This window comes from Nicotiana sylvestris, chromosome 6 (genome assembly GCF_000393655.2).
Source record: "Nicotiana sylvestris chromosome 6, ASM39365v2, whole genome shotgun sequence".
Classification (NCBI taxonomy): domain Eukaryota; kingdom Viridiplantae; phylum Streptophyta; class Magnoliopsida; order Solanales; family Solanaceae; genus Nicotiana; species Nicotiana sylvestris.
In genome coordinates, this window is record NC_091062.1 from 198,503,168 (window position 1) to 198,574,840 (window position 71,673).

At 37.5% G+C, this 71,673-nt stretch overlaps 4 protein-coding genes and 1 long non-coding RNA gene across 6 annotated transcripts; 3 read left to right on the top strand and 2 right to left on the bottom strand.

Moving 5' to 3' along the window:
* The first annotated feature begins 13,819 nt into the window (after positions 1–13,819).
* On the top strand, positions 13,820–26,811 carry LOC104229352 (uncharacterized). Of its 2 annotated transcripts, XM_009781983.2 has the most exons (19): positions 13,820–13,913; positions 14,179–14,223; positions 14,376–14,447; positions 15,344–15,409; positions 17,051–17,203; positions 17,841–17,952; positions 18,392–18,437; positions 18,567–18,638; positions 19,776–19,838; positions 20,041–20,195; positions 20,285–20,349; positions 21,708–21,858; positions 22,874–22,979; positions 23,073–23,208; positions 25,282–25,346; positions 25,446–25,610; positions 26,066–26,138; positions 26,227–26,305; positions 26,565–26,811. In XM_009781983.2, exons 1-18 carry the CDS (start codon positions 13,910–13,912, stop codon positions 26,283–26,285), a joined length of 1,608 nt encoding a protein of 535 aa, XP_009780285.1. In that variant the 5' UTR covers positions 13,820–13,909; the 3' UTR covers positions 26,286–26,305; positions 26,565–26,811. The 2 variants fall into 2 exon arrangements, with proteins under 2 accessions (XP_009780285.1, XP_009780286.1); XM_009781984.2 differs by lacking the exon at positions 15,344–15,409.
* Positions 26,812–31,865: 5,054 nt separating this feature from the next.
* On the top strand, positions 31,866–35,389 carry LOC104229355 (uncharacterized). Its single transcript, XM_009781987.2, has 4 exons — positions 31,866–32,204; positions 33,920–34,102; positions 34,207–34,266; positions 34,754–35,389. Exons 1-4 carry the CDS (start codon positions 31,986–31,988, stop codon positions 35,048–35,050), a joined length of 759 nt encoding a protein of 252 aa, XP_009780289.1. The 5' UTR covers positions 31,866–31,985; the 3' UTR covers positions 35,051–35,389.
* On the bottom strand, positions 35,339–36,740 carry LOC104229354 (uncharacterized). Its single transcript, XR_711611.2, has 2 exons — positions 36,216–36,740; positions 35,339–35,759 (listed from the first exon to the last, which is right to left on the bottom strand). It is a non-coding gene; the product is annotated as an uncharacterized lncRNA (long non-coding RNA).
* Positions 36,741–37,299: 559 nt separating this feature from the next.
* On the top strand, positions 37,300–39,702 carry LOC104229353 (WAT1-related protein At3g18200-like). The gene is made up of 7 exons (XM_009781986.2): positions 37,300–37,528; positions 37,640–37,702; positions 37,828–37,944; positions 38,084–38,315; positions 38,585–38,743; positions 38,849–39,000; positions 39,115–39,702. The coding sequence occupies exons 1-7, from the start codon at positions 37,344–37,346 to the stop codon at positions 39,275–39,277; spliced, it is 1,071 nt and encodes a 356-aa protein (XP_009780288.1). The 5' UTR covers positions 37,300–37,343; the 3' UTR covers positions 39,278–39,702.
* A 20,288-nt stretch (positions 39,703–59,990) lies between these two features.
* On the bottom strand, positions 59,991–60,554 carry LOC138871909 (peroxisomal membrane protein 11-5-like). Its single transcript, XM_070149832.1, has 2 exons — positions 60,409–60,554; positions 59,991–60,363 (listed from the first exon to the last, which is right to left on the bottom strand). The coding sequence occupies exons 1-2, from the start codon at positions 60,552–60,554 to the stop codon at positions 59,991–59,993; spliced, it is 519 nt and encodes a 172-aa protein (XP_070005933.1).
* Positions 60,555–71,673: the final 11,119 nt, after the last annotated feature.

The following is a 71,673-nucleotide window of genomic DNA, read 5'->3' on the forward strand; positions in this document are numbered from 1 at the left end:
TGGGTCAAAACCTATTTGGAGCAGTTGAATTTGATTGATGAAAAAAGATTAGCAGCAATGTGTCATGGCCAGTTATATCAAAAGAGAATGGCAAGAGCATACAACAAAAAGGTACGTCCCCGGAAGTTTGAAGTAGGCCAGCAGGTGCTGAAACGTATCCTTCCACACCAGGCTGAAGCGAAAGGCAAGTTCGCCCCAAATTGGCAAGGACCATTCGTTGTGACCAGAGTATTGTCCAATGGTGCTTTATGTTTAACAGATATCGAAGGAAAATGCATAGACATGACTATCAATTCTGATGCAGTAAAAAGATATTATGTATGATTTCTTTGTTATAATTGTTGATTGTTTGTATTTGACATTATTTCGAAGATTGGAATGACGAAGATAATTTGTTCTGCTATCTAAACACTTCACCCTTTGTTCCCCCTTTTGAGCCTTATTTATTTCTTTCATACCCCTCTTTTGGAATCAATAACGAAAAAAAGAGAAAAAGAAAGAAAAGAAAAAGAGAAAAGAAAAGAAGTAAAAAGTATAACAACAAGGAAATTCATGTGTGAACTACGTTTGACCTGATTCCTGTTAAGGATACGTAGGCAGCTTTTTGGCTCGGTCATAGTAAAATAAAATATCAAAAGATCCTCAGGCAAGAAACTGGGGCAGAAGTTGTGATTTGTGATAAGAAATATGATTCCAAAAGTTGTAATTTTAAACCCATATTAAATTATTTTGAGCCTTTGATACCATTTCTTTCTAACCCCATCCAAAAGCCCACATTACGGTCCAAAGAAAGACCTTCCGATGATTCTTCGAGAGATGCCAAGTCGAGCAATGTAAAGAAAATTCATATCAGGGGCAACACTCTAGTTTAAAAAAAATAAAAATAAAATGAGAGAGTCTTATTGGTGAAAACCCTCATGGGGACCATGAGGCGACGAAAGCTGAGAGAAAACAAATGAGAGAGGTTTGTCGGTGAAAACTCTTCAGGGCACTGCAAGTCGAACCAGGTCCGTAAGTTGGCAGAAAGTAAAATTGGGTTGTGGAAATCTTGGAGAACAAAGTAAAACAATTGGAAAGGAGATTGGTTAAATAGACTGGGCTGATTAATCCAAATGCGTACCATGATCATTGGTGCCGGTGATTCCGCTTAGATAAGTCCCTTTTCCTATCTCCAACAGTCATCCAAAATTGGATTCCGCTCATTCTTAAAATCCTTGCATTTCATTGCTGTTAATTTTACTTCTCTAAAGCTCTACTAAGTTTAGCCTTGTAAGAAGAAATTTCAAAGCTTACTACCATTTTCGGAATTGCACAAAGCAAAATGCAGCTAGAACATGCCAAAGATGAAAAATGGGACCTATAGTGTAAGCAAAAGTTAAAACTGTGGAATGATTCAGTAATGTCGTGGGAGATGTACGGCTTCAGGCAGAAAGGTCAGGAGGGGAGAATAGCAGTTGGGGATCTTGCAGTTAAGGATCAGTCAGAAGGTCAAAACAATCTTTTCGATCAGTTCAAGGTAGTTTGACGGAGCAAAGAATGACAAAGAGAAAACCACCTCCAGCAAGAATGCCACGATGAACCACCGCGTTTTAAACTGACGAAATTTTCTTTGATTTGAAACAGGGGCAAAAATGGAATTTGTTTCGGGAAATCATCCGTATGGAGAGTAAGTACTAGACAGATTTGATCACGGAAATTCTCAGGGCCCTCCTAGAAAATATGACTTAGTTTAAAATTCAAAATAATCATGAGTAGCGGAATTTGGCATGAGTGCGCCCTAGAAGATTATAAGTGGAACTTCGAAGTTTGTATGTTTGAGATACACTTTGGACATTACCCCATGAGAACAAAGATTCTGACTTCTCTTCTTTCCCAGATTAATGATTATGATTTTCTGTTTCCTCAATGTTTTCCCCAAGCAGAAACGCCATCTTTTTCCACTTTTTCCCAATTTAGTCGGAAATTATCAGGACCCTCCTGAAAAATGGGACCTAGTTTAAAAATCGAAACAATCGTGAAAAGCAAGGTCTGGCATAGGTGTACTCCAAAGGAATATAAGTTGATTTCAAAGTTTGCATGTTTTAAGATGTGATTCAATTAGGAATTTTCAGGACCCTCCTGAACAATGGGACCTAGATTTGAGAGTTTTCATTAAATAATAAGATTTAGCGGAAGTCACACCTTTAAAAGATATAGCTTAGATTTAAAATTGTCAAGAATTGTCAGGACCCCCTGGATAACGAAACCTAGTTTTCAAATGCTTATTGATATTTGGTAATGTGGTTCGTTTTACACTTACATATATGCCCAACTACCAAACTGGGGCAGAAAATTTTCTTTTGTTTTGTCTATTTTTGTTGAAGTCAGGTGCCCCTCTGAAGAACAGGGAGAATAAAATAGATGTGAAGATAAGAGCGTAACCAAGCACTAGTAGTCAGGTGTCCACTTAGAGAACAAGGAACAACAGTCGAAGTATCCGCGATCAGGCATCCACCTGGAGAACAAAGAATAACAGTTCGAGTTTCAGCAATTAGGAGCCCACCTGGAAAGCATGGGAACAAATTCAAGCACAGCAGTCAGGAGCCCGCCCGGAGAACAAGGGAGTATAATTTAAGTTTTAGCTTCCAAATTTTTGGTTTGTCTATTTTGAAGTCAGGAGCCCGCCTGGAGAGCAGGGAATACTTTCAAGCGCAGTAGTCAGGAGCCCACCTAGAGAACAAGGGAATACCATTCAGATTTCAAGTAATCAGGAACCCGCCTGAAAAACGAAGGGAAGAAGCAATTCAAGTTCAGGCAATCAGGCGTCCACCTGGAGAACAAAGGAATACGATTCAAGTTCAGCAGTCAGGCACCCAAATGGAGAACGAACGGAACAAGCAAGTCAGTTTCGAGTAATCAGGAGTCCGCCTGTAGAATAGAGGATAGGCAACAATGGTCAAAGAAAGACGTTTAAAGGTTCAGCAATCAGTTACCCGCCTGAAGGAGAGGGAAAGCATCTTAAGAATACATTTCGAGTCAGCAACAAAGGAACAACTGAGGGAAATACAAATCAACAAGGCAACAACAGTCACAAGACCAAGTTTGAAAATAAATCATTGTAAAGCATAGATTATAGCTTAGTCTAGCTTCTTCATTTTGTCATGGTGTAATAAGGAGGTCAGCAAGCGGTATCAGCAGCAGCAGTAGTAAGAGTGAAACCACAGCTCATGGTAGTCCCAGCTACTGAAACTTCCCGAACTACATTGACCTAATTCCTTTATAGCCAAGGATATGTAGGAAAACTTTGAAGCAGAGGCTCGGTCAAATTTTTCAAAAAATGCTTCCCACGGAGTGTTCAAACAGGCAAAAATCGCTCGTATCCGCTCACTTTATCTTTGCACAAAAACTCTTCGTGTTTCCGGACAAAGAGGGGCAGTTGTGAGCACGTGATTTTTGCCTCATACGAATTACTCCAAAATAATTCCCAAAAATTAGGTTTTGGCTTTGATTATGTGTTATTTTAGGAATTATTATGTGATTTTCCTGATTGTTTGCATGTATTTGTGTGCATGTTTAATTTTATTGATGCATCAAAAATAAAATAAAAATTAAAAAATTAAAAAAATATAGCATTTGCATTTAAGATTTGATATTTTTAGAATTAATTAATAATTAGGTGTTTTCCAAAAAATGAAAATCCACAAAAAATAACATATTTTTGTATTTTTGGTCAAATTGTATGATTTTTTTTAATTTAAGTGTTTAATTATTTGTGATAGGTGTTATTTAAAGTTAATTAATATTTTTATGCTAATTTAGGTCTTCTATAATTAGTTTAGGATTTTTAAGTTTAATTTTTTAAATAAAAAAAAAGAAGAAGAAAAGAAGAGAAAAGAATTAATGAAAGAGAAGGAAGTCAAATTTGGGCCAAGTTCAATTTAATTCAAGAGGCCCAAATTAAATACACCTGAAACCCCCCCCCCCAGTCCAGCCCAAACCCGTCCCAACCCGGTCCGTCTCCAGCCTCAACCAAACGACGTCATTTCGAGCATCTCAATCTGGACCTTTGATTTGATGAGATCAAACGGTCCAGAATCTCACCCACATCCCGAACCCGACCCAATCCCTGAACTGATCCAACCCCAGAACCAAAACGACTCCGTTCCGTGCCCATTTGATCACAACTGTTGGATTTCTATCATCCAACGGTTCACATTAATCACCTCATTTTAATAATACAAAAAACCTCAAACGACCCCTACCCCCCAAAATCAGAACCCCTCCCATTCGTCTTTCTCATCGATTTAGAGACGACCTTGTCTCACCACCGCCCTCCGCCCACCGGAAATCGCCTCACGGCGGTTCTGGTGGTCCAATCCCTCCCAAAAATACACCCCAGAACCCCCTCGATCTCCTCTTCCCAAATCCCTGCTCCAAATCCTTCGAACATCCCAGGAGCCCGTCGAATATCAATTCGAGTAGATGAACCCTAGCGCCGCCCTAACTTTCTCCGGTGGCGGCGCCACCTCCAATCGACCCCAAACTAACACCCCTGATTCTCCTTCACCTCATCACCTCAAATCCCCAAACCATTGCCTTCAAATCTTAGCCAAATCCCTCGAATTTCAGATTGATCGGACCCGAACCTTAGTTTACTCAATCAACCCCAAATCAACACCATATAATCCCCATGAACCCCTCTTTCCGAACCTCAGCATAGCTCCCCTCGGATCTCTTTCAATTGTCTCGAATTTTCAATCTAATGTCTGAACCCTGGAGTGTTTATTCTCGAGTTTTTCTGAACTTTTCAAGGACAACTTACCACCAGATAATGATGGTTGCTAGTTCTTGAAAAGGAACGAGCGATTAACATTATTTTGGGGTGAGTTGGAATGTCAGTATCAATTTCAAATCTACTTGGTAAGTTGCCACTTTCTTTTGATTGTTTGTTTGTCTTTTGCGTCTGTTTAGGTCTTTCCTTCTATGCTTTGTTTGAATTTGCTTAAACTTCTGGTTCATTCACTGATTATTTCTTGCCAATTTAATTGTTCATGTGTGAGGTATTTGCTGATTTTCGTCAGAACCTTCAGGGTTTTTGATCAAATGATTAGGCTTTAAAGGAGTAATTTGAAAATGAGATAGGGAAAACTCATTAAATAAAACTAGGATTGACAACCTTTTGAATTAACTAATGAAAACGAGGAATGATAGGTTGGATTAATGCCTTTACTAGTGGAAAACCAGAAGCAACATGGGTTGTCATGGCACGCCAAATTTAAATATCAGGCTGCCCATACCAGCTGAATAGAATAATAGGAAAGGAGGGTAATGGGGTACTGAGATTCCTGTTCTAGTGTTTAAAAATCAGAGGGTGGTGGGGGGAAATTGTTCCTTAATTGTTGAATTGCTTTTAAGAGCTGGAAAATGATGAGTTTTAGGAATATAAATACACAGAGAACATTAGAGGAGAGGGAGGCAGAGAGAGAGAGAGAGAGAGAGAGAGAGAGAGAGAGAGAGAGAGAGAGAGAGAGATATAAGCATTAAGATATACATAGCAATTGGATATTCTAAAAGAGGAGGGAGGGAGATCCGGATACTCTAAAAATAATGAGAGGAGAAATTCTGAAAATACCAGGCAGCTGTAGAAACTATTGTTTCATTAAGTTATCTTGGTAATTTCTTAGATTTCGAATTCCTGAAATGAATCCTAGTTCACTATTTCATTAATCTCTCTTGTTTCGATTTTTCTTTTCTCAAATTTTCAATCTGTCCAGTCTAGTTTAGTTCATTCGAGTGTTTAAAGAAGAATGGATTTCGTTTTGAGTTGGATGTAAAGTTGGTTGAACAAGTAGATACTCTACGGTTTTCTGGGGTCGATCTCGACACCTGTTGGTTTAAATCTGAGGTTATCTGCTGTACTGCTGATTGTTTGAACTTGCTGAATCTCATTTCTTCATTGTTTACCCTCTTTTCCAGGTATTTTCAGCACTATGGATATCACTTAATTGTAATCTGAAGTTTGGATCTAGAAACGTGATGAAGATTTGTACTATTTGTTATTGACTCTCATTTCTCCTTCTGTCAATTTCATGTTAGCTATAATACTTAGCTTTAGAAAGATTCTGATTGGTGCATCGATCATGAATAAGACGTTATAGTATGGAATCGATGTTTAAATGGTTTGATTTTTCTGTTTAGTTATCAGCCTTGTGTGAAATTGGATGTAGTTAAAGAAATATTTTGGTCTGTATTGACAGTAACATTTAGGTAGGTTTCTTGAGGTTCAGTATGACTACGTAATGAAACATGTTGATATACATATTAAGATTGGTAGAGGTTTGGTGGCTTAAGACATATTCTGTACAATTTAAGCTTTAATCGTAGTTTATTCTGAATGAGGATTTATCTGGAAAGGGTCTGCTTGCATGTTAGTCTGCCATTAATTCAGTTGTGAGGCTTCTAAAATTCCTAAGGCCATCCTTTTCTTGTATGGGTTCGACCGGCGAACCCCTAGCCTCCGTTTTAGGTGTGGTTCATCCACCCCTGGACTCTCTACTTGGGCTTATTTTCTGAGCCAAGTAATGCGTTTCTTGTTGCCGGATTTTTTCTCATCATGGGTTGGACTTAAATGTATGTCATATGAAATTGGAAGCACAACTGGTAATTGAAACCCGGAATTAATCGCTAGTTTGATCTCATATTTTCATGCGCTTTTTGGGTTGATTGGTATTTAATTGATTTGTACATGCATAGTTTCTGAAAATTGGGCCTAGAGCTGGCCCAGTTACGGAGTTCAAAATCAGAGCTAGATTGCATACCATATGCTCATGGCTATCCTTTCAACACCAAAATTGGGCTCATTTTGGGCCCAAGCTCGAAGGCCTTTGTCATCAGATTGCTTACCTCTCGACTACTTGAGCCTGTGGCATTTCGTCAATTTTTAACTCTTCAGTTAGTTGTTATATAAGTTTGGGTGGCGAATCCCTTTAAGTTTTATCTTAATCAACTAGTCTTCTTAAATTGAATTGAGGTGAGCTATACCGTATAACGCAAGTAGCTTATGGCCTTCGTAACCTTGATTAAAAGTTTTAATCCTTAGAATTCGAGGCATGCCATTTAGGAAAATTTCTACGGCCTTCGCAAAGTTGCAAATGCGTATTTGCTTTAGGCGCGTTATTTTAATAAATTACCTTCCTAAACTCGGGTGCGCATTTATGTGACCCAAATCCAAATCTTAACGTTAGCTGAAATTGTGTTGCGAACCGCAAGTGCATTTATGTGACGTAGTTCGAGACGTGTTTTAACGTTGCAATCTTCTTAAAAATGAATAAAAGCAGTTAAAGTTGGATTTGCATATAGGTTCAAAAATGTTTAAAATCAGATAATTAAGCCGAATATAACAGTTGAGCGACCGTACTAGAACCACGGAACCTGGGAGTGCCTAACACCTTCTTCTGGGTTAACAGAATTCCTTACCCGGATTTCTGGTTCGCGGACTGTAATACAGAGTCAATCTTTTCCTCAATTCGGGATTTAAATCGGTGACTTGGGACACCATAAATCTCCCAAGTGGCGACTCTGAATTCTTAATAATAAATCTCGTTTCGATTGTCCTTTAATTGAAAAAACTCCCATATACTCCCTTACGGGGGTGTAGGTACAAAAGAGGTGTGACACCGCATGCAAAAAGTTGTATTGTATCCGAAAGAATCTATAACACGCAAAGAATATGTCGGTTAAAAACTATGTTATATGTATTGTCTTGTCGACCTGAAAAGCTGCCCGCCTGCAAAAAGTTGTATGTTATCCGAAAGAATATTTAACACGTGGAGCATAGCGCGATTGAATACTACGTTATGTCTGTTGCCTTACCTATAAATAACTAGCGCATTTTAGTTATTATCTGCACTTAACCAAAACAAATAGCAAAACTTTCCAAAAAGCAAAGTTTTTTTTACATTAACAAATGTCTGGACGCAATGATCAACCAATGTGCTATTGTGGCAAACGTTATGATGAAGTAATGTTGGGTGCAGATACTGGATGTGTGTAAATAGGTTTGGAGGCAATGACGGAAATTATTGCAGTTTTGAGGGATGGTATGATGAACCCATTAAGCAGGAATGCTACAAAGAATCTTTGCAGTATATTTGGATTATGAACTCTGAATACCAACATTGTGAGTCTGAAATGAAACGAGAAATTATGGCATTGCAGGAGAAACTAAAATAGGCAGAAGAAGAAAAATGATAGGCTGGAAGAGAAATTTAAGTGGTTAGAGCAAAGAAAACTAGGTGGTAGTGACTAAACAATGAGCTGTATGTGTTGAGTGTAGTATTTTATCTTTATATTTTCCGTGTCATGTATTTTCATTAGTTGTACTAAATTTAAATTATGTTAAGTTGTTATGTTTATGTTTGTGTTGTAGTATTAAAATAAAGAAAAAACGGGAAAATAAAAATATAATGTGCATATAATGTAAACATAGAAAATTATTGTTATAAAATGTCCCACAACCTGTGTGCTTCAATGCAGCCGTTGGCCTGAGGCACATCTCATCCCGCCCGGCTACACTATCAGGATCATCCTCATTACGTCGATGCGCTGCAGCATGATCGTTAGTAGTGCTAGCAGTCTCGGTAGAAGGGGCCGTCGGTGCAGCAGTAATCTACAGAAGAATAAGTCAACTCAGTATATGAAAATATATATTAGTAATGTACGTGTTAAGTCAAAAAAAATTAAATTGTCTTACCATGGTCTCGTCGAGCTCCTGAATATAAGCATCCGTCGCAGCCAGGTCAGCATCGCACAAAGTGGCCTCCGTGACGGGCGGGGATGAAGCCTTAATAAGAAAATTATAAAGTTATTTATGGCGAATCAATGAGATAAAAATAAATTTAAATTTGATAGAAATACAAACATACTTGCCTTTGTGAATGATCCCCAACACCCCTCGATGATGAGCTATAACTCAGTCGGCGCCCACTATCCATATCTCAGGTCGGTCGATCCTCAACAACGGTCGATATGCCTGGAAATTATTGATCCCAATCCTCTCTAGTAATGCTCGCACTTGTGATCAACAATGGATCTGACGGGGTCACCTGTAAAGTCCCTGGAGTGAGCTGCAGCTGAAGGCTGAATGACGGCATGTTGTTGTGATGATCGTCTGGCTCATGGAGGTCACCCAACAGATCAGCTCCAACATCCTCAACATGTGCCTCAACGCCCCCTTGCTAGGGACCACCTTCTCGCCGGCCCCCACGACCCCGTGGGACAGCCCTGCCTCGTGGGAAAGCTCTACCTCGTTGTCCCCTACCTCGTGTGACAGCCCTACCTCGATGGTACTACTCTGGTGCCACATAAGTAGGGTCGTGTCCTAAGCGCTCATCCTCTCGGGCTCGCCGCAGTGTCTGGGCAGCCAGCTCTGTAACCTGCCGGCCATACTCGTGCAAAATGGCCATTTCCTCACTGGTATGCTGCTGTATCTGTAGTCCCAACTGGTGGAATAAATGTAGGCCAATAGCCTGCACAACATATAAAATATAAATTACAAAACGCTAGGTTACAATTATAAGTAAGAATACCAAATAACATACCAGTGCCTCATGCCTCCCGACATATGGAACGTACCAACCGCCAGCTCGATGAATGGGATTCCTGACGAAAAGTCGAGTAACGCTGCGGTACCAGCCCATATGATCATGCTCAGTATCCGTCCCACTCGGTGAAGGGGTGCGGAATCAGGTCAAATCGCCGGTCCCAAGTATCGATTTGCGCTTCTAGCCATGCCACATATGCCTGATCCACCCTAGAACGATCATCCCGCTGGAAATGTTTGGTCTACCAGGTGGACGATGTTGGTACAAGCTGCGGATGGCCAAACTGGCGAAGTGCCCGCTCGGTCACATTATGCTCCACATTATCAAGGCACATCAACGGAACGGAAGAGCCCCACATACGTCGGCCGGCCGAGCAATAATCGGGCAAGCCAGCTACCAGCGTCGCTATATGGCATCCAGATGAACTAGTAACAACAGAAAACGTGAGTATACGCAACATATGTGAAGCTATACCAAGTAAACTTAGCTATACATTTACATGTGCACCCTCCATCAAATCCAAGATATCCTTGCACAAGTGAAGATTATGCCAAGCCTCGTACTCACGCGTATATCCCCACTGGAGAACCCACCTCCTAGCTAGAGGGAGAAACGAAGGTGGTACATCCGGAGCTAATGGTGGTAGAGGCGGCTGCAACTACATGCAACTGCTCTCACGCCCAAACCTAACATAAAAAGTTGACGTAAAATTTAAGATATATTTTTACGAGGTATGTTATAATGAATAGAGTATTCGAATATGTTGTCACATGTAGTAGCATCAAAAATCCAGCAACGTCGCGCTAGGTGCCCATGCTCACCCATCACATCTGCCTGCACACGTAGGCGAGAACAACAACACCCAAGTTGTACTAAGGTAAATCATCTAGCCGCTCAAAATGATGCAGAAATCTCAAGCTAACTAGGTTCCCTGAAATGTTCGGGAACAAGACCCCTCTAAACATAAGGAGTAGCAACAAGCTCGTATACCGGTGAATATGCAGATCCGATGTATCGCCATTGATGTCCGGATGCAATATCTCCAAATAGTTTCGAATAGTCGTCAACTGCAGATGACTGGCCCCATCCAATACATTCTCATCCCGTGGCCGGAAACCAGTGAGCTGCTGCAGCATGTCCAGGTACTACACACCTATCATCTCTCTCATGGCCTGCGACAGAGCAACAGAGTGTCCATCAACGGGCAGCCCATATATAACCTCTACGTCCTGTAGTGTGATGGTGGTCTCGCCAATGGGCAAGTGGAATGTGTGCGTCTCCGGTCACCACCACTCTATCAGGGTCGTGACCAAAGATCAATCGAGCTACAGTCACCCGATCTCCAAAATCCTGTAGAAGCCCATATCCTGCAGGCGTCTGACTACATGGGGATGGAGAACTTTGCCCTTCAAAAAGTCCCACATGTCGTCCACTCTCTTGACGCGGAGAGTCTGAGCCAGTAACTCTCCCTCCCATATGTGGACGGACCTATGATCACCCTTTAACGACAGTAGCTTATTGCTGGAAGGTCTGAGATGCATAGACGACACCTCCATGCGTCTACTATAAATTAAACAACATTAATTACATGTTAGTTTATAATTTTATATGTTTGTTTGTAAATTAGATAATTAATTTTTATAATTATACAATATTTAATTATTAAGTATTCACATATGGATCCCAAGCTTGATATTTGAGACCTAGTAGCACCAAGATATCCTGAATTTTTGTATGTGTTAGTTTTATTATTTTACATGTTAGTTTTATAATTTTATATGTTTGTTTGTAAATTAAATTGTGGACAAGAGGGGTTGTTGTGATGGTAAACAACCTCCACTTCCAACCAAGAGGTTGTGAGTTCGAGTCACCCCAAGAGCAAGGTGGGGAGTTCTTGGAGGGAAAGATGCCGAGGGTCTATTTGGAAACAGCCTCTTTACCCCAGGGTAGGGGTAAGGTCTGCGTACACACTACCCTCCCCAGACCCCACTAGTGGGATTATACTGGGTTGTTGTTGTTGTTGTTGTTGTTGTTGTTGTTGTTTGTAAATTAAATAATTATTTTTTATAATTATACAATATTTAATTATTAAATATTCACATATGAGTTTCAGGCTCGATATTTGCGGCCCAGTAGCACCAAGATATCTGAAAAATATTGTTCTTTTCTCATGTTATTTTCTTACGATCGTTGACTATAATTGGACAGAGTTTGTGTTTGATATATCAATTATTTTAACGTATTTTTGAGTATACGAGATACTTAAACTACAAGGATACTACGCTAAAAGACACTACATTTTACTACGCTAAAAGACACTACATTTTACTATGCTAAAAGGCACTACATTTTACTACCCTAAAATGACACTATATTACTAGTCTTTAAGCAAATAAATAATATAAACTAGATAAAAACAACAAATACACATAATCAGAAAACATTCACGAATATATATATATATACAACAGTAAAAAGTAACTTATTAATATTTTTTTAATAAATAATAATAATTTCTCAATTTTTACATATTTTTTAGTACACTAATATCTAAGTCCAGATAAAAATAACATACCAATTTAATCGAAAAAATACAAAACAATATAGAACACATTTAAAATAACTAATATGCATTTTATACGAGTTTCGACAAAAACTATATCGAAATACATCGATTTATGTTTTTTGGAAAGTTGAAGAATTGAAGATTTTAGTCCGAAGCGAGCAACCACAATGAGAGAAGGCCTTAGCTAGGATGTGGGACCAATACTCTTTACTTTTTGTGGGACGGGTAGAATCCACTCGTGTGTTTTTGGGTCGTTAATTAAGGGGGGTCCGCTAGTGCGATTTTAAAATTGGGAGGTGGGGGGGGGGAGGTAGAATATTCAGTTTAGTTTTGTCTTCTTTCAGCTAAGTGAGCAGAGAGTCTCTCTCTCTCTCTCTCTATATATATATATATATATATATATATAGATAGAGAGAGAGAGAGAGAGCGCTTTTATTAAACCACGCTATACATGAACATCTAATCAGCTTCATGTATAACGTTTTTCTAAAAGGCATTTTATATAAAGCGCCCTTTAAAAGATGCTATACCTTAACGTCCAAAACAGACGTTAAAGTAAAGCGTCCTTTAAAAGGGCGCTATATATAATTTGGTCACTAAATTTCCCCTCGCTTATTTCGGTCTTTTGAGTCCAACAAAACACATTTAGGTTTTGAATTCGAGTACATAATATAGAGAGCTGAACATGAATAGTAAAGTCTGTTTGGGCTTGAACTCTTTATTACAACCTATTTATGTTCAACTGAAAACCGAGGCCCAATCGGTAATATAGGTGATAATCAGCGAGGGAGAAATTAAAAAATAATCAGATTTACAAGTGGTCATTCAAAAATAGATACAGTTTCAAAAGCAATCGAAATTTAGCCACTTTTCATGTAAAGATAAATCTGAACGAAAACACTGTTCAAAATCCGAAAAATAATCCAGCATAATATATTGAAATTCCAGCAGAAGTATACTGGACTTCCAACATAATATACTGGAGTTCTAGTATAATATACCGGTCCAGCATAATATGCTGGAAGTTCATACACAGGTGCTTCAATATCCAGTATATTATGCTTGAACTTTCTACGTGTTGAAGTTCCAACATGATATGCCGGAAGTTCATACACCTGTGCACCAATCTCCAATATATTATGCCGGAACTTTTCGTGTTTCAGCAAAATAGTGGCTATTTTTTAATGACTTTGCAAATGCTGACTATTTTTCAATGACCAATCCGAAACTAGATAGCCCGTACTATTTTTATAATCATCGAGGCCCAGGTTATTTTTCTCGGTTTGGATTTTAATGAGCGTTAAAAGTGTCTGTATTTGAACATAGAGTTTCACTTGAAAAGAAAGTTAAAATTTTTGTGTGAAAATCATAATTTTATTTCATTTGAATTTTGAAATATTTGTCAAATCAGTTCTTCAAGCTTCAAATTCTCTATATGTGAAGCAGAAATAATAAACCAAATTTTATAACAAAACACTAATTTGGATATATCATTGCAAATGCTTTTACATGTTTCCTTTAGTATCCCAAATACTTTAATTGTTTACTACAGTAAGAAAATAAAGTAAAAAAGATTAGTTTGACAGGCCGGTTTAAAATCTGAACCGGTCCTAAAACCCCAAGTTACGGTTTCAACGAGCGATATAAATTTGCAAATGAAGACAGCATCCACCAGTTGAGTTCCATAAGCAGCCCTCGGATTTGTCCAGCTTCTTGTTACCGCAAGCAAAAACCCTAAGTGTCCTTTACTCAATTCACTGCCATGGGTATGTACTTAATTTCACTGCGAATTTCTATGTTAGGTGCCAGATCTTCATTTACTCTATCGTTAATGCACCCTAGGGTTTATTGTTGCATCTAATTTTCACTGGATTTTTACTTTTAGATTCGAAGCTGTTTATTTTGTGTGAAAATCGAAAGTCCGTCCTTTACTGTAGGAGAACTCAATAATTATATAGTAGTAATACTCAGTAATTTTCAGTATTTGGTTGATTAATGGATTTTATGCTTTTTGGTTGTTTGATGTGATAGATAATATTGAAGAGGACATCAAGGCACTGCAGCTTGATTCATCCGGTATAATGTTAATTATAGCATTTTTATGATTTATTAAGTAGCCATAGATTGTTCATCCCCTTTTCATTAGAGCTGACCAGTAATGGCTTATAAGTCTTTACTGCGAGGAAGCATGGTTTTGAATTGTCTAATATGTGATTGAATGTTAGCAGAAGATAGCGTGATGGTTAACGTGGAAGACGGAAAACCCGAGGAAGCTATAAAACCTGAAAAAACTAATGGAGGTTTGTAGCAAGTTCACTAATGTTCTTGTCCTTTGCTTGTTCTTGAGTGACTATTTACTTGTATATTTGGATGTGGTTTCCTCACTGCTTTGGCTCTGATGCTAGGATATTATAGCTAAGCCTTTAAATTGATCCCTCCCTCTACAAGGATTTGTAATTGTTACACACAACATTGAAACTTCGTGTGGTTTAATATAATAAAGGCTTATTGTTGTGTATATTGAGATGATTTCTTTTTTCTTTGGGCCGTGAGGTGCGTGTTAGACTTTTTCCCAGATTTTTTTTTGGGGGGGGGGGGTGGATAAGCTAACTTCCAAGTAAGCTAAACCTTGAGCATCGAAATTTTGTGAAAAAATGTTTTGTTGCTCATATATTTAGATGCGATCATGTAGTGACGTTTTTTTTTTAAAAAAAAATTGTTTTGTTTCTTTTGGTTAATTGGCTTAGTGTTAAGTACGTGTGACAATGTGAGAGTCCTTCAGATCAGTCTTTTCAATAGGCTTCATCAGAGCCGAGGCTTTTAGCTTTGGATCGTAATGCACACAAGAAAATATTCACAAGAGTTCCAAAGTCAAGATTTTCGTGATCACTTATTATCTTTTCAACAATCAACAAGTTTTCAAGAACTTGTAAACATTGCTTGTGTTTCAACACTTAACAACCTTTTCTTCCAAAACAAGAGAAAAAGTTCTCTCTCTTTTTTTTTTCTTGGTTTTAAGTTAGCAAAGGTTGTTAGACTCAATTGTTATTTTCGGCTGATAGTCTTTCTGAAATCTCTTTTTGGTATCTTGTACGTTTGTTATATATAGATATACTTTTCCCCCCTGCTTTCATATCCTCCATTTATAATATTGGGAACTTTATGGATGACTTTTTGAATGTTTATTAAATGGTAGAGGATAGTGCCATGGCGGAAGAGAGGGAGGCAGGCGATGTTGAAAAACCGGATATGCCAGAAGATGGTAGGTAGATTCGTGAACAGGTTATGTGCCACCTGGTTCTTATTGAGCTTAGTCTTTTATGTTGTTAGTGATTCTTGTTGATCTTCTTGACTGGGGTATCCACATCATTAAAGCATTTTTTGGCCTAGTTGTTATCTGACGCAGTAGCAGGCCCTTAATATCAATGCCAAATAAGAAGTTTAGATTGCTTTTGATTCATAAAGAATCAGCCAGAAAAAAATGCTTTAATAATGGAAAAGGGAAGAAGAAAAAATGAGGGTAAACTGGGCGAAACAATTAGAGGAAGAGGTGATTGGCTGACAGACTTTTTGTTTAGCAGCCTTTCAGAGAGAAGTTTTTTTCATACGCGTCAGGGAAAAAAGTTTCGGCAAGGAGATACATAGAAGGGGATGAAAAGGGGAACCATTCGAATTCGAATACGCGTTGTACACTTGTACCGGTTTTTTAGGGCGTAGAACTCAACGTTACTTTCATGTTGTTCCTCCCTCTTAGTGTTATTAAAAGCCATTACTTCATCGCTTAAAGCGATGGGGTTATCGCTCATGGATGAGGCCATGCGGCATGCACTTCAGAGAAATGTGCGGTTTAAGCAATGATCGCAACGCGATTCAAATGAAAAGAGGCTGACTCTTTGAATCTCAACTTTGAAATCACTTATTTTACTGGGTTGTTGTTATATGTTGAAATCACTTATTTTGGTTGCAATGTGAGTATTATAGTACTAAATTTCACATATGTTTGGTATTTTTTAATTTTCTGGAACTGTGTACTCTACTTCAGAGAAGTGTGCACTTCATTTCTCGCTTCGCTTCAAGCCCGAAGAACCTTGTTGCCTGGTTGCACTTTCCGCTTTTTAAAACAGTGCTTCTCCTGTAACAATATCTTGCTTCACCAATGCTATTTTGGATGATTATGTATCTATTTTGACGCTAATGATGGTTCAGTGTTACTTTTGGATGATGGGCACCCTGTTAATTTCTGCCTGTATATTTTAGAGTTTGGACTCTGGTTAAATAATTTATAGGGGAAGTCTTTTTTTGAGGTGACTGTTTGGAAAAGAATCACGCTGAAATGAACTGAAGTGGCTTGGTCATCTGCCCTAAAATGGTGGTGGCTTTGAGTTGCAGAAAGATGTCAATGTTGCGTGGTGATAGCTGTACTGGTCAAAAGAGATATTTGTTGCCACTTGTGCCTCTCTCTCTATTCTTTTCTGCGAGAGAATATATATTGTTTAGCTTAGAAGAAGATTTATCTGGAAGGCTATGCCCTATGCTTATTAGTGTGGCACTAAATTGCCAGAAAAACTATTTTGTATCCGGTGATGTGCGTCATTTACGGTAGTGAATATATGAAAATTAACCTTGAGAGAATTCCTTTTGAGATCTTCAAGCAGCCAGCCACACTTCAGTGAGAGTTGTTCTAGACTCTTTTGTTTCCAAAGCTCATTATCGGCTTACTTTTACATTACTCCTAGGGAATTTTGATGTGTTTAAGTTATCAAGAAAAAGAAATAGAGGGAGAGGAAAGTTTTGGTTTATTTAGACTTTAGATTGTTTGGGAGAAAGATGATTTTCTTTAGATTACTGAAACCATATTAATGAAACTGTTATGTAAGTGTTTACTTTGTTTTGTTGGTTTCAGAGTTGAAAGATGAATCACATCCGGACTTGGAGCCAAAGAATGTTGAGCCAAAGGGTGTTGCTGGCAAAGAAGCTTCACCCCCAGAAGATATTCAAGATGAGGTTGAAGTCAATAAAAAGAGACACCTGAATGTGGTATTTATTGGTCATGTGGGTAAGTCTTATTATTTTCTGATTTACTCTTTATCCGCTTGATTCATGATTGTCATCATAGTAAAGCTTGACGATTATAGCTCTTCGAAATAGCAAGGACAGTAAAGCAAACTAAATAATATGCTAGAAGAGGAAAAGGAGTATTAAATAACTGTTGGTTCAGTAGTGTTTACTATACTATTTTTTTCTTGTACTGACATCGTTCTATAATTTAGGACTGATATGTTTTGGCAATTTGTGTATTTCCTGCACGCCAGTGTTTGGGGATCTTTCTTTATTAAGGGAAAGTTATCTGCTCTAAATCCTTCCCCATTCTTGCTTTCATCACAAGTTAGCTGTTGCTTGAGATATCGGTGTGGCGTGTGTGGAATAGAAAAAACTGTGATGTTTGAGATTTTGGTTAAAGTAGGTAAGCTGTGTGCAACTTATTCAAACTAGTATAAGCCATTTCTGCATGCACAGTTTGTAGATTGCAAGATCACTTTCTTTTTCTTATGTGAAAGTTGGCACTGACTTCCCAAAGCTGATAGGTAACTGGCAAGATGAAATCTAATTATTTAGCTTAGGAACATCATATAATTATTACGAAGCCTGATAAAAAAAAATTCATAACTAAGAGTTTTCCGTATCACCTGCAGATGCTGGAAAGTCAACAATTGGAGGACAAATACTATTACTTAGTGGTCAAGTTGATGACCGTACTATACAGAAGTACGAGAGAGAAGCAAAGGATAAAAACAGAGAGAGCTGGTAAGGTTTTACTAGCTTACTATAGTCAACTTATGCTTTCAGTGTTCCTTAATTGGTGGAGCTTGTGTATAGTTTTTTGCACAATTTATGGTGTTCTCCTGGTTCTTAGGAAAACCTGTGATAAGATTCTCAATATGAAGCTTGGTTTATCATGATTCTTTTATACTATCTCATCAGTTAGATGAATTATGGTTGTAAGAATCATAATCTACTGATTACCAATGACAAGTGGACAAGGGCTAACCCAGACCACTTTGTTAATAAACTACTTGCATCATCCATACATTTGTAGAAGTTGTATATGGTTTGTGTAGGATGTACAATCCTACTAAAGAACGAAGATAAATTTTCATTGGAATGACTCTCTGGTCTCTGTCGTTAATCGATTATTGGCTATTCCTTTAGCTTCTTAATTTCACTTTTCACTTTTTTCTTTTAGGTATATGGCCTATATAATGGATACAAATGAAGAGGAGAGGGTGAAGGTATTGTCTTCTTTATTTATTTGTTTTGTACTTAAATTGGTATATAACTTACCTTTTCTTGGGCTGGGATTGGTGGGAGTTGCTTACGAGTGGCATTTGTGTGTTTCTTGTTTGTGAATTTCTGTTCAGGGAATAACAGTTGAAGTAGGAAGAGCACATTTTGAAACAGATACTACAAGATTTACAATTCTGGATGCCCCGGTAACTTTGAATCCTAATTCGTTCTCTGGTTTACCTTGTACGCAGGAAGAATAGGTATGAGTATTAAGTGATGAGTTTATGTGCATGATGGGTGCTGCTTGCCCCATGGTTTCAAAGATCTATAGAAAGTTTTCCTTTATCTAAAAACCGAGTGTCTGCTTGGCAATCCTTGGACAAATAGGCGGTCTTTCCGGAAATGTTAAACAAAAGTTCGACCCTTTGACTTAGGATTAGTCAGTTCTATTTCTCGATGGGGCGGGGAAGGGATATAACTCAGCGGTAGAGTCTATTTTGTATTATTTAAACCTTTTCTTTTAGTAATTACACTATTAAGTGGAAATTGGGTTTAGAAAGAAGTCTCATGCTGATCCTAAATCATTAATGAATTCCTTTTGTGTCGTCGTGAAAGTTTGATGTTCATCTCCTATTTTACATTTTCTTGAGATTGTCTTCAACAGTGTTTCAATGTTCTAAATCTTCTTCCCTTTTGGTTTACAATTTTGTCATTTTGAGCCTTTGATCCTATAGTTACTGCATGGTAAGAAGAAAGTCGAAAAGGTTAGGACAAGTTTTAGTTTTTCATTTTATTAATGAAACCATATTAGAATCCCAGAGAGCTACTAATAGACTGATTGACACTAGGCCAAGATTGGAGTTTCTTCCAGGGTTCTGTCGTTATGCTGCATATGTCTGTAATGTGAGAGCAACAATCAGAACTAGGAGCATACTGCTGACTTTTCTTTTCTAGTTAGCTGATTGTTGTGGTTTGATGATCTGTAGATATTTAGATAGCTTATTGAGTTAGTTAAACTATGGTTTTGTATATTCTTACTTGGTGATTAATAAAAGCTGGTTAGTTACCCAAAAAAAAAAAAGAAGAAAGAAAAAAGTAAAAGAAATGATAAATAATGATTTGAGGTGTAATAGATAGTGTTTCGAAACAAACTTTTAAATGTTGGAGCAAAGAAACAATTATCATGAAACAATTATCATGACTATTATAAGTCAATATTACAAATATATTCTGCCTGTAACTTCATGTAAATTGTAATTTTCTTGGTAATCTATGTACTCTTCAACTTTTGCTTCCATTCTCTCTCTACATCTACTTTTTTATTATGCTCCATTTGTCACCAGGGTCATAAGAGCTATGTCCCCAATATGATCAGTGGAGCATCTCAAGCCGATATAGGCGTGCTGGTAAGAACTTTTGCCTATACTGGTTTAGTCTTTGATGTGTGAATTGAATCTATATATGAAACTCTTTTTGCCAAATTATTGAATATTGGAATGAAATGGGTCCAAATACAGCGAAATTGACAGTGAGGATTCATATGGCGACCCCAACTAGTTTGGGATTGAGTAGTAGTAGTTGTTGATCATTGTCTGCTCTGTTGTGAAGGTTATATCTGCTAGAAAGGGTGAATTTGAAACTGGATATGAAAGAGGTGGGCAAACACGTGAACATGTTCAACTGGCCAAGACTCTAGGAGTTACAAAGCTTCTTGTTGTTGTAAATAAGATGGATGATCCTACTGTCAATTGGTCTAAAGAAAGGTGATCTTCCGTCTACTGTTTGAATTGTGCATTATCATCAATATCCGATATATTCTAGCAACTAATTTTGATCCAGTTGATTCATGCAGGTACGATGAGATCGAGTCAAAAATGGTTCCATTCTTGAGGTCGTCTGGGTACAATGTCAAGAAAGGTAAAGATGCAGGTTGCCTCTTTGTTTGGTGCTGTTTGTGATTTAGATGCGTTGAAATGATCTGTTATGAAACCTGATTACATACCCTCTCACTGAGTACTTTTTTGAATTTTTTTTTTTACATAAGATCTTGCTATTATAGCCTTCCAGTATAAAGTAACTAGGGTTTACTTGTTTCTCGAGCCACTTATCCACTTGATATGGTGAAATTACATTTTCAACTTACCTACATGTATTCTTTTTAAGAAGAAACTTTACCTACATATTGATTCAAGCTGACTATCTAAGTTGAAGTAAAGTGATGACTCCCTTTTCAGTTTATGCGATCTAATTCCTTTTTAGCCCGTTCCAAATTACCCTTACTTAATATGGAAGCAATTTAATAAACTCCCATTTTACCCTTAATGATAAGCTTTTATAACCCAACAAATGTTATGACATTTTTAATACCACAAGTTTCAAAAGTCTTATAGCAATATAAATGTTATGGCTGTTCAAGATCACAAGTTTCAAAAGTACTCCTTTCTTAAACTCCGTTCCCGGTTTAACAGGGTCACATAAAATGAAACATAGGGAGTACTTTTTAAATATGTTCCAAATGTGTTGGAAAAGAATACTCTTTTGGATGATTTTCTTTGGCATGTTGAGACACCAGCCATTATTTTCTAATTAATGTCTTAACGTGTTCTGTATTTTTCTTTTTCTACCATGAATGAAGTGGAATACATATATATATAGAGAGAGGAGAGAGGAGTCCGTTCCAAATTACCCTTACTTAATATGGAAGCAATTTAATAAACTTCCATTTTACCCTTAATGATAGGCTTTTATATCCCAACAAATGTTATGACATTTTTAATGCCACAAGTTTCAAAAGTCTTATAGCAATATAAGTGTTATGGCAGGTTCAAGATCACAAGTTTCAAAAGTCTTCCTTTCTTAAACTCAATGCCCTATTAAACAGGGTCACATAAAATGAAACATAGGGAGTACTTTTTAAATATGTTCCAAATATCTTGGAAAAGAATAGACTCTTTTGGATGATTTTCTTTGGCATGTTGAGCCAAGAATAGACTCTTTTGGATGATTTTCTTTGGCATGTTGAGCCACCAGCCATTATTTTCTAATTAATGTCTTATGTGTTCTGTATTTTTCTTTTTCTACTGGGAATGAAGTGGAATACAAGGAGAGAGAGAGAGAGAGAGATGAATGTTGAAAGAGCTGAATGTTGAATCCTATTTATCTTCACATCTTGAATGTGAATCTGTTGACTGTTATTCTCTACTTTGTTTAAAGAATCGACATATTAGCTAAGTTGCAGATGTTTGATTTCTGTTTTTTTTGTGCTTGAATATCAGATGTTCAGTTCCTTCCGATCTCTGGGCTTTTGGGTTCAAATCTGAAAACTAGAATGGAGAAAAGTGTATGCCCATGGTGGAATGGTCCATGTCTCTTTGAAACCCTTGATGCTGTTGAAGTTCCACCCAGAGATCCTAATGGTCCATTAAGGTACTTCTAGAACCCATTCTGCTAATCCCGTGGCATCTTCCTGTTTCTGTTTTCTTGCTCTACCCATATTTCCTAATTCAGCACTAACTTTCTGGTTAATTTTGCTTGACAGTCTTTAACGAATCACAATATAAAAATGTTTGTTATACGCTTGTTCTTGTGGGCTGTGATACTCTTTTCATTTCTTATTGCGGAGAACAAAATTCTTTTGGCCTTAGGTAGAGTGATAAAGCTTGTTTGTGTGCTGCCTGCTCCCTTTTTTCATCTATGAAACTTGATTTGCGAGAACACCAGCAAAGCATTGAAGCGAAAGCAGAAATGTGTGAAAGAAAATTAAAACTTAATCTTGGGAAGTAAAAGAGGGTCTAAGGAGTAAGACTTGCAAGCTCTATTTGCATAGTACCTTTAAATGTGTGAGGAAAATCTAAACTTAAGTAAATTGCAAAGAAGGGGCAAAGGAGTAAGACTTGCAAGTTATATTCTATGTTGCTCGGACTCTCCAAAAATGTTGTCGCACCCGTGTTGGATCCTCCAAAATCCACTACTTTTGGAGGATCCGACACGTACTCAATGGCATTATTGAAGAGTCCAAGTAACTTGTTTGTGTACTGCCTGCTACCTTTTTTCATCTATGAAGCTTGATTTGCGGGAACACCAGCAAAGCATTGAAGCGAAAGTAGAAATGTGAAAGAAAATTAGAACCTAATCTTGGGAAGTAAAAGAGGGTCTAAGGAGTAAGACTTGCAAGCTCTAATGCTCTATTTGCACTGTAGCTTTAAATGTGAAAGAAAAATCTAAACTTAGAGTAAATTTACTGCAGGGGCAAAGGAGTAAGATTTGCAAGTTCTATACTTCTGTTTGCAATATATTTTTAATCTTTTATTTTCAATGCATTATCTCTCTTGTTTCCTTCACCGGATGATAAGCAACTTCTCTTACTTTTCTTTTCTCCTAATTTCCTTCTTAACTTTTGCCAAGTTGTTTACTTGTTTTTCAATTTCCATTTTCTTTGCAGAATGCCTATTATTGACAAATTCAAAGACATGGGAACTGTCGTTATGGGTAAAATTGAGTCTGGGAGCATACGTGAAGGTGACAATCTACTGGTTATGCCAAATAAGGTGCTATCTTTTGGACCTTTTATACCTTAACTGTATTGAGTTTTGTGATTGATGAAATACTTGAGGAAATTCATCTCACCAGCTGATTTATAGGCTGCTGTAAAAGTTCTTGCCATATTCTGTGATGAAGACAAAGTAAGGCATGTTGGTCCTGGAGAAAACGTACGTGTCAGGTTATCTGGAGTAGAGGAAGATGACATTTTGTCAGGCTTTGTCTTGTGCAGTGTTGGTATGTTTTCTCCCATTAATCTATCTGCTCGTTATAATGAAATTAGCATTCATTATCTTCTTGATATATGTCAATTATTTGTCACAGTTTCTATTGCTAACAAGTTGAATAGTAGAGGAAATATTGTACCATTATCGACCATGTGATGTAAACAAATATGCATATATGATTACCTGTTTTGAGAAAGAGTAGTGTTGCACATACCTTATCAAAAAAAAAAAGAAAGTGGTGTTGCACATAACATAACAGCTACAGTAATTGGTAATGGGCTGCCAATTATGTTACAGTTTATTTGCTAAAAAAAATATATGCAAAAATAGCTTTTTTTTCACTTGGGTGCACAAAGCGGTTAACTATCTTTACTTTTGAGAATTTAAGAAACGAAGGGTGTTCTGTTTTTAGATGATGCTGTATGTGTCAAACAAAAATTACTTTTCCAGGAGAGGTCTTCACCCAAGAAGTAAAAATTTGTCTTCCATTTCATTCGTTTCTTTGGGTGTAAAGAGGAAATACCATCATGTATTACTAGTGTCTAGTTGGATAGAATTTTGGGGTTTCTAAAGCACATTCGTTGTACAATGTACACTAATCTAGTATTTCTGATTCCATCATGGTTAATCAAATGAAGTTATTTGACTTACAAAAAAAATTGTTGCTGTTTTCTTCTTGACAAAAAATATATTTATTGAAATTGTTTCAAATGAGCAAAATAGATATTGAGGATTCTTATAATCAAACCCAACTAGTTTGGGATTAAGTCGTAGTTGTTATATATTTCCTAGTCAATCCTCATGTTTCCATGCACCCTAAAAAATATGGATTTTGGGGGTTGTAACCACATTCTTTTTATGAATAAGGTCAATTTTTTTGACATAAGAAAGAAACACTGAGTGCAGCAAAACATAGTTACAATTCATGTTAGTCCCTGGTTACGTCAATAGTACCATTAACACCCTGTAAAGTCAGGTTACAGCAGTGAGCTACCTAAAGAAGTATATTTAATTCTAACGTTGTGTTTTGCCTTCAAAAAATTTGGAGTCTTTCTCTCTCTAGACTGTCCACCATTCAGCCTGTGGTTTTAATCACTTTTGTGGGGATTTGTAAATTTTAGTCTTGAGACCATTTGCCAGATAAGACGTGTTCTGAGGGTGCAAATGTTACAGCTTTTGACAGCACTTTATTCAAGCAGGTAGGTTAGTTGGGTATTGAGCTATGGGAAGCTGATGCGCTGCTGATATTTAGAACAAAGACTTGCATGAATATGTGCAACATATAAAAGAATGTCGTAGGAGTAATTTGATTGCAAACTAACATTGAGATTTATCCGGAAAAAGCACACAAAAAAAATTGATGTGTAGCTGTTCTTGAGGTAGCATACATCTGTAGTCAATCACTATGTTCCCTGATAACAAAGATAAGAGCTAAGTTGCCCGGACATGACAGTTTAGGTGCCACACCCGTGTCGACACAAAACTAGCATGGGGTGGGTATGGAATCCGTACCGGATCTGGTAAAACAATTTTGGGTACTTTGCCCACGATGGACAGAAAAATTCGAGAGGAAATTCAATTTGATTCCTGAAATCAGAACCGGAATTAGGGTAAATTTGAAGAAAATATCATACATTATCTGGGAAATCAATCCTTTACTTATCTACAACTTGAGAATAAAAAAGAAATTCACACTTTACAAGCTATACGTAAGTATTCCACAAAATTTCTGATAATTTAGAGATATTTTTATATTTTTATATTTTTATTTTTTTGAATTACTTTGTCGGATTCCCTCACCCGTATCCATACTAGGATCCATATCCCCGTATCTAAGAATTTACATCTCGAAGGATCCGATCTTTAGATCCGCACCCGTGTGTCGCACCCGTATCCGAGCAACTTAGAATAAGAGGAAGTTTTTGGGGTTAAGGATAAGAGAGGAAGGTAAATGCTTTGTCTTGGTTTAGAACAATTCAAATGTGGTTTCATATTGTAACCTCAAGTTGTTTCTTTTAGCTATCATTTTGTTATGTATGGCTTTCATGTTTTTTGTTATTTCTGACAAGTTTCATGTTTGCAGCAAAGCCAATACATGCAGTTACTGAGTTTGTTGCACAGTTACAGATCCTTGAGCTGTTGGACAATGTATGAATCCAACTCTTAACTTAGCATTTCATTACCTCACTTGGGTTCAAAATTGCACATGTGGAACCAGTCTGTTAATGAAGTTCCATGTTGGCTCAGGCTATTTTTACTGCTGGCTACAAAGCTGTGTTGCACATCCATTCTGTTGTTGAGGAATGTGAGATTGTTGAACTGATGCAGCAGATTGATTTGAAGACAAAGAAACCTATGAAGAAAAAACCTCTGTTTGTAAAGAACGGTGCTATTGTTTTATGCCGTGTTCAGGTTAGCTGTCTAACTGAGTACCTGGTGGACCTTTTTCTTCAAATAGTATTTAATAGTACCTGGTGGACCTTTAGAAAGGAAAGAATTGGTTCTTGGATTCGACTCTTTAGGTGCTGTCTTCATGTTTGTGGTTCCCTCTTTGTTACCGTTTGAATTTGCAGAAGAAGTCACCATTCTCACGCAAATGTTTGTGAATTCCTCTATCTCTTGAAACTGTTAATTATCTTGTTTGATTGAGAGTCTAATTAATAGTATAGCAGAATGTGTTCTATGCTGCTTGTCTGGCCTATCTAATGAAGAATGATGAAAGATTATTTAGTTAGGGGATAAAATCTTTTCTTTACCTTGAACTCCGTTGTCCTGTTTCTTTCACCCTTCCCTTATAAATTTTTTGAAAACCTGGTCCTTTAGTTGTGTTTTGCCTCGAAGTTAATTCTTCCAAATTATCATGCCAGGTGAATAATCTGATATGTGTAGAGAAGTTCTCCGACTTTGCACAACTTGGACGATTCACTCTTCGCACTGAAGGTAAGAACCATTGTGCTCTGTAAGCTTATTGTTTTTATTTCTCTGCACGTCATGCAACATGTGATCATAATGACTGCCGTTTGTGTAGGGAAAACTGTTGCTGTGGGGAAGATTACTGCACTGCCTACTGTTGCTGATAATGCATAAGCAACCTGGTAACTTAAAAGGTGGAGATGGTTTCTTTTTGTTGGTACTTCACATAAACCTTTTTGGTTGATGAATGATGATAGGAGCGTAGACACGACAAAGATAGCCATGCTTCCAGTTGTGACATTCTAGATATTATCTAATCAAACTAAGTTAAGAGGATTGAGCCTTTTTTGAGTTTTTAAGTTTTGCATTCATCGATGTATTCCTGGAACAGTTGCTTTTACAATCCAGTTTGAAGCTGATGATCACTCACACGACCCTTTACTATTTGAACAGTCTTCAGAGGCAAGATGAGCATAAAAGGTTTTAATTGCACCGACAAAGAAGCAGCAACACCAGAAACTTATGGTTCTCAGCAGCATTTATTGGAAGAGAAGTTGGTGATCTTTCAGATACGCACACAAGTATTCACGAGTTTGGAGTCTGCATAGCATGGTATTGTTTGGTATTTGTTACTTTTTACTAGCATCGAATGATGTATTGTTATCTAGAACAGTGTCCAATATGAGATTATTTGGTTATACACTTTGCCCATCACGATTTTTGCACTAAAATTTTGGCGAAACTTGAGCTTATACACCTTGCACTAAGATATTGAGATGGATCTTTATGAAATCCAGGCCCTATATTTTTTCTCTGACATAATATTAGACATCCTTTCCTATATACAATGGGTATGTAACAAGGGCAGAACAAAATCTTATAGTATATGGAATCAACATGCTTTCCTCTCAAAGTCCTTTGTTCTCCAACCCTCGCGACTCCCAACTCCACACCTTTCCTTGTTTTGGACTGGCCGGTCTTGCTCCCATGTACACGGGGAATGTTGACATTTTATTGTTTAGGCTAGTGAATTCTTGGAGTCACTAATGGCTCCGTATATCAAGAGCTTTACATTCTTGGAAGGGGAGCCTTGGAACAACGGTAAAGTTGTCTTAGTGTGACCTGTATGTAATTGGTTCGAGCCGTGGAAACAACCACTAGTGCTTGTATTTGGGTAGGCTGTCTACATCACATCCCTTGGGGTGAGGCCCTTTCAAGGACCCCGCGTAAATACGGAATGTGTTTGTGCACCGTGCTGTCCTTTTTTTTTTAAAAGTGAGGTCTTTGATATAGTTTTCAAGTTCGTTGAACCTGATTAGTGTTAGATCCTGCTTCGTATGCAGTGGTTGAGAATGTTTTTTTCGCAAGCACATATATAGCCTGTATAGCCTGTTTGGCCAAGCTGCAAAAATCAACTTAGTTTGAGAATGTTTTTTTCGCAAAAGTGCTCTTCTCAAAAGTACTTTTGGTGAGAAACTGTTTGTGTTTGGCTAATTAATTTGAAAGCACTTCTGAGCAACAATTAGTGTTTGGCCAAGCTTTTAAAAAATGTTTCTAAGGGTATTTTTTGAAAAGTGCTTTTGAAGTGAAGTTACTTTTTTCTGCTTTCTCTTCAAAAACACTTTTTTTTTCTTTTAAAGTTTCTAAATACTTCAACTTTGAAAAAAAAGTACTTTTTTTTTTTGAAAAAAATGCTTCTAGAATTAGAGAAGCTTGGCCAAATATAACATATATTGCTGGTGTGAATATTTGTTTTCTCATTTTATATGAAATAAGTTACAAAAGAGTGGAAAGTTCTTTGCATTATTTGGTTTGTACTATGGTTATATATATAAAAAAAAAATCAGGATTATAAAAAAAGTAAAGAACCAAAAAATGAGACACTGGCAAGATTGAGCGAAGTCAGACATTTTGTGATTAATCATCAGTTCTGGTTTGTTAATTCCAAACAAGAAAAGGAAAACCTAATAGAAACGGGTTTTTGTCAAGTTGTAACGAACTCTATGCATATGCCATTGTTTCTCTTTCTGTAAATTAATTGGACGCCTTCTGTTCAACGGTAAATGACTTACGATGTAATTATGACGCCTACGAAATTAACATTTTTAAAGTAGTGTGTGAATCAGCATATCAAAATCTGAACGTTACGCGAGAAACGATCATGTTAGTTTAACAGGATTATCCATAGTAAAATGGTTCTAGAAATACTCTAATTTGCCTATTGTACAATATACGCTGATATGGCACAAGAATAGTGCGTACAACCTAAATGGTTGACTTCTACTGAATTATATGTATAACTGATAACTGAATAATATTTGAAAAAAATTGCATCTACATTGAATTTGTTGTGGTCAGCCTTCTTCTTTTAAACATAGTAGTACGGGCAATGATATTCAAGGCTACGGACATTGCAACTGAATTCTATTATAAGGGATTGTAATGGACCATCACTAGTTTTCAAATTAGTTTTTTTTTTACACGACTAATTTTCAAAACTAGATTTTTATTACATATCACTTCATAAGAGAGTCTATTAGAAACAAGAGAAATTCTCACAAACCACTATTGTTTAGTGATTACTATTAGCTAGTTGTAGCTACCACTTACTATATTACTTCCTATAACAATGTTTTTATGTTTTTTAGAGTGTATTGTATTTAAGCTACTGTATTCATGAATACAGTAGCATTTCTCGGTGTGAAACAGGGAATTACAACTAGACAGATTATTGTATTCGACTGTAGTCACAGCGTGAAATAGGTGATTATAGTTGGACAGGTTATTCTATTCGACTATATTCAAGATATGTATTTGTGAATACAATAACGTAAATGGCGCAATTCATGGTCTATTCAGCTGTTTTTAAACGAGTGAATCAATTAATATAATAGACTCCTAATATAACTCAAACTCAATTATAACACACAAATTTTGTATTTTCAGTTATAAAAAAGATTCTCAAACTAAAAACACCCCAAAAACATAGCAATCTTCAGAGAAATTATATAATACATCTGAATACATAAATTATATTAATTAAAAAAAATATATGAATACATTTATGGAATATAGCGAGACAGTAAATAAAATGAAATACATGGAATACAGTGCGATACATTGAAATATAATGAAAAAAAGACAATGAAATACATAGAATATAGCGAGATACATTGAAATACAATGAAAAAAAGGTAACAAACTCTTCAAGTTGCTCAGCCCCAAACTCCGTCATCTTTGTTCAAGAACAACCCTAATGTCGTCTCGTCAAGAGGGCCGCGATTCTGATTCGAAACTCTCAAAATTTGGCGCAAAAACGAAAAAAATTCCTTATTTTCAATAATAAATTGTCTTTTTTTGATAGTAATTGCGAATTTGGAAGATGAAGAAAAGTAGCAATGAAGATGGTAAGAGAAAGAGTTACATTGAACTGCAAACTTCAAGGGCAAGTGGGAGATGATCTCCACTACTAAATCATCATGCAATTCCATTCTCACCGATCGAATATTCATTTGCATTGCTATGCTCTGTTGTAGAATGCTCAATAGTCGTTTCTCATGCCCTTGATTTCTTCGGGGTTACCTGATTTGCTTTCGCCTTTTTCATTGCAAAGCAACGGCCATCAGAATGGGGTGGATCTTTCGGAATGGGATTCCCTGCAGTAATCTAATATCCAGTAATTCTCAATAGCTACCAAGATGTATGCCACGTGTGCAATTGAAGTTTCAAAGGCTTGGATTTACTTTGTAGGTTTTAGAGTTTTCTATTTGCAATATTAATGAATTATAGTTTCTGTTATTTATTTATTTATTTATTTATTTATTTAATAAAGAGACAAAAGATGGTGCAGCTCATTCTTTTTTCAAACAAAGATCAATTTGTGAATCTTAAATTTAAGAAAATTCTCATCATATCTATGCAGAAACAAGGTATGTTTTCTCTGAAAATTCAATTGAATTTTCTTCTACTAAGTGAATATTCAAAAAATTGGCATCTAGAAACATGAAGCAAATGAGATTCTAGGTATTATAAAATAATGTGAAAGTGTAATAATGTGTGTAAAGAAAATCACAAGCTTGAAAAAGGAACAAAGTTAGTAGAGGAAAGTGAAGAAAATGGCGTAAACTGATCATGTCCATTTTTGTTTTTATTTTCTAAGTATTATTTATTAATTAAGCAAATACAAAACATTATAAAGAAAGAATTAGCATTGAAACTTCAGCTGCACACATGGCATCATCTAATTAATCTATTGAGAATTACTGGATATTATATTAATGGAGGGGATCCTATCTCAGATCTTTCTCTCTAGGGTTTGATTACGACATTGATTCAGAGCCCCAGCCCCACTGACAATGAAAATTTGCGAGACAATGGAGATGAATCAGTGGAGAATAGTGATTTTATTTATGGAGAAAGACTGGCGTTGAGAGAGAGGGTGGAGAAAAATCTGAAAGAATGAGAGAGAAAAATAATAGAAAGAATATTTTATGGCTTAAGGGTAAGAGGTAACCATAAATAGATATTTGGCTATAAAAATCAAAAGATAGCTATGGAATATAATTTTTAAAAGGGTATTTATTTAAAATAAATAAAGTATCAACCTTTGCTATAGGAGGTAAAAATTCCTATAAACAACCTCTGTGCCCTTCACGGGTAAGATTGTGTACATATTACCCTCCTCATATTTTACTTATGGTAATACAACAAGGGTAAGATTGCATACATACTATCCTCCCCAAACTGAGTAGGACAAGGGTAAGGTTGCATGCATGCTATCCTCCTCGAACTCTATTAGGTTGCATACATACTATCCTCCCCGGACTCCGAATACACTGAATTGTTGTTGTTGTTGTTGTTGGTTGTATCTAGGGGTGTCAATGGATATTCGAAAACCGACTAAACCGACCGAACTGTACCGCACCGAACTGATTTTTAGGTTTCTTTTAAAGAAATCGTAGGTTTTTATATAAATCTATAACCACACCGATAATTAGGGTATGTTTTTTATTTTATAAAAATAAACCGAAAAAATACCGATTCGTACTGAATACATTTACATGTGAAAAATATATTTATATAGTGAGTTTAAAAATAATAATGCATTAAATTTTTCTTTGGGCTTTTGAATTATGAAAACTGTTACAAGCCAACAAGTAATTAAATTAAAAATACTAATTCCTAAAGCCTATTATGCTACTTCTACTTAAACTAATTTATTTCAAATATCTTAATAAGACACAAGTATTCTAGCGATTATGAGTAGCAAACTACAATGTATTGAATACGTTTCATTTCATATAATTTAGATTTATCTTTTTAAATATTTAATCTTCTATAGTCATTATTCTTGAGTCCTAGCTTGATTAATATCGTTCCACTCGTGTGATTTATATTTTTTTTTCTGCGTTTGCTTTGTTTCTTTTTAAGCTATTGTAGAATAGTTAATGGATCTATACTCTAGCCATCTTTCATTTTTCTTTAATTCATCACCCATTAAACAGTAAAAATATCTAGAGAATTTTGCTACGTCCTATAAAAGAACATATGTTATTGCATTCTACTTCAACTAGTGAATTTTACATGATATTTTAAAAAATACGGAAAATTAACCGAATCGAACCGATACTGAGGAGAAACCGACATGATTGAGACGGTTTAAAAAAGTCTAATTTTGATTATATATAATAGAATAACTAAAAAATTAATATGATACAAATTTTTATAAAATAACCGGCCGAACCGAATTACACTTCCAAAGGGAAAAAAAAAAAACAAAAGGACGAAAAAGAAGCGCGTATAGATTGCAATAACAGTAGGTATATAATCAGAAACCAAAAGTGTAGGACTAAAATAACTACAGCCACTTATGAGATGCTGCTGCTCTCTTCTTCCATCCCCTTGAGTTGGGGAATTTTTTGTTCCTCTCAAGCTTCTCTCAACTGCAGTTTCGGAGTTCCTTTTAATCACTCAAAGTTACAAACTTCTCTGAGATTCACAGCTCTTAAAACCAGAGCAACCTTTGACGAAAATGACCAAAATTCTCAAGCTTCCATTCTTATTCAAGAAGAGGAAAACAAACAACCCAATCAGGTATAATTCTCATTTTCTTTTGTATTTTTAATTTAGGTTTTTTAAGCCAGTGGGTGCTGAGTATTCCTTTACTAAAAGGATTTGAACTCAGTAATATATGTTTGTTCGGAAAAAATTACTCCCTCCATTCCAATTATTTGAAGCTATTTCTTTATTAGTTCGTTCAATAAAGGTTGCCGCATTTGTGTTTAGAAATAATTAACTTTAAACTTTTCATTTTAATGAGAAGCTTTGTAGTAACACAAATATTACAACAATATTTAAGACCACAAGTTTCAAAAGTTATATACCTACCCAAATCCGAGGCGGACCTAGGATTTGAGCACGACGGGGTACCACCGTATGCTTATCACTAGCGATAAAATTCGGAGTGCAACTCTTTGAAAACTTAATGATTATAATGACTTATCATACAAGTATAAACAAGAAGTTCTAAAGAAAAAGAAAGCACCACACAGAGAGAGAATTTTTTTCGCAAAATAGGTTCTATGGGATAGGAAGGTGTTTGATTATGCATGTTTCGCACTTTGAAATTTCTAGTTTTTTAATTTAAAAAAGGGGGTCAGTGATCAAAAGGGCGCTCAAACTTTAAATTATCAAAAACTTACTAAAGAAATTAAGATTAAGAGTATGTTAATAGTCAAAGAACTGAAGAAGAGTCTCTCTTAGCTGCCATTGTCGAGACGGTGTCAAAGTAGCTGTTGAAGAAGATTTGTGCCAAAATGATTTGTATTTTTCTATTTGTGGAACGATACTTTGCAATTTGAGGCTTTTAAATTTAAGGGGGATATTTGAAAAGGAATAATATTAATTAAATTGACTATTATGTATTAGTAGTAAACTATTATTGAATTCAAAAAAAGATAAAAGTAAAAAATAAAGTAGTTTGCTATCAAATATAAATAGAAAGGAGGAGAAAAAAGAACAAAAATAGATAGGAGGAGAAAAAGGAACAAAAATAGATAGGATTTAAGGGGAGCGATATGTTGCAATTTGTGCAATTTGAGGCTTTTAAATTTAAGGGGGATATTTGAAAAGGAATAAAATTAATTAAATTGACTATTATGTATTAGTAGTAAACTATAATTGAATTCAAAAAAAGATAAAAATAAAAAATAAAGTAGTTTGCTATCAAATATAAATAGAAAGGAGGAGAAAAAAGAACAAAAATAGATGGGGAGAAAAAAGAACAAAAACAGATAGGGAGAAAAAAGAACAAAAACAGATAGGAGGAGAAGACGCTGAAGTTGGGTATCGAACCCGCGTCATCCAACAAAGGATGAAACAAAACCCACCCGAACAACAACCTCTGCCATTCCCCTTTCTATTTTATGGGGTCACAAATAAAATATTTGAGGGGTCCCATCTCTATATGTACAGATATATATAAGATATATACAGAGTTTTTGCCGAGGCTAACGGGGTCCCGTGACCCCTCAACCCGTAACTTAGGTCCGCTTCTGACCCAAATTTAAGACCATTTAAAAAGTAGTATACCGTGAGTTGGATATCCAACTCACGTAGGCTCATATCAGCTAGCTGTTGACTTTTTAGCTTAATTAATTTGCTAAAGCTCCTTTTTTAAGAACACCATTTTGCTGATTAGTATGTTCAAATTTATTAACTGAGTTACTGTGAGCAATTTGGATAATAATTCTTACTGGGCACTTACTTTTGGTTTTCCTACTGGTTGTATGAATTAAAACTTTATTTAGGAAGTTGAAGAGAGTGTAAGAGTACTGAAAAATGCAGCCAAAACAAGAAAGGTTGCAGCAGAGGAGATCATGGCTGCTTTCTCTGTGATTGAGAAAGCAAAAATTGATTCTTCAAAGTTTCTTGAAACTCTTGGTGGAACCGAATCTCCGGGGAGGACGTGGATGCTTATTTTTACTGCTGAGGTTTGTAAATGCATTTTGTTTTCTTTCTCTTTTTGTGCTTCGTTAAGTTACTGCTGAGGTTTGTAAATGCCGAAGCCTTATTATTATTGCATTTTTTGTTGCAGAAAGGTTTAGAACGAGGTAGATATTTCCCAATTACAGCCATTCAGAGATTTGATGCAGCTGTAAGCTTTACTTCTTGTCTTTGTTATCTGTCTTTTAATGTTAATGAAGGAGATTACTCTTAATATAGAAGGTAAAACAAGAGAATATGTACATGTCACCGCATTTGTGTAGCTATCATGTAACTTTTAGATGAGATAAAATCAAATAATTCAATTTCATAAACGTATTTTGTTAACCGATTTTCCCATTTCTGATTTGTGTATCTAGTGTACAATTGTTATACTAGAGATCTTCTACAAAAGAAAATGATAGAAAACACTTCCCTGCTCAATAACTAAAAGACAAGAGAAAGAGAAACTTTAAGGAAAACAAGTGCATACCCACTGCTATTCATGATATTTATTGGTGCTATATAAGCAACCTTCATTCTCTTAAAATGTCAGTTTCCTTTAGTTATTTAGACGATGAACTCCAACTTCACTATGGAGCATAGATGCTTTTTTCTTTTAATCACAAGATGAATGACATGTTTGAACAAAATTTTAGGCAAAGAGGATCGAAAATGGTGTTTTCTTGGGGCCTCTTGGATTCTTGACATTTGAAGGGAGGTTTTCATGGAAGAATAGGATTCTTGCTTTCGTATTTGAGCAGCTTCGGATAAAAGTTGGACCATTGAATCCCTTTAATATCAGTATTAAGGGAAAAGATGAAAGAGAGCCGAGCAATAAGGATAAGGATCCATTTTTCATCTGGTTTTACATAGATGAGGAAATAGCTGTTGCTCGAGGACGGAGTGGAGGGACAGCTTTCTGGGTCCGTTGTCGACGTGTTGGCTATTCCTAAAAGCTTTTGTATGTATTTATAGTTTGGCTTTCTCAATGCACATGACATTGAATCGAAATACTATACTGATGAAATTGTGAAGTATAAGCTATATGTAAAGGAATTAGGAGAAAAATTTGTCAATGTTTATAGAAAGCCTTTGTCTCCTTCACCGTTTCAGGTTTTCCACTTATGTTTAGTAGATCTTATTCTCAGAATGAAGAAGTCTCTAGAAACTATATTACAAGGGTATAGAATTAGCTTCTTATTTGCAGATATTCTTAGCTTGTAGATATAATACTGTAACTGTAGCAGAATCAAATGATTCAGAGGTGTTATTGATGATATTTTTACTATCGAGATTGTTGGTGGCCTCGGTTTCATCTTGGTTCACATATCATCTGCTCTTGATATGGCAGATGGGAGGGACTCTTTACATAAATGTCACAGTAACATCAATATAAAACCATCAGAATAAAGCTCGATTTACCTTAAAACATGAGAGAGAAAGTGGTAACAATAGCTTCTTCTCTCCTACTTCCTCCATTGCACTGAGCCACAGAGATTTCCAACCCATCACTATATCCAGGTAGCCTATCTGCTCCCTGTCAAAAAATTTCGTCCCTCGAATCTGCTCCTTGATAAGTTCAAACAATTCCTGTACCGACTCTATAGTTTTTGATTTTGCCTCTCCTTTAACTTGCATTGCTTACCATGATCCTATGATACACTGAAAGTGAAAAATAACAATCAGATGGCCATCTTTTAGTCATGTGCTATTCTTGTCTATGATATTTTATCAGATGCATTAACTTGGATAGAATCATTTCTTAACCATTTTGCTGTAGTTCAATTGCATCTTTTTTTTTTTTCACCTGGTGTCGGGTACACTCATTGAGGCCCTGTTTAATCCGGATTCGCGCAACGTAAGGCCCATTAAAGGGGGCAGTGCTCCCTATACGAGTTTTTTCATTTTCAGGACTCGAACCCGAAACCTCTGGTTAAGGGTGGAGGGGTCCTAGCCATCCCGCCACAATCCTTGGTGGTGTAGTTCAGTTGCATCCTTCAGACAAAATTGCCCAAAATGGTTCCATCTACATGATGCAGTTGGATGAGGAGCTTGTTTACTTGTCTCATAGTTTAAGCAATCATGATATTGCTATGTTGGAGTAATACTAGTGTTTACCTGATAGGCAGATCAGAAAGGATGTAGATGCCCACCCTCTTTCCCATGGGAATGGAAAAGGTAAATCATCCTTGTTCTATAGGTGCACATGTGCTAGCTTTTGTATACTCTTTTAAAGCAATGGATTATGCCAAGAAAGTAAAGCAAATTGCCTTCTAGTGCCTTATGTTATATTAATGAGCAAATCCCTCATCCTTCTTTGCCTTGTCGAGAAATCGCTCTCACCGTTGAAGTTTTGCTACCTCGTACTTTGCTCAAGTCATTTTTTTCTCGCCGAGTATAGTACGACTGGCCTCAAAAAATATTTATGTTAATGAGCAAAACTTGTGCTCTAATACCAATGGCTGGAAAAGATAACAGATAGAAATAATATTTACTGAATGTATTGAGAATAATAACGAGCACCAAAAAGAAATAAAAAAGAGTAATAACGACACTAAGATTTTAACTTGGAAAACCCTTTTGAATAAGGAAAAAACCGCGGTTCGAGAGGAGCAAAATAATCCACTAGAGCAAAATGGTCAAGAGATTATTACACTCAAAATAAAGAATCCACTTTTGATTTTTCACCCTTTATGCCGCTCTCAAAATTTATACCGCAAAATTAATAACGCTCTCACTCTTTATTTTTCTCATAAACTATTTTTAATATCTTTTGTGACCAGTATAGGTTAAACCCAGTAGTTTTTGCACAAATCTTGTAGATGTATTAAAAAATTCACTAAATTATCTATAAATAATTGATTGTAATTGTACGTAGGAACCTATAAACTTTAAATCTTGATCTCTGTTTGTGATACTTCTCACTGCTTTCGCTCTCTTTGTTGGTGCATTTTCAACGGAGGAGAAACTCCTATATTTACAGAAAATGATCAAGGACCAACGGGGAAATAGCAAAAGTTTCTCCTCCACTCGTCCAAGAATGGATATCTTCCAATCAAATTCTTTTATAGGTACATCAGTCAATTAAGAATGGTTTGGAATGATTTGGACCTTACAGTTCCCAGAGTATGCATTTTTCTTTCTGCAGAAAATGACATCTTTCATTGGTGTGTACAGTGTAAATAAGGAATACAAGGTAAGCTAGTTAATCTTCCCTAGAGGAAGTAATTACAAGAACCAAAGATTATGGAATTTACACCTGGAAAACTGAAGCTTGTTGCAGCATTGTTTGTCATGGTTTTCTGCTCTGCAGGATTGCATATTGTCTCAAGAATTGCTCTCAATATTGGTGTCAGCAAAATTGTTTTTATACTTTACAGAAACATCACTGCTTTACTTGTTTTAGGACCTTTTGCTTATTTTTTAGAAAAGTGAGTAATGATACCTAATTTCCAGCCACAACTACGAACGTATTGTTATTTTTCCTTTCTTAATCTGGTTGAGATGTATAACTTTAAGTTCTTGTGTTCTCGTTTATACAGGAAGGATAGACCACCCCTCACATTTTCCCTATTGGTTCAGTTTTTCTTCCTCGGTTTAATAGGGTAAGCAAGTAGAGTATAATTTCTCTTCTACTGACCAATTTTCTTAAAGAAATTTTAAATATTAGTACTAGCTTTTATTACTTTCCATTCGCTCTAATAACAGAGTTTTGTTTCCTGGTTCACAGAGTCACAGCAAACCAATCACTTTATATCTTAGGGTTGTATTATACATCACCTACCTATGCATCAGCTATGCAAAACTCAGTTCCTGCAATTACTTTTGTCATGGCTTCTGTTTTAAGGTATAAGATCATAGCTGTTTATGAAATAGCACGTACACCGTACTATCTAATTAGATGGTTGTATTTGTTCATTTTTTACTATTTCATACTAATAAATTCATCAGTATACGTAAAGTATATGCTTGTATATGTACCTCAGGTTAGAAGAAGTGCATATTAAGAGGAGGGATGGCATGGCAAAAATTCTTGGAACCATAGCAAGTATTGGAGGTGCCACAATAATCACCCTATATAAAGGCCCTCCCCTTCTAGGGGGAAGTGGTTTTTCTACAGATATAACTACTTCTCCAGAGAAAATGCTGAATAGGACGTTGGGTTGTGTTTACTTTATTGTTCAGTGCTTATCATATGCTGGTTATATGGTGCTTCAGGTAGCCCTCGAGATCACTTGCATTGTTAAAATACTACCAGTAATTGGGACCATTTTGGCTCCATTATTGCTGTAAATAGAAAAAGAATTAGCAGTTAACACAGTTTTTGTGGACATAACTCTGGTTGAATTGTGAGTACCTCATCTAAAAGCTTAAACTATCCGAGGAGGTCCACTTTCGTTTACTACTTAATTATATCAGAATTAATACCTCTATGTATATACACATACCATCAATTAGCGTCTCACGGCACATGGTAAAATATGCAGGTTCCTATGATGAAAAATTACCCCGCAAAATTGTCACTTACCACATTTCCATGTTTTTTTGGAGTAATCCAGCTCCTAGTTGTAACTGCTTTTACAGAAAGGGATCCAAGAAATTGGCGAATTCAGTCTGGCAAGGAGGTTTTGACGATTCTATATGTTGTAAGATCCCTAAAACTTAAATCATCCTCTATCCTTTTAGTTTCACATGATTGCACCAATGAGCGTATAATTAGTATGTCGACTCAAACTGTGATTGCATTATAGGGTATTATATTTTCTGGAGTTGTATATTCTCTCGTGACTTGGTGCATTCAGAAAGGAGGGCCAGTGTTGACCGCCACGTTCCAGCCTCTGCAAACAGTAGTAGTTGCTGTCTTGGCCTTTGTATTTCTTGGTAATCGGTTGTATTCAGGCGGGTAAGTCCATAAATGGGAAAAGAATGATCGCCATATGTTATGATTCTTGATAAATTTCAGCGCGCATTCGTGTTTTGGATTAAAAGTGAATTATTGACAATTAATTGTATGCAGGGTATTTGGGGGGATTCTGATTGCAGCAGGGGTTTACCTAGTCTTATGGGGTAAAAATGAAGAGGAAAAAATTGCTAACCAAGATAAAGAAGGAGCGACATTGAGAAAACATCTTCTTGATCAGGAAAACACAGAGGAATGTCCTGTTACAGTTCAGGTCTAATAACAATTCATCTACTAAAATAATATGTTAAGACAGTTCGTCTGTACAGCTGGTTTGGGACAAGGCTGCCAGCTTAACAACATGTAAATGTTAAAGAGTAATGTTCAGTGCTGTATTCTGGCCTGGGCCCGGGCCTAAACGGGCCAAACGGGCCGGGCTTAACGGGCCTGCTTGGCGGTCCCGGACTCTGGCGGGTCCCGGGCCTCACGGTACCGGGCTTCGTGGGCTCAACGGGTGGAACCAGCCCGTGACGGGCCTAAGCCCATATGGTCCCGAACTAAACGGGCCGGGCTCGTGGGCTTAGCGGGCCTAACGGGCTTTTTTATTTCCGTTTTTTTAAAATATTTTTTGTTTTAGGCAGTTTCTTGTAAACCATATCATGGCTATATAAATAATATATATGTAATATATATGTAGAAATCTAATTATTAAAGTGCTTGACGAAAAAATAAATTAACAAAACAATAGTAAAACTAAATTGCCATGCATAATAAATCAATAACAAAGTACAACATGAAGCATAAATACGTCTAATAATTTTAAAATAACACAAATTGTTGAAATATCTTAAAGACGAATTTGCGGATAAATACCATCAACACAATACGTTATATGCCTCCTTAAAATGCCTGTGGTACACCCTGAACGAAAATTTAAGACTCTTCCACAGTTCTTGCATTTTAATATTTGGCCTTCTTCATTTTCTTCAAGCACTTCATAGTAGTGCGAAACAAATAAGCGCACTCTTTCCGAACGAGGCATGATGTAACTTGAAAATTAAGATTGAGACTTGAAGTCTTGAAAATTGGAGATTGAGAGATTGAGAGAAATTTAGATTGAGAAATGAGTATTGAGTATTGAAATGGTATGTTATGTATATACATTACTTTATATATTTTCTTGTAGTATATATTGTGTGTTATGTATATACATTACCTTATATAGTTTCTTGTAGTATATATTGTGTGTTATGTATATACATTACCTTATATATTTTCTTGTAGTATATATTGTAAGTATATATTGTATGTTATGTGTGTGTGTGTGTATATATATATTTTCTTGTAGTATATATTGTATGTTATGTATATATATTACCTTATATATTTTCTTGTAGTATATATTGTATGTTATATATACAATATACATTACCTTATATATTTTCTTGTAGTATATATTGTATGTTATGTATATACATTACCTTATATATTTTTTTGTAGTATATATTGTATGTTATGTATATCCATTACCTTATATATTTTCTTGAAGTATATATTGTATGTTATGTATATACATTACCTTATATATTTTCTTATAGTATATATTGTATGTTATGTATATATATTACCTTATATATTTTCTTGTAGTATATATTGTGTGTTATGTATATACATTACCTTATATATATTACCTTAGGCCCGGTAAGACCGGGCCAGGCCCGCCAGCCGGTCCCGGGCTTAGCGGTCCCGGGCTCAAGGGTTTTTTTACCATACCCGGCTCGCCACGGGCTTTTTGCACCATTAAGGCCCGGCCCACCAGGCCCGTTTAGCCCGTTAGGACCGCGGGCCCGGTCCGATCCCGATCCCAGCCCGGCCCACCGTACATCATTAGTTCAAATACATTCTTCATTTCATTTCTTTTGCTTTTTAGTTTGAAAACAAATGTCAATGTATCTTGGCATGACCCTTCCAAGTGTAGTACTTAGTATAAATTTTTGTAATTGACTTTACAGGAATTATGTCTACAAGACTAATTTCTACAATAATATATAGCTTACCTAGTGTTAGCCCCTTGACAAAGGTCCTCGGCAGGTGTGGGTTGTGACAAGGATTTTCATGATGGTCTTGGCACACAACCTGAAAATTGGGCAACATCATGATGGGCTGCTCGGCATGACAGACAATGCGGGGTTCGACAAATGCACCTTGAACGGAAGCAAGGCGCATTTTACTTGGATGTGCGGGTTGGCAAAACAATGGCAAGGCAAAGCCATGTCAAGCAGGGGCAAAGACATGGCAAGGCAAGGCAAGGCGGGACAAGCAATGGCAAATGATGCGGGCAGATTTAATCAAGTTGGGGGCGACTTGATATGAGCGGGCAACTGTGACAATGAACGTGTGCGGCTAAGTCAGCGGGCGGCGAGATGTGGCAATGACATTGGCGCGGAGCAGTGTCAAAGGCAAGGTTGGGCGCAATGCCAACCTTGGCACAAAGCAGCTGGGCGAAAATCAGGCACATGCTGTGCACAAGCAGCAGTTGGAAAACATGTGCAAAGCACATGGGAAGCAGTTGGCAGTTGCAACCTCTTCCAAGACATGCTGATCATGGCCTAAAAATGTGCCCACGTTTTTGTATTTTGTCTTAACTTGTTTGCCCATCAGTTGGGGCTTGTCAACTGATTTTAGCCTTATAAATACTTGCATAGGTTGTCCAAAACAGGGCAGAAACTTAGTCTAAGGCATTGTGTAGCCAAAAATTCGTCTGAGTCATTTCCTAAGGGTGGGAAAATCATTTTGGGCAGGGAATTAGGGAATTATTTGTCTTGGCCATAGGGTTGGCTATTGTGTTCTTGTATTCACATATTAATACGAGTTGGGAAGAAATTCCTGTATATAGTGTGTGCCTTTATTTACTGTTTTTGCTGCCTATTTTCATTCTTAGTGCAAACGTCCCTAAAAATAAAACTAAGTGTTGGAAAGGCTGAAGTCAAGGCTGGGCTTGACTGCCGCACGGAGGTGAACCTCGGGCAAAATTTGAGTGACATAAATCACCCTTATGACAACTGGTATCAGAGCGTGGCTGGATCGGGGCGAAGACACAACGTTCAGTGGTTGAATTTTGTGAAGAATGGCTGGTGGCAACGCAGAATTGAGGGAAAAGGTTGCTGCATTAGAGGCACTCGTCGGAACTATTGATGGGGATCAATTTCTGACTATCGTGACTCGTCTCGCCTATCTTGAGGCCGAGATGAATAGGCTGAGCCAGGAGTGCACAAATCTGAAAACGGAAAATGGGTTGCTACGTCGTGCTGTTGGAAATGATGAAGCACAACGTGGGGCAGATCGTACCAAGGTTAGAATTCCGGAGCCTAAAGAGTTTAATGGCGCAAGGAGTGCCAAGAAACTCGAAAATTTCCTGTGGGATATAGAATAGTACTTCCATGCTGTCAAAGTGCAAGATGAAGACAAGGTCGCCATTACGACTATGTACTTAGTGGACGATGCAAAGCTTTGGTGGCGTACGCGCGTGGCAGATGATATAAGTGCCGGTAGGTCGAAGATTGACTCTTGGGAAGGGCTGAAGAAAGAATTGAAAAATCAATTCTTTCCTAGCAATGCGGGCTGGATTGCTAGAAATCGTTTGAAGAAGTTGAAACAAACTGGAATGGTCAGGGATTATGTCAAAGATTTCAGTTCTTTGATGCTGGATATTAGCAACATGTCTGAGGAAGACAAGCTGCATAATTTACTTTACGGGTTGCAGTCGTGGGCACAAATGGAACTACGAAGGCAGAATGTGAAAGACATTCCTAGTGCCATTTCCGCTGCGGATGCGTTGGGTGATTTTCGGTTGAGACAAGATGGTTTTGATTTCTCTACTACTTCAAAGTCCAGAAACGAGAACAAGGACAAGACAAAAGAGTGGAGAAAAACGGAAACGACAAGGGCAATGCTGTTGAGGGCAATGGCAATGAGAAGGGAAAACAATGTGCTGGACCTTCGACAAACAAGGGACACAACAACAAGTTTGATGGCTGTTTTATTTGCAAAGGACCACACATAGCGAGGGGATGTCCAAGAATTTAACGGCTTTCAGCGTTGTTTGCTGAAGAAAAGAATGAAGATAAGCCAAACGAGGAAGAACATGAGCAAGCAACAACATATTTAGGGCCTATGGTGGTGCTAAAAAATGCGGAAGCTGCTTCGTCGAGGACGACGAATTCTTCTGGTGGGGGTGGTTTGTTAGCCCCTTGACAAAGGTCCTCGGCAGGTGTGGGTTGTGACAAGGATTTTCATGATGGCCTTGGCACACAACCTGAAAATTGGGCAACATCATGATGTGCTGCTCGACATGACAGACAATGCGGGGTTCGACAAACTCACCTTGAATGGAAGCAAGGCGCATTTTACTTGGATGTGTGGATTGGCAAATCAATGGCAAGGAAAAGCCATGTCAAGCAGGGGCAAAGACATGGCAAGGCAAGGCAAGGCAAGGCGGGACAAACAATGGCAAATGATGCAAGCAAATTTAATCAAGTTGGGGGCGACTTGATATGAGCGGGCAGCTGTGACAATGAACGTGTGCGGATAAGTCAGCGGGCGATGAGCTGTGGCAATGACATTGGCGCAGAGTAGTGTCAAAGGAAAGGTTGGGCGCAATGCCAGCCTTGGCACAAAGCAGCTGGGCGAAAATCAGGCAAATGCTGTGCACAAGCAACATTTGGAAAACATGTGCAAAGCACATGAGAAGCAGTTGGCAGTTGCAACCTCTTCCAAGACATGCTGATCATTACCTAAAAATGTGCCCACGTTTTTGTACTTTGTCTTAACTTGTTTGCCCATCAGTTGGGGCTTGTCAACTGATTGTAGCTTTATAAATACTTGCCTAGGTTGTCCAAAACGGGGCAGAAACTTAGTCTAAGGCATTGGGTAGCCAAAAATTCGTCTAAGTCATTTCCTAAGGGTGGGAAAATCATTTTGGGCAGGGAATTAGGGAATTCTTTGTCTTGTCCATAGGGTTGACTATTGTGTTCTTGTATTCACATATTAATACGAGTTGGGAAGAAATTCCTGTATATCGTGTGTGCATTTATTTACTGTTTTTGCTGCCTATTTTCATTCTAAGTGCAAACGTCCCTAAACATAAAACTAAGTGTTAGAAAGGCTGAAGTCAAGGCTGGGCTTGACTGCCGCACGGAGGTGAACCCCACGCAAAATTCGAGTGACATAAATCACCCGTGTGACACCTAGTACTTAGTATACTAGAGTGTAGCTTTTGATTTCAACTTATGCCTCTTAATTCTGATTAGAAGGTATCCGTAATTGCTATATATGACTTAAGAATCCTTCTCAGTCTATCAGAAACGACCCCTCTACTTTCACAAGGCAGGAATAAGGTTTGCGTACACATATACCCTCCCCAAACCCCATTTGTGATACTACACTGGGTTTGTTGTTGTTGTTGTTGTTGTTGTTGTTGTTGTTGTTGTTGTTGTTGTTGTTGTTGTTGTTTGACTTAGGAATCCTTCCCGGTGTTCCTCCTTATTTTGTAACTTCTGATTGATCAAGAATGAATAACTCAACATTTACATGTTGCTATGCTGACAGTTGTTGAGTTTCTTTTTAATATAGAAAGGTATTAAAAAGAGGGTGCATGGGAAATGGAGGGAAATGAAAATTTTGTGTAAAATTTTAAGTTTCCCTCTCATTTTAATGAGACATTGTCCATCATTGGTAGAGGAAAAGGAGTTTGGTGGGTTTATATACAAATGCACTTCATGTAGCTCTTAAAGAGTTAGGAAGAAGGCAAGCCTCGCGCCGTCGTCGTTGCTCGCTCGCTCGGCTCGGCTTCGACTTAGGATTTGGATTTGGTCAAGTGATCGATTGATTGATTAATTTTTTGGACCAAATTTATTTGTTAATAGTAAATATTAACGTAATAATATCCGTGTTTGTAACGGATATGTTCCAATCCGTGGATTTATGCGTCTCCCACCATTGCCAAATGCTTGCTCCATAATAACAAGTGATTGCTCCATTAGTTAGTAGCCTGGTGCTCCGTCCACCATGGCCAAGTGCTCCACTAAATGAGTGGAAGCGGGTCCGTGTTTAGCAGCTAACTGCACTATAAATAGATGGTGCAAGCAGCTTGTTGAAGACACACCGAAACAAAATTGAGAGCTATTGATCTTCTCTTCACCGAAAACTCAATGTTGGCTATAATTTGCATTCCTTCCTCTCAGAATTTCCATTCAACTTCTGAGTTTTCCTCCCTTGTTCTTCTGCATTGTTTTAAACTACAAACAAAGCATCCATAAGTGTGATTTGCTGCCGAACTTTGTATTCGCTGAAACACTGGGGTTTGAAGTACCGCTACACTAGTGTGTAATTCGTTATATCCTGGGAGGAAATAATCCATAACCTTGGGTACTAGGAGGAGATTAAATTCCTTAAGGAAACACTGTGAATTCAGTGGGCTCGAATTAATTTCTATTTTATTTATATTTACGTTTATAATCTAACGTTCTAATTTCCAAAATCATTATTTACAAATACAGGCATAATAATAACAAGCTTAAGGAATTTAATAATTTTAATTTCTGTATTTGTGTTACTTTTATTATTCTGGAAACTATAACCTTTGTGGTTTTTGTGTACTCCCGTTTGGAGAGTAAAGCCTTCGTGGCGGTTTGTTGGAGATTAAAATCTACGTGATTTTTACTCCAGTTTTAAAGCCTTCGTGGCGTTTTGTTGGAGATTAAAATCTACGTGATTTTTTACTCCAGTTTTAAACGTTAGTTTGTGTCATTTTTTCCAGAAAAAATGGTGAATGACAACGGAAATCAAGCTGTTCCGATGGTGACTGCCAACGCATCAACAAGCCGAACACCGACTTTAGCACCGGCAGAAAAACCCGGAAAATTTTCCGGGATTGATTTCAAGCGCTGGCAGCAGAAGATGTTCTTCTACCTGACTACGTTATGTCTACAGAAGTTCATCAAGGAAGATGTTCCTGATCTGCCAGATGAAACTCCAGAGAATGAAAGCTTTCTCGTGATTGAGGCGGGGAAGCATTCTGATTTTTTGTGCAAGAATTATATTCTTAGCAAACTGGATGATAATCTGTATAATGTATACAGTGGCGTGGAGACATCAAAAGAATTGTGGAATGTGCTTGAAAATAATACAAAACTGAAGATGCCGGGATGAAGAAATTCGTCGCTGCAAAATTTTTGGACTACAAAATGGTAGATAGCAAGTATGTTATTACCCAAGTCCAGGAATTGCAAGTAATTATTCATGATCTACTTGATGAAGGTCTTGTCATCAATGAAGCATTCCAAGTAGCAGCAATAATTGAGAAGTTGCCTCCATTGTGGAAGGACTTCAAAAATTATTTGAAACACAAACGAAAGGAAATGTCCCTTGAAGATCTCATTGTTCGATTGAGAATCGAAGAGGACAATAAAGCTGATGAAAGGAGAGGCCATGGAAATTCAACAATAATGGGAGCAAATATTGTTGAAGATAACAAAAAGAGAAAGAAGGCTTTTGGTCCGAAATACAACCCAAGCAAGAAGCGGTTCAATGGAAACTGCTACAACTGTGGGAAAATCGGACACAAATCTACGGAGTGTCGTGATCGGTAGAAAGACAAGAAAAGGGGTCAAGCAAACATGGTAGAAAAACATGATGATGTTGATGACTTGTGTGCCATGCTTTCTGAATGCAACCTGGTAGGAAATCCTAAGGAGTGGTGGATTGATTCTGGAGCCACTCGCCATGTTTGTGCTATGAGGGAAGCATTTTCTGCCTATGCTTCTGCTGGACCCGAAGAGATGCTTTCTATGGGAAATGCTACTACAACAAAAAATGAAGGATATGGGAAGATATTTCTCAAGATGACTTATGGCAAGGTCATGACTTTGAACAACGTCCTTCATGTTCCCGAAATTAGGAAGAATTTAGTCTCTACTGGACTTCTTGTAAAGCACGGTTTCAAGTGCGTTTTTGTATCCGACAAGGTTGTAATAAGTAAGAATGAAATGTTTGTAGGAAAAGGTTACCTCACCGAGGGCCTTTTCAAGCTCAATGTAATAGTTGTTGACAATAATAATAAGACTTCAGCTTCTTCTTACTTACTTGAGTCAAATGATTTATGACATGTATGTTTGGGTCATGTCAATTATAAAACCTTGCGGAAAATGATTAACTTGGAAATATTGCCTAAGTTTGAATGCAAAAAATCAAAATGTCAAATATGTGTGGAATCTAAGTATGTTAAACATCCTTATAAGTCGGTAGAAAGGAATTCAAATCCTTTAGATTTAATTTACACAGATATTTGTGATATGAAGTCAATACCATCTCGCGGTGGAAAGAAGTATTTCATAACTTTTATTGACGACAATACTCGATATTGCTATGCTTACTTACTTAATAGTAAAGATGAAGCAATAGACGCATTCAAGCAATGCAAAAATGAAGTTGAAACGCAACTTAACAAGAAAATCAAAATGATAAGAAGTGATATGGGTGGTGAATATGAATCTCCTTTTGAACAAATATGTTTAGAATATGGAATTATTCATCAAACAACAACCCATTACACGCCCCAATCCAATGGGATTGCGGAAAGAAAGAATCGTTCATTAAAAGAGATGATGAACACATTATTGATAAGTTCTGGATTGCCACAGAACTTGTGGGGGAAGCTGTTCTTACGGCTAGCCGAATACTAAATCGAGTACCCCATAGCAAAACACAATCCATTCCATATGAAAAATGGAAAGGAAGGAAACCCAACTTGAATTATTTTAAAGTGTGGGGGTGTTTGGCAAAAGTACAAGTTCCTAAACCTAAAAGGGTAAAAATATGACCGAAAACAGTTGATTGTGTTTTCATAGGATATGCGACCAATAGTAAAGCATATTGATTTCTGGTTCATAAATCAGAAAATCCTGACATTCATAATAATACGGTTATAGAATCAGATAATCCTGAGTTCTTTGAAAATATATATCCATATAAAAAGGAATGTGAGTTGTTTGGTGAAGGATCTAAACGACCTCGGGAAGAAACAAAAGAAAGTACATTTTATCAAGATGATCCAAGACGTAGTAAACGTCAAAGAACGTCTACTTCGTTTGGACTAGATTTTGTGACTTTCTTATTGGAAAATGAGCCTCGAACATTTAAAGAAGTTATGTCTTCTTCGGAATCATTGTTCTAGAAAGAGGCAGTCAATAGTGAAATAGAATCCATATTGAACAACCATACATGGGAATTGGTTGATCTTCCTCCTGGAAATAAACCTTTGGGGTGTAAATGGATTTTTAAAAGAAAAATGAAAGATGATGGCACTATTGATAAATTTAAAGCAAGACTTGTTGTCAAAGGGTATAGACAACGAGAAGGTCTTGACTACTTTGATACATATTCTCTAGTGACGAGAATAACGTCCATACGAATGCTAGTAGCTTTAGCTGCAGTTTATGATCTTGAAATTCATCAAATGGACGTAAATACAACCTTCTTAAATGGAGATTTGGAGGAAGAAATTTACATGGAACAACCTGAAGGGTTTGTAGTTCCAAGTAAAGAAAAGAAGGTATGTAGACTTGTTAAGTCCCTCTACGGACTAAAACAAGCACCCAAACAATGGCATGCGAAATTTGACCAAACAATGTTGTCAAATGGTTTTAAGATAAATGAATGTGATAAATGTGTGTACATTAAAAATGTTCCAAATCACATAGTCATTGTTTGCCTATATGTGGATGATATGCTGATAATGAGTAATAACATTGCCAACATAAATGCTACTAAGCGTATGCTAACTAGCAAGTTTGATATGAAGGACTTGGGAATTGCGGATTTAATTCTGGGGATTAAGATCCAAAAGACTCCTCAAGGTCTGGCATTGTCACAATCTCAGGATAAGGAATTCTATTGACCCGGGAGAAGGTGTTAGGCATTCCCGAGTTCCGTGGTTCTAGCACGGTCGCTTAACTGTCATATTCGGCTTGATTGTCTGATTTTATACAATTATGAACATATGTGCGAATTTTAGACTCTTTACCGCTTTTATTATTATTATTATTGTTTTTATCGAGAATTGCAACATCGTGAAAAATACATCTCGAACCACGTCACATCAATGCACCCGTGGTTGTTGGCACATTTCAACTCTGTTGAGATTTGGATTTGGGTCACATAAATGTGCACCCGAGTTTAAGAAGATAACCTTATTAAATACGCGCCTAAAGCGACTAGCGTATCATTATTTTGGGTAGGGCCGTGAAATTTGCTAAACGGCCCGTCCCGGAATCTAAGTAACTTTACAAACACGTATAGAGGCCCACACAACTTGTGATTTATTTTGGCGAAGCACGCCTCATTTATTTTAAGGATATCCTAAAGTGACTACATTTCTATTAAATTCGTCTCTAAAATAAAAGAGAAAATCCTAATTAATTACATGCTTAAAAAAAGGCGTAACATATTAAATGCTAGGTTAAGACAAATGTTAATCGGAAAGGAATATTACTAAAATTGAAATTATAAATAAAATATGAAATCGACAAATAATATATTCAAAAGAAACTAATTATCCTATAACTAGATTAAACTCGCATTGTTAGATGACTTGAACGTTGAAATTAATTATTTACAACTATTTGAAATTAGAATCAATCTTAATTACTGATGCATATTCGAAAGTTTATTAAATTTAAACGTTAACTCGTCTTGTTTGAACTCAAATCATGCCATAATTCCTAATTCACGAAATTAATTTAAATTCATGCTTTAACTAAATTTAGCTACATATTCACGATTAACCTACTATTGACAATATTAAAACTTTCATAGCTAGTGAACTAACCAGTTTTGCTGAGCCGATTCACTAAAGACCAACTTATGTTATTTTCCTCTTATTCCAATTATTAAACAGTTTGACAGTAATGAGCATGCTTAAACATATACTACCTAATATCCAAACTAAAGCAGAGTATTATTTAATACATCACTACAAGATGCCTAGTTATGCAAAGCGACAAAAATTTACAGAAAATTAATATATGAAATAGCCTAAATACAATCAGTAAAAGAAACAAAGAAAAAACTAAATTAAAACTTCAAAATTCCATTCTTCATATGTATTCATGCTTTCACATTTCAGCTTACTATATCGACAAGGTTACAGCCATGTACCTGGTATTGGAAGTAAAAGAAAAGGAAGATCAGCAGTAGCAAAGCAACAAGAACAATCAGCAACAACAGTAGCAAATTGAACACCCGGGGATGGATTTTAAAACCAACAGAGCTGATTCCACATCCAATAACAGATTCAAAAATAACCCGACATCAACACCAATACCAGAAACCCAAGCATTCGGTGAAACAACACTCCAAAACCAAAAGAAAACCCAGGAAAAAACCAATCTGAAAATCAGTAGTACCCAAATGCAAACCATAGAAGCAGTAACAATATTTTGATCCTCAGTAGTAAAGAAAGGCTTCACTTTCAATTTTTAATTCTCAAAGACTGAATTTCTTAAGTTCTGACAAATCGGTTTTCTTTTCAACTTAAGCTTTGAATTTTTTTGATGATAAAATCCTTAATTGGTTATATTTTTTTTAAACTCTCTAATTCTAACTCTCCAAGGTTTTTTTTTCAAGTCCCCTCTAATTCTGTCCAGACTTCCCTTATTTATGTCAAAAAACAGAAGCCTTTAAATTAAATCTCACCATCTTCTACCCATACCCCTTTTGAATCCCACTACCTAATGTTTTGTCCCACACTATATTAAACAATGTATTAATTTCCACTAACACATATCTTTTCCTTATTTAATTTCCTTATTGCCCCACTACCGCATGCTTTGTCCCCCACTATATTAAACAATGTATTAATTCTCCACCATTATGTCTTGTCCCCCACTACGTATTATTTTATGCATTATTTTAATATATTAGCGCTTAGTGGACATAACACTCAAATTAATCAATTACTAAAACTTAAAATCCCGAAAATGCCCCTGAAACTACTGAAATTACCATTCTACCCCTGAAAATACTGCAATTTACCATTCTACCCCCATCAGCTATAATCAATCCACCTAATCAATTAACCTAAATACAACAACTATAACCAATTCCTAATCAAATTTCATCAACAAATTTAAGCTAGAAACTCAGATTATGTCAAATATCATCAAAACAAAGACTAAGGATTCAGGGAACCAAACCATATGATGAACAATAAAGAAACAACTAAAATCATTTTGACTGAACAACATTTTTAACAACAAACATACTTTCAGATTCAATAACAGTAACAAATTGAACATAACAAACAAGTAAATTCAAATCACCAAACTCAATAATCAATTGAACTTCAAATTAAATCTAACAACATTACAACCAAGATAAAGGATTTAAGTAATTAAACTAACGCACTTCTATATTAAAATTAAACAAGAACGAATGAATAAAAACAAACTGAAGAAATAATCAAAAAATGAAAAACAAAAACAAGAAAAGAATCACACATATACTGATTTCAGATCTGAGAATATCAAATAAAATACGGACAGAAATGAAACTTAAACAAACTAACCGGAAATGACCAATGACGAACTCAAACGGAAACAAATCTGCCCGAAATTTTTTGTATGTTTTCTGGTTGATTTCAGGCGATGAAGCTGGACGACGAAGACGAACAAGAACTCGACCACGAAGACGACGATGAAGCAGTGTGAGGCTGGTCGAGCTGTTGGTCATTTGGGACGAGGAGATGGAGCAGCAGCAATGAAGAAGAAGATGCAGCAGGTGAAGCTCATGGAGCTCGACGATGGTTTGAGCTCGACGTGGTCATTCACTGCTGCGTGAGGCTGGTCGAGCTGCTGGTCGTTTGGGATGAGGAGATGGAGAAACAACAATGAAGAAGAAGAAGCAGCAGGTGAAGCTGCTGGAGCTCGACGATGGTTTGAGCTCAACGTGGTCGTTCATGGATGCGTCGTGAACTGGTCGAGGGTGGACGACGAGGAAACGTCGTTGATGGGTGGTTTGGGTGGACGACGAGGCAGCGTGAGATGAAGCTGCTGCTGCTCGTCAATGGCGGACGAGGATGGGGGGTTGGCCGATGCAGCAACGTGAGATGAAGCTGCTGTTGCTCGTCAATGGCGGACGGGGGGTTTGGATAGTGGTGAGCGGAGGAGGGAGGGGCAGCCATGGATGGTGAGGTCGTTTGGAGTTGGAGTTGGAGAGGTGGAAGAAGGGGCAGCCATGTGAGGGAGTAGGAGTAGGGGGTGGTTTTGAGAAGGAGAAGAAGCGGGGGGGGGATGGCTTTTAGGGTTTTTTAGGTTGTTTTTTTTTTTTCAAAAAAAAAATGAAAAATGGAAGAAGGAGGGGGGGTGTTTGTTTGGGGTTATGGGGCGGACCGGGTCGGGTCGACCGGTAGGAATTTATTTGGTTTGGGCCTGGTTGATTTAAATTAAAAGGTGGCCCAATCCGATTTTCTTCTTATTTCCCATGCTTCTTTTTTTTTATTTTATTTTTTCTTAAGCTAAAACTAAATTCTAAAAATCCTAAATTGTCCTATAGAACTTAATTAATTTATAAAAGTTCAAATTAATTCTCAATAACAATTAACACACAATTAAATAGCAATTACGATAAAATCACACAATTTGGACATTAAATGCTAAAAATGCAACGTACATTATTTTTATGATTTTTTGTTCTTGTAAAACAAACTTAATTGCTCCTAATTGTAGAACTAAATCCTAAATGCAAATGAGACATATTTTTTGTATTTTGTTTTTATTAATTTAATAAATAAACATGCACGGACAAATACAAATAATTATCCAAAAATGCCACGAAATTCTCAAAATTACACACAAAAGGAAAATTATTTTATTTTGAATTTTTTGGGAGTAATTCTCACATAGGGCAAAAATCACGTGCTTACAGCTACCCCTCTTTGTCCGAAAACACGAAGAGTTTTCGTGCAAAGATAAAGCGAGCGATTTTTGCCCATCCGAGTACTCCGTGTGAAGCATTTTTTGAAAATTTTTAACCGAACCTTTGCTTCAAAGGTTTCCTACATATCCCTGGCTAAAAGTGAATCAGGTTAATGTAGTTCGGGAAGTTTTGGTAGCTGGGACTACCATGGAACTACAATTTTGCCGTTACTGCTGCTGCATGCTGTTGCTACTGCTTTTCGATCTCCTTAATACACCGTGCCAAAAGAAAACAAGAAGCTAGACTAAACTAGGAATTACAAAATCTTATCTATCTTCCACTTGCTCTGGTTGCCTTGCTTTCTTGTCGGCTTGTGTTTCGTCTGGTGCTTTTCTTTCGAAAACTGCTAGGGATGACACTGGCCTTTTGCTTTTCTGAACACAAGTTTTATCATTCCGCTCTGTCTGCTGGGGACGCTGCTTCCTACATTAAAGCTTGTTATGGTGGGGATTTTTGTCGTAACCCTCCTCATTACTGACTTCTAATTTGATCTTGAAATGTATTCCTATGTTTTGCAGGCGGGCTCCTGACTCCAACTTGACTTTTGAAAGATGACATAACCTCCATTCTCCAGGCGGGCTCCTGACTTCAATAGTAATTTAAAAATATAACAACCTCCATTCTACAGGCGGGCTCCTGACTCCTTCAACTTTTTTTTTAAAAATAAACAACCTCCGTTCTCCAGGCGGGCTCCTGACTCCACATTAAAATTTAACAACCTCCATTATACAGGCGGGCTCCTGACTTCTCCGCCTTAGAATATAACAACCTTCGTTCTACAGGCGGGCTCCTGACTTCTTCAACCTTTTGAAATAAACAACCTCTGTTCTACAGGCGGGCTCCTGACTCCAAATTAAAATTTAACAACCTCCATTCTACAGGCAGGCTCCTGACTTCAACAACTTTCTCAAAATAATTCAGCCTCCATTCTCCAGGCGGGCTCCTGACTTCAACAACTTTGAAAATAATTCGGCCTCCATTCTCGAGGCGGGCTCCTGACTTCTCCAACTTTTTAAATGTAACACCTCCATTCTCAAGGCGGGCTCCTGATTTCAACAACTTCTTAAAAATGTCAGCCTCCATTCTCCAGGCGGGCTCCTGACTTCATCAACAATTTTGAAAATAAATCAGCCTCCATTCTCCAGGCGGGCTCCTGGCTTCAACAACTTTAAAAATAATTCATTCTCCATTCTCCAGGCGGGCTCCTGACTTCAATAGCTTTAAAAATAATTCAGCCTCCATTCTCCAGGTGGGCTTCTGACTTCAACAACTGCTTCCTACAAAATTGGTGTTTTATTCCTCTGAAAACTGCTGGGGATAACACCGATATTTTATTTCACCAATATGTCATTTTCCTTCTTCAAAGACTATTTCCTTTAAAGCTGGTGCTTTCACTTCCCTGAAACCTGCCGGGAATAACACTGCTGGGGAATTATCTTCCTCCTTTTAACAATGGTGGGGATGATATTGATTCAAAGGCCATTGCTTTCACAACATTGGGTTATCTTGCTTCTTCCAAGATTGATTTTCTTTTAAAACTTATATCTCCCTTCTCATATACTGCTGGGGATTTTATTTCCCTCAAAACTTGTGTTATCTTCTCTCTTTCCCAAATGACTATCTGATTTTAAGAAACTTTTCGTAATGAGAAAAAAAAAATTCTGCCCCAGTTTGATAATCTTCTTTGTGACCTTGTCTTCATGCTGTCAATAATATTTCCTTCCCTTGCCTTAAATCAAAGAAAAAAATTTGTTAGTTTAAAACGGGGTGAGTGGTCGTGCCACTTCTGCTGGGGATGGTTTTTCCCTTTTCATTTCCCTGCTTTGTTATAAAACTTGTTGGGGATGATATTGTTGGCTGGGGCTGATATTCCTGTTGGGGATGGTTTTTCGTTTCTCTTCCTTCCCCGCTCTGTGTTGTCCGACCATTGTGGAGCTTGGTCGAGAATCTGTCGGAGTTGTTCCTATATCTCGCAAATCTGCTGGGGATCCTCTTGGAATTTGATCCATAACTTTTTAACTGTTGTTCTTTCTGTTTTTCTCCGACTTCCCCTGGAAATTTGGTCCTCTTGGGATCTAGACCCATCGTCATTTGGTCTTACGACAAATTTCTTTTCGCTTTGTCGCCTTATCTTTGGCCTGTCCTATTCGCATTTTGCTTTGCACCATTTTGGCCATTGGTAGTAAGTTCTGAAAATCCTTTTCAAAAACAAACTGCTGGGGAGGTAAAGTCTTTTAAACCAAGAAATGAAAAAGTGATAATTTCAAAAGGTCGAAAAAGAAGCAGTCTTTCTGAACAAATGCTGGGAAAAAGGAAAGAAAAGAACTTATCTGAGATATAACCGATCCCAACGATCATGTCGTGCATTCCGGACTAATCAACCCATTCTATTTGTATCAATCAATCTTTCGGACGACCTCATCTGGCTGGGGATAAACAAGCACTCAACTCTTTGCCAAATGTGGACCCTTTCTGCCAATCTTGCCTTGTCGCCTCATAGTGCCCTTCGAGGGGTTTTCACTAATAAAACTCTCTCATTTCTCTCAACTCTCATCGCGTCATGGTGACTGTGAAGGTCTTCATCAATAAGACTCTCTCATTTTATTTTATTTTTCAGCTAGGGATTGGAGTGTTGCCGATATGATTCCCTCTGCTGGGGATTCTTTTCGGCTATCAATTCATTTCCAGTTTATGGTCCTCTTCTCTGCTGGGGATCTGGGTGTTATCCCCGACTTCCGTCTGCATGACTTGGCACTTCTCCGAATACTGGTTGAGAGGTTTTTTTGGTACATCAATATGGGTTTTCGTGTCTGGCTAAAAGGAAAAGGGGTATCAAAAAGCTCAAAATAATTTTGATGGGTAAAAAATTACAACTCTTGGAATCAAACTTTCTTTCCCAAAATTATAAATACAACTTCTGCCCCAGTTTTTCTTGCTTGGGGATTCTTTATTTTTTGTTATACTATGACCGAGCCGTGAGGCGCCTACGTATCCTTCTTTGAGGAATCAGGTCAAACGTAGTTCCCAATTCCTTTGTTTTTCTTGTGACTTTTCTTTTGTTTTTATTATCATTATTTTTCTTTCATTTTAATTACTGATTCCAAAAGAGGGATATGAAAGAATAAATAAGGCTCAAAAGGGGAAGCAAAGGTTAAAGTGTTTGGATAGAAGAAAGAATTGTCTCCGTCATTTCATTCTCCGATAAATGCCAACCACAGACAAACAACAAATTACAATCAAAAGAAATCATACATAATATCTCTTAACTGCGTCAAAATTGATAGCCATGTCGACGCATTTCCCGTCCATATCTGTTAAACATAAAGCGCCATTGGACAACACTCTGGTTATAATGAATGGTCCTTGCCAATTCGGGGCGAACTTGCCTTTTGCTTCGGCCTGATGTGGCAGGATTCGTTTCAACACCTGCTGCCCCACCTCAAATTTTCTGGGGCGCACCTTCTTGTTGTAGGCTCTCGCCATTCTCTTTTGATATAACTGGCCATGACACACAACTGGCAATCTCTTTTCATCAATCAAGTTCAACTGCTTCAAACTGGTTTTGACCCACTCGTCATCATCAATTTCAGCTTCAGCGACAATCCGAAGGGATGGAATTTCAACTTCCGCCGGTATTACTGCTTTAGTTCCATATACCAACAAATAAGGAGTTGCACCTACTGAAGTCCGAACAATAGTGCGATAACCCAACAATGCAAATGGTAATTTTTCATGCCATTGTCTGGATCCTTCTACCATCTTCCTCAGTATCTTCTTGATGTTCTTGTTGGCTGCTTCAACTGCTCCATTCGCCTTGGGACGATATGGTGTGGAATTACGGTGTGTAATCTTAAACTATTGACATACCTCTTTCATCAAATTGCTGTTAAGATTAGCACCATTATCGGTGATGATCACTTTTGGGACCAAAATCTACAGATGATATGGGAGTGAACAAAATCCACCACTGCCTTCTTAGTTACCGACTTGAAAGTTTTAGCTTCAACCCACTTAGTGAAATAGTCGATGGTCACCAGAATGAACCTATGACCGTTATCACACCTCCTTTTTCGCCCGCGCTGCCCGAGAAGGGGCGCGAGAGGGAGTTTTTCCAATTAAAGGACAATCGAAACGAGGTTTATTTATTTATTTATTTCAGTGTCGCCACTTGGGAGATTTATGGTGTCCCAAGTCACCGATTGAATCCCGAATCGAGGAAAATATTCGACTTTCCAAATGAAGTCTGCGAACCAGAAATTCTAAGTAAGGAATTCTGTTGACCCGAGGGAAGGTGTTAGGCACCCCCGAATCCCGTGGTTCTAGCACGGTCGCTTAAATTGTTATAATGGCTAAATATCTGATTTAAATACATGTTGTGACTTATGTGCTTTTATTAAGTTTAAACCGCTTTTATTATTATCATTTATTTTATAGAATTGCAACGTCGTGAAAATGCATCTCGAACCACGTCACAATCAATGCACCCGTAGTTGTTAACACATTTCGACTCCGTTGAGATTTGAATTTGGGTCACATAAATGCGCACCCGAATTTAAGAATGTAATTTAATTAAGTCGCGCCTAAAAAGTCTAACGCGTTATTATCTTTGGGGAAGGCAGTGGAATTCACTAAACAGTCCATCCCAAATTCTAAGTATTCAATTAAACATTTATCGAGGGCCCCGCAATTTGTGCGTTTTATTGGGCGAGGCTCATCTCATTTATTTTAAAAGGATAATCCTAAAGTGCCTACATTTTTCCTATTAAATTTGTCTCTAAAAAATGAAAGAGAAAAGGTCCTAATTTATTTACATGCTTACGAGTTGTTATAGTCGGTTTCCGAACACAATTTGTTAAATCAGAATGTAAACATAATATGGACATCCCATTGGCCAACGTGGACCCAGGCCCAACGTGTATGGCACAAAACTGGACCTGGGTCATCTCATTCCCATGTTACTACCTAGTTACATTATACTAAGCATGCTCACAGTTTGTCAAATTTAAAAAAAACTTGGCAATCTAATTTTAATCCTAAACCATTTACATGCTGAAATTAACCAATAGTATCTAACTAAACAATATTCCTACAAGTTCCGAAACGGTTTATTCGTTTAATGAGCTAACTATTGAATGTTTAAAAATAGTCTAAATCAGCTAACATGCTTTTTGAGACATGATAATCATCCAACAATAACGAACTAACTGGACAGAGTTACTACACAATTTATTTATTTTTTAGCAATACATAGACAATTCGTCAATTAAGCTACTGTCAGATGTTCCATTATATATATTAAACAACTACATGCTTCTGATATTAGGAAGCTAAATAATGTACATATACAAATAAAATTCAGAATATAACTAAGATAAATTCAGAACTTCAACTCTTCATTTCATATTCATGCTTCATGTTTCAGTTTACAGTAACCAGCGTGTCAGTTGTGTACCTGATATTGAAAGCAAAAGAAAAGGAAGATCAACAGAAATGCAGTAGCATACAACAACAGCAACACCCATCAACAGATTTAAAAACCGAGCAGAAATCCAGCAACAACCAGTGAAGTAGTAGCAAATAACCAACCAAACTTAAGGAAACAAATCAAATGAAAATCCCGAAACACCAACAACAATCAATGGGCAGAAACAAAGTGAATCATTTTTAGATTGAAAGACCATTTAATGTTTAACTCTTAAATCTTGACCCCTCTGTATATCTAGTGTATGCGGATTGTATATCGGGTGTATACTACTATCTCTTTCGAATCTCCTTCGAAATTGTTTCTCAATATTCAACCAATCCCCTATCCCCTTTCAATATTTTCGGAATCCTCCTTAATATTTTCGGAATTCTCCCTAATATTTTCGGAATCTTTTTTTTTCTCTATTTTCGGAATCCTCCTTTTCTCCAATCCAGCCCCTCTATTTATAGTCAAACTCTCCTTATTTAAATTAAATCCCACTATCCTCCACTCATCCCCCTTTTTAATCCCACTACTTAATGTTTTGTCCCCCACTATATTAAACAAATACATTAGTTCCCACTAACCCATATCTTTTCTTTAATTAATTCTATTATTCTCCACTACCGCAGGCTTTGTCCCCCACTATATTAAATAATGTATTAATTCCCCACTACCACATGTCTTGTCCCCCACTATATTATTTTAATACCTTATTTTAATATTATTAGCTTAATGGACAGATCACTCAAAATAAATAATTGTTCAGAATTTTAATTCCAAAAATACCCCTCTGAAATTACTGAAATTACCATTTTACCCCTGGAAATACTGTAATTTACCATTCTACCCCCATTAGCTACAACCAATTCACCTAATCATTCTAACCAAAATACAGCAGCTATAACCAATTCCTAATCAAATTCAAACAACAAATTCAAACTAAATGATGAACAACAAAGAAACAACTGGAATTATTTTGACTGAACAATATTTTTTAACAACAAACCTATTTTCAGATTCAACAACAATAATAAACAAGTATATTCAAATCACTGAGCTCAAATTTAAATTAAACTTAAACAAAACAAATAAACAGATTCAAATCACTAAACTCAATAATCAATTGGACTTCAAATTAAATCTAACAACATTACAACCAACAATTTCTATATTAAACTAAACAAGAACATAAAACAATCTGAAGAAATAATCAAAAAACGATAAACGACAAACAAGAAAAGAATTAAACATATATTGATTTCAAATCCGAGAATATCAAACAAAATACGGACATAAATGAAACTTAAAACCCACTAACCGGAAATGAACAATGACGAACTCGAACCAAGACTGCTAACGACCTAATGGATCTCGACTTCAATGAAAACCCACCTTCTCTTTAACCTTGACGAACTCAGACTGGACCTCGTCGAACGACGCACAACAACGGACTCAAACAAAACCAAACGAGACCTTGACAGAACTTTGCTGGACTTTAACCGGACTGCTTTGCTTTTCCTCCGTGTGTGTGCGTGGAAGGAGTAGGGTGGGTTCTTGGGCGTTCTTTGTTCTTGTAAATGCCTGTCCTTCCAAGCCACACAATTTGATCTAGAAACAAGAAAGTTGACAACAATGCATTTTTTGACTTTCCCAACAAGATGAGAGGAAGTGGGGTTCCTGGGGCAGTTGGGCTAATAAGACCATGCAGATCATTGATAAACTTGAAAAGACGAAACACTTTCCTTGCTAAGCTAGTTGATTTGTCGACATTTTGTGCAGCGCCAGGCTCTCCATTACTCAGGCATTTTGAACCATATTGTATAGCCCTACATATCTTGTCCCTTGCCCCACTTTGTTCAAGTACAAGACTGCAAGGGCAAGCTCTGCTCTGGCAGTATCTAGGCTCATTTTACCCTATGAAAACTGCTGAAGGGTTCACAGCAAAGCAAGAGATAGGGTTCGTTTGGACGTGAGCTGAGGGAGACGACGAAGAAGAAGGAGCAACAGCCATGGGAGGTCGACGAAGGGACTGCTGATTGTTAATGGAGGCGACGTTCATGGATGAAGCAGCAGTAGTGGCTGCCGAAGAAGAAGGAGCAGCAACGCAGCAGCAACGATGGTGTTATGGTGGTTCGTTTGGATGTGAGCTGAGGGAGATGACGCAACAGCCATGGTGATTGTGTGTGGCTGTGTTGCTTGGCGTAGATGGTGGTGGTTTGGGCAGCCATGGGACATGAGTTGAGCAGAAGCAGCGACAACGGTGGAGCTTGGGGTTGACGCAACTCGTCAATGGCGGACCGGGGGGGGTCGACTGGTTTTTTCCTGCGATTGGAGGGGTCGTTTGGAGGTGAAGAAAGAGATGACGACGTGAGGGGTCTGTTTGGACGTGATGATGGAGGGGAAGGGGCAGCCATGGGAGGTGGGGATTGGCGCAGGAGGAGAAAGAAGAAGAAGAGAGGGGGGGGGCGGGTAGTTTAGTGTTTTTGGGTTTTGTTTTTGTGAAATGAAAGATATGGAGATAGGGGTGTTGGGTCTTTGGGGTTATGGACTGGGTCGACCCGGGTCGAAATGACCGGGTCGTAGGGGAAGGTTGGGTATCTTTGGGCCTGTGGTTTAAAATTGAAGAAAAGGGCCAATCCGGTCTTTTTCTATTTTTGTTCTTTTCTATTTATTCAATTTCCTAATTAATAAAGCTAAAAATGCTAAGATTAAATTATAAAACTCAAAATTATCTAATAAAAACTAATTAACTTCTAACAACAATTATCGCACATTTAAATAGCAATTAACGATAAAATCACACAATTTGGACGTTAAATGCTAAAAATGCAACGAACGTTATTTTTTATGATTTTTTTATTTTGTGAAACAAACTTAATTAAATATTAAATGCAAACGCGACATATTTTTATATTTTTATTAATTTAAACAAATAAACATGCACAGAAAAAAATACAAATAATTATCCAAAAGTGCCACGAAAAATTCAAAAATTGCACACAAAGGAAACTTATTTTATTTGAATTTTTTGGGAGTAATTCTCATATAGGGCAAAAATCACGTGCTTACAGCTGCCCCTCTTTGTCCGAAAACACGAAGAGTTTTCGTGCAAAGATAAAGTGAGCGATTTTTGCCCATCTGAGTACTCCGTGTGAAACATTTTTTTGAAAAAGATTTAACCGAACCTTTGTTTCAAAGGTTTTCTACATATCCCTGGCTAGAAGGGAATCAGGTTAATGTAGTTTGGGAAGTTTTGATAGCTGGGACTACCATGGGACTGCAATGTTACTGCTGTTGCATGCTGTTATTACTGCTTGCCGACCACCTTATTACACCGTGCTAAAAGAAAACACAAAGTTAGACTAGACCATAGTCTATGAATTACAAAATCTTATCTAGATCTTCAATCATGCTCTTGTGTCTCTTGTTGCTTTGATGTCTTGGCGACTCTTCTGGCATTTCTTTACTTCTGATTTGTCTTGTATTCTCCCTTGACTGTCGATCTCGACCTGCTTATGTCCTTTTTGGGAGCTTCGCATTATTTTTCCATCGAGTCTTGGACTTCCTTCCTCTGCTGGGGATTTTTGTTGTTTCCCGCTGGGGATTCCGGTTGTATTCTTCTGCTTTACTGACTTGAGATGTATTCCTCAATTATATGGGCGGGCTCCCAACTTCAAAACTTGAGATGTAACGACTGAAATGTATTCCTCTGTTATATGGGCGGGCTCCCAACTTCAAAACTTGAGACTTAAAGACTGAAATGTATTCCTCTGTTATATGGGCGGGCTCCCAACTTAAAAACTTTGAAATTTAAAGACTGAAATGTATTCCTCTGTTATATGGGCGGGCTCCTAACTTCAAAACTTTGATATTTAAAGACTGAAATGTATTCCTCTGTTATATGGGCGGGCTCCCAACTTCAAAACAACTTTGAAAATAAAGCGCCATTCTGTTCTTCAGGGGGACTCCTGACCTCAACAACAACTTTGAAAAATAAATCGCCATTCTGTTCTTCAGGGGGGCTCCTGACCTCGACAACAACATTAAAAATAAATCGTCATTCTATTCTTCAGGAGGGGCTCCTGACCTCAACAACAACTTTAAAAATAAATCGCCATTCTGTTCTTCAGGGGGGGCTCCTGACCTCAACAACTTTGAAAATAAATCGCCATTCTGTTCTTTAGGGGGGCTCCTGACCTCAACAACTTTTTTTTAAAAATAAATCGTCATTCTGTTCTTCAGGGGGGCTCCTGACCTCAACAACATTTTTTTAAAAATAAATCGCCATTCCTTTCTTCAGGCGGGCGATATTTCAACAACTTTGAAAAAAATCGCCATTCTGTTCTTCAGGGGGGCTCCTGACCTCAACAACTTTGAAAATAAATCGTCATTCTGTTCTTCAGGGGGGGCTCCTGACCTCGACAACATTTTTTTTAAAAATAAATCGCCATTCTGTTCTTCAGGGGGGCTCCTGACCTCGACAACAACTTTAAAAATAAATCGCCATTCTGTTCTTCTGGGGGGCTCCTGACCTCAACAACATTTTTTTAAAAAAAATTCCTTTCTTCAGGCGGGCGAGATTTCAACAACTTTGAAAATAAATCACCATTCTGTTCTTCAGAGGGGCTCCTGACCTCAACAACTTTAAAAATAAATCGCCATTCTGTTATTCAGGGGGGATCCTGACCTCGACAACGTTTTTTAAAAATAAATCGCCATTCTGTTTTTCAGGAGGGCTCCTGACCTCGACAACAACTTTAAAAATAAATCGCCATTCTGTTCTTCAGGGGGGCTCCTGACCTCAACAACATTTTTTTTAAAAATAAATCGCCATTCCTTTTTTCAGGCGGGCGAGATTTCAACAACTTTGAAAATAAATCGCCATTCTATTCTTCAGGGGGGCCTCCTGACCTCGACAACTTTTTTTTTAAAAATAAATCGTCATTTTGTTCTTCAGGGGGGCTCCTGACCTCGACAACAACTTTAAAAATAAATCGCCATTCTGTTCTTCAGGGGGGCTCCTGAACTCAACAACATTTTTTTTAAAAATAAATCGTCATTCCTTTCTTTAGGCGGGCGAGATTTCAACAACTTTGAAAATAAATCGCCATTCTGTTCTTCAGGGGTGATCCTGACCTCGACAACGTTTTTTAAAAATAAATCGCCATTCTGTTTTTCAGGAGGGCTCCTGACCTCGACAACAACTTTAAAAATAAATCGCCATTCTGTTCTTCAGGGGGGCTCCTGACCTCAACAATATTTTTTTTAAAAATAAATCGCCATTCCTTTTTTCAGGCGGGCGAGATTTCAACAACTTTGAAAATAAATCGCCATTCTATTCTTCAGGGGGGGCTCCCGACCTCGACAACTTTTTTTTAAAAAATAAATCGCCATTTTGTTCTTCAGGGGGGCTCCTGACCTCGACAACAACTTTAAAAATAAATCGCCATTCTGTTCTTCAGGGGGGCTCCTGACCTCAACAACATTTTTTTTAAAAATAAATCGCCATTCCTTTCTTTAGGCGGGCGAGATTTCAACAGCTTTGAAAATAAATCGCCATTCTGTTCTTCAGTGGGGATCCTGACCTCAACAACTTTGAAAATAAATTGCCATTCTATTCTTCAGGGGGGATCCTGACCTCGACAACAACTTTAAAAATAAATCGCCATTATGTTCTTCAGGGGGGCTCCTGACCTCAACAATATGTTTTTTAAAAATAAATCGCCATTCCTTTCTTCAGGCGGGCGAGATTTCAACAACTTTGAAAATAAATTGCCATTCTGTTTTTCAAGGGGGCTCCTGACCTCAACAACTTTGAAAATAAATCGGCATTCTGTTCTTCAGGGGGGGCTCCTGACCTCGACAACTTGTTTTTAAAAATAAATCGTCATTCTGTTCTTTAGGGGGGCTCCTGACCTCGACAACAACTTTAAAAATAAATCGTCATTCTGTTCTTCAGGGGGGCTCCTGACCTCAACAACATTTTAAAAAAAAATACATTTGGCAATGCTTTATGAAAATATATGTTTTGGCAATGTTTATACAAGCCGGACCACTCGGGTCGAATAGATTCAATATCCTATTCGAGGGCGGATAGACCCATCATATCCTATTCGAGGGCGGATGAACCCAAAATATCCTATTCGAGGGAGAATGAACCCAAAATATCCTATTCAAGGGCGGATGAACCCAAAAGATCCTATTCGAGGGCGGATGAACCCAAAATATCCTATTCGAGGACGGATGATCCCAAAATATCCTATTCGAGGGTGGATGAACCCAAAATATCCTATTCGAGGGCGGATGAACCCAAAATATCCTATTCGAGGGCGAATGAACCCAAAATATCCTATTCGAGGGCGGATGAACCCAAAATATCCTATTCGAGGGCGGATGAACCCAAAATATCTTATTCGAGGGAGGATAGACCCATCTTCAAAACTTGAAATTGTCTTACCTCCGGCTGTTTTTCTTAAAATCGCGTTGTTTTGCTATCCCTTAAAATGTGAATTGATTTCCTCGTTCCTCCGAGAAAATTTTCGACAATGGCAGAAAATTTTCTGCCCCAGTTTTGGTGCTTTTCCTTGTGGCATGTTTTTCTCCATTAATAAGTTTTCCTTTTCCTGCTTCAGATCAAAGAAAATTTGTTAGTGTTAAAACATGGTGAGTGGTCGTGCCACTCCTGCAGGGGATGGTTTTTCCCTTTCTCCCTTCCCCGCTCTATGTTTCATTACGCTATCAAAACTTGCTGGGGATTATTTTGCTGGGGATGAATTTTCCTTTTCTTCCTTCCCCACTCTGTGTTGTCCGATCCTCTTGGAACTTGGTCGAAAATCTGTCGAGGATGCTTCTACATCTCGATGATCTGCTGGGGATAACACTGCAAACCGCTGAGTAACACTGCTGGGGATAACACTGCTGTGGATAACTCTGCTGAGTAAAATATGTTATCCTACTCCTTCCAAGACTACTTCCTTTAAGTAGGATGTTTCATTCCTCTGCAAACTGTTTCCTTTTGCAAAACTGGTCTTTCCTTTTTTTTTCTTTTTTTTTAAAAAAAAAATCTTTCTTTAGTTTTTTTTTATTATTTTTTTTATATTTTTTTATTATTATTTTTTCTTTGTTTTGTTATCTTCTTCCTTCGAAGACTACCTCCCTTTAAAACTCGTTTTGCCTTTTCCCGAAAAATTATTGGGGATACCGCTTTTCACCAAACCTTTGTTATACTTCCCGAAAATTTTCGAAATGAACGAAAATTTTCTGCCCCAGTTTGACAATCTTTCTTGTGGCGCATCTTTCCGTCACCGGTAGCATTCCCTGTCCCTGCTTCAAATCAAAGAAAATTTGGTCAGTTTAAAACGTGGTTGTTGGTTGCGATACTCCTGCTGGGGATGTCATCAATCATTCTCCATCTATGCGTTGTCTGTCCATCTTGAAGCTTGGGCTGATACCTTCCGACCTTCTTGACGATTCCTTATTCCCAAACCTCTTAACCATTTTCCCAGTCTCCTTATCTGACCTTATGTATTTTCATGACAACTGATTTTACTTGAAGATCTTGTATGTTCATTGATTAACCACTTTCTTTGTTTATTCGTGTCACTGAAAACAACCTTTTCTGCTGGAGATATCCCTCTTCTTTTGTGGCATAGCTCGGAAACTGGCATTTCCCCGACCTTTTAGTCTCATATGAATTTCCCAAATCATGCCCATTGCTCTCCGCGTTGTTCTTTCTTGATTTGTCCACGGGTCTTGGCCTTGAGGTGTATAACCTTTGATTTCGGCGAGGATATCCCTCTTGACACTCGTCCATCCTTTTGTCAGTTCCCTCTTGCTGGGGGATATCTTTCTTGACACTAGCCTCGCGCTTGTTCCTTACTGACTATAACACTTGGATGTACTAGTCAGATCTCGTCTTGCATAATTGGAAAACTGATGGTAGATTTTGAAGTCATTTCTCACTTGTTCTGACCAAACAGACTCTACTGGGGAATTTTTTCTATGATAGGAGAAATATAAAAAGGAACAAAATAAAAGACAAAGGAAAGAGATGACTCTCTAATGAGGAAACTATAAAATAAAAATCTATCAAATGCGGATACCAACTCTAATGGTCATGACATGCACATATGGCCTATCCTCCGTCGTTAATCACCTTTCACCACTTTCGTCTGGTGATTTTCATCTAATTGTCAATCTTTATTCGACTTGTAGTGCCCGAAGGGTTTTCACTATCTAGCCTCTCTCATTTTGTTTTTTCTCTCAGCTTTCATCGCCTTATGGTGCCCGTGAAGATTTTCACCGATAAGACTCTCTCATTTGTATCACTTTCTAACTGGGGATTGGGGTGGTACCGCTAGACCCTCTCATATTTCTTTTCTGTTGGGATCAGAGTCTTTTCTGCTGGAGATCAGAGTGTTCACCGGTAAGACTCTCTCATTTGTATCACTTTCCAGCTGGGGATTGGGGTGCTACCGCTAAACCCTCTCATATTTTTTTTCTATTGGGATCAGAGTCTTTTCTGCTGGAGATCAGAGTGTTCGCCGGTAAGACTCTCTCATTTGTCTAACTTGGCATTTTTTGAAGATTGGTCAAAAGGTCTTTCTTTGGACCGTAACGTGGGGTTTTGGATAGGGCTAGAAAGAAAGGGTATTAGTGGCTCAAAAACGAATCAATTTTGGTTCAAAATTTACAACCTTCGGAACCAGATCAAACACAACTTCTGCCCCAGTTTCTTGCTTGGGGATATTTTTTGTTATACTATGTTAGACTATGCACACTATGACCGAGCTGTGAGGCGCCTACGTATCCTCTTTGAGGAATCAGGTCAAATGTAGTTCCCAATTCCTTTGTTTTCCTCTGACTTTCTTTTGTTTTCGTTATCATTTTTTCTTTTCTTTTCTTTCTTTTTCTCATTTCTCCTTTCTCTTTTTGTTGTTTTGTTGTTTCTGTTGTTTTCTTTTTCTTTTTTTCTTTTCCTTTTTTTTCATGCTCGTGTTTTCTAGTCGTTGCTACTGATTCCGAACGAGGGTATGAAAGAAAACCAATAAGGCTCAAAGGGTTAACAAAGGATAAAGTGTTTAGATAGCAGAATAAAATGCCTTCGTCATTCCAATATTCAAAACATGCCAAGTGCAAACAACACAATTAAACAAAGATTTGTAGCCTCTTCTGATGGTGTTGGACTTGACAATTATATTCACACATTTACTTTTTCATTTATCATCTCTAAAGTACCGTTGGGCAACACTCTCACTCTCGACCCTCATGTCAATTTGGCGAATCCTGCCTTTAACAGTTTTCTTTATGTTTTACTTGTCCCAGTTCCACATGACTCGAGCTCTGAATAATCTCAAACCGTCCTTATTTCTTTTAAATGTTCCGATCACCTTTCAATGGTTTTATGATTAACTTTTAAGATTAGGCCCAAACTGTGTGCGCATGTCATGTCACTAGAATTGGCTCTGAACAAAATGATAAAAGAACTAAACAAAAAGATGGCTAGAAATAATAAAAGACCGGATTTGCATTAGAGTAACGGTGAAATGGTTTGAATAACAAAACAAACAAAACAACTGGGGTACAACCTAGGAACAAACCTAAAACGAACCTAGACAATACTAAACAAACCATTATGACAAAAATGGAAGGATAAGAGGGTTTGACACAAGACAATATCCGGATTACAACCCTGCAAATAACCCTGACAATAGAAATGATAACAAAATGAACCACCAAAACTCCTCCCTGACCAACCAAGAAAGGAGTGTCTTTCCAATTGCCAAGTTCGGCATCTTAGCCACTGAATTCGGCATCAACATTACTGGGACCTCCACCAACTTCCATCTCGTTGTTCTTAACAAATTGCTTATGGGTTCCCTTCGCGGGCTCGTTCTTAAGAGCCACCTCTGATGGCACTGATAACTCTGCAACGCGCGGACCTCTGAGGATCTCAGAAGACTTCTCATATTCCTTTTCAAAACAAGTCATATTCGACATATGCCTCTCATTACGACTAGGCGGCGGACTTTGGCTAGTGTCTGTTGCATCTGGATTTTGCATGACAATGTCACCTGCATCAATAAGCTTCTGAATTGCTTTCTTTACTTCCAACACTTCTCTGTGTCATGCCCTGGGGCATTTGAGTAATATGCGCACCTTTGAGAAAAATCAAGCTTCTTTGACAGAGGGTTTGACATTTTTATCTGAATCGGCTTCATCATGTCCAATTGCTTCAACTTTTGGAACAAACCGGCATATGATCCTCCAACATGGGTGAAAGCCTTTTCTTTTTTCAGCAACCTCTCCTTCTTAAATGCTTGATTGGGCCGGAAACCTGATCCAGAGGGCTTTCGGTAGGCTCGTGAGGGTGGATACGCATTTTGTGGAGCTGAGTACTGGGAAAGGGAAGCATGTTTTTGGGAGTCCCGTGGAGAAAAGTAGTGTTGGGGAGGGGAGTAGCGTTGATGAGTGATGGATCTACTCGGGTGGCTGGGAAAGTTGTTATAAGTGGGTTGAGATGGAGAGTATGGGGGATCATCCGTTATTGTATTAGGTGCTTGGGTAAGGACAGAGTTCAAGAAGCTAGGCGGTGGCAGGGGTGGTGCTTTACCAGTCATCCATGCATGATACATGTCTGCCACATGTTGTCTCAACATTTTTACCTCTTCTACCAACCCATAATCCTATTCAACCGGGCATCGGTACCAACCCACTCAGTTCTGTTGTCCTCTACCATTGTCTTTTGCCTTTGTGTTGCAGGGAAGCGTTACTTTCAGGACCACAACTAACCACCTTTCTAAAGATTGAAAAGGAACAAAAATGAGAAGCAGCCTGTTAGCGTTAGGGTTTTCAACAGATAAGAAAACACACATTTAAGGATACAGTGCAACTGGGCAATTAACCCTTTCTATCATGCATTTGCTTCGGTTATGTGCGTCATTCCGGCTTCTTGTAATTGTGCTCCTTTTTTTTTAATGGTGGTCGAATCTTATGTGGATTGCCTACGTATCATGTCCACGCATGAATCAGACCGAGCGTAGTTCTGCCCAAAAAAGATAAACAACAATAAAATATATATATATTTTTTTGGAATTATCAATTTTGATAATAAGACAAACTGGGTTTCAAAGGTTTAAAGATGACCTACAAACTCAAAAATCAAACAACCCATATATTCTAATAAAAAGATTTACAAACTCAAAAACAAACAGCCAGCTTTCTTTCTCCGTTTGACAAATGCAACCAAACGGTTATTTTTTGCAAATGTGGCCCCTTCCAAATTTCACATGAGTTTTGAGGAAGGGGAGGATTATTTTATGACACTTTACAAACTTGTCCGTTCTTTTACGAAAATAGCCTTTCGACAACTGAAAGATACTCTAAGGCTATTTTTCCAAGAACGATTTAAGACACTGCCGAAGCTGGCTCGGCTTATTTTGCCTAAAAATTCAAAAAGTATTCACCTGGCCGCTGACTCTCTTTTTTTTTTTAAAAAAATAAAATAAAAGACCTGGTGTTGCAAACACGACCTTTCAACGCTTCGGGGACGTAAAATTTTAGGGTTGTGTGGGTCAATCGGTCAAAATCTAAAAAAAAATGACCCCAAAAATGGCTGTTTATGCAAAGTCAGCCTTCCAGCGTCCCTTTCGGGAACATTCGGCTATGTTTTGACAAAACAGCGTCAACCGACATATTTATGACTTTTTTTTTAAAAAAAAAATAGAAAACCCAATATTGCAAACACGGCCTTTCAACGCCTCGGGGACGAAGATTTTTAAGGCTGTGTGGGTCAACTGGACCAAATCTAAAAAATGACCCAAAGGTGGCTGTTTATGCAAAGTCAGCCTTCCGGCGTCCCTTTCGGGAACATTCGGTTATGTTTTGACAAAACAGCGTCACCCGATTTCTTTATGATGAAATTAAAATTTGACATATTTTTGGCTATTTTTGCAAAAAGGGAGGTTGGACCCGATGAGGGCTGCCTACGTATCTCACATCCTGTGAGAATCAAACCAGCGTAGTTCGGGCGATCAGGAATAAAGGAAATAAACTAACTTTTTTTTTCCGAATAAAATATTATAGAGAAGAGAGAAAATATTTTTGGATTTAGATTTGTTTTTTTTTTGAAAAGAAAGACGTCTAAAGAAATATTTTTTTTTGAATTTTAACTTGTTTTTCTTTTTTTTCCCTTATTTTTTTTTGGAAATTTCGAAAAAACTTCTAAAGAAGAAAGGAAATATTTTTGGACTATTACTTATGAAAGAAATACTACAAAAGAAAAGAAAAATATTTTTGAATCTTGAATTTTCTTTTGAATTTTTAAACAAATATTTTGGATTTTGAGAGAGATTAAAATGAAATATTTTTGTATTATTTCTTTTTTTTTTTTTTAAAATTGAGGTCTAAAAGAAAGACTTTCTAAAGAAGCGAGTAATGGAAAATATTTTTTGGATTTTCTTTTGAATATGGTGGGCCAGAACCGAAGAGGTTTGCCTACATATCTCACATCCGGTGAGAATCAGACCCGCGTAGTTCGGGCAACATACTTGTAAACAAGACTCTTTCTTTTGTTTTTTGTTTTTTTTTCAAATAAATCAAACTAAAAGGAATTTTTTTTTTCATTTTTCAAAATTTCGGTAGGGTTTTGCCACTACTTGGACATTGATTTTTCAAAACAGGCGATTAACTACCTCTATCTCTCTTTCCTCAAAGTATTCAAAGCCGGTCACCATGCAAGTCCGAAGCAAACAAATGCACAAGTAGAAGCAAGTAAGATGCATCAGGATGGTCATTTTCATTTTTTGGTACACCTGTCCTAGACAGACCCAACCCCTGTGTTGAGCCTCCAAAGTCAAATGCACGTGATGCAAACAAACGTTCCTACTAGGGATCCGGCATGAAGCTGAGTTATTCTAGGTTCATAACCTGGGTATTTGCTCTAGACTGTGTACCCGAGCGGACAACTCGAGTCGAGGAGGGGGCTACGTACCGGGGACCCGCGGGATCGTCCGACTTTGTAACTTGTCCGGCCTCTTTCTTATTTCAGGTATTGACACTAACAGAATAGGGAGTCTCGACCAACAAGCTTCTCCCCGGAGGTAAGAAGAGAAGGGTTTCGGCACAGTTTATATACAGTTAAGATAATATCAAAGCGGTAAAAGCAGCATTTAGCACAT

What these genes read in the sequence shown, in the direction of transcription:
- LOC104229352 (XM_009781983.2), top strand. An exon ending in ATGAAGAGGAGAGGGTGAAG is followed by an intron (nt 18,438 to 18,566) that starts GTATTGTCTTCT and finishes ATTTCTGTTCAG; the next exon opens with GGAATAACAGTTGAAGTAGG. An exon ending in TCCTTGAGCTGTTGGACAAT is followed by an intron (nt 25,347 to 25,445) that starts GTATGAATCCAA and finishes ATGTTGGCTCAG; the next exon opens with GCTATTTTTACTGCTGGCTA.
- LOC138871909 (XM_070149832.1), bottom strand. Translation starts at nt 60,554, where the DNA reads ATGAACGTCGCCTCCATTAACAATCAGCAGTCCCTTCGTCGACCTCCC. An exon ending in CCTTCAGCAGTTTTCATAGG is followed by an intron (nt 60,364 to 60,408) that starts GTAAAATGAGCC and finishes TTGCCCTTGCAG; the next exon opens with TCTTGTACTTGAACAAAGTG.
- LOC104229355 (XM_009781987.2), top strand. Translation starts at nt 31,986, where the DNA reads ATGCTGCTGCTCTCTTCTTCCATCCCCTTGAGTTGGGGAATTTTTTGT. An exon ending in AAAACAAACAACCCAATCAG is followed by an intron (nt 32,205 to 33,919) that starts GTATAATTCTCA and finishes AACTTTATTTAG; the next exon opens with GAAGTTGAAGAGAGTGTAAG. An exon ending in TTCAGAGATTTGATGCAGCT is followed by an intron (nt 34,267 to 34,753) that starts GTAAGCTTTACT and finishes ACAAAATTTTAG; the next exon opens with GCAAAGAGGATCGAAAATGG.
- LOC104229353 (XM_009781986.2), top strand. Translation starts at nt 37,344, where the DNA reads ATGGAATTTACACCTGGAAAACTGAAGCTTGTTGCAGCATTGTTTGTC. An exon ending in TTTTGACGATTCTATATGTT is followed by an intron (nt 38,744 to 38,848) that starts GTAAGATCCCTA and finishes ATTGCATTATAG; the next exon opens with GGTATTATATTTTCTGGAGT. An exon ending in AATCGGTTGTATTCAGGCGG is followed by an intron (nt 39,001 to 39,114) that starts GTAAGTCCATAA and finishes AATTGTATGCAG; the next exon opens with GGTATTTGGGGGGATTCTGA.